This window comes from Arachis stenosperma, chromosome 3 (genome assembly GCF_014773155.1).
Source record: "Arachis stenosperma cultivar V10309 chromosome 3, arast.V10309.gnm1.PFL2, whole genome shotgun sequence".
Taxonomy (NCBI): Eukaryota; Viridiplantae; Streptophyta; class Magnoliopsida; order Fabales; family Fabaceae; genus Arachis; species Arachis stenosperma.
This window is the reverse complement of record NC_080379.1, coordinates 48130052-48202140: the sequence shown is the minus strand read 5'-3', so window position 1 is coordinate 48202140 and position 72089 is coordinate 48130052. Positions and strand designations below refer to the sequence as shown.

The 72089-nt window shown below is 38.3% G+C and overlaps 1 non-coding gene across 1 annotated transcript; it reads left to right on the top strand.

Moving 5' to 3' along the window:
* The first annotated feature begins 30810 nt into the window (after positions 1–30810).
* On the top strand, positions 30811–30914 carry LOC130972721 (small nucleolar RNA R71). The gene has a single exon (XR_009083883.1). It is a non-coding gene; the product is annotated as a small nucleolar RNA R71 (small nucleolar RNA).
* The last annotated feature ends 41175 nt before the right edge of the window (positions 30915–72089 follow it).

Below are 72089 nucleotides of genomic sequence, written 5' to 3'. Positions count from 1 at the left end.
AAAAGATGGTGAATCCCTCTATGAAGCCTGGGAAAGATACAAGCAGCTGACCAAGAGATGTCCATCTGACATGTTTTCAGAATGGACCATATTAGATATATTTTATTATGGTCTCTCTGAATTTTCGAAAATGTCATTGGACCATTCTGCAGGTGGATCTATTCACCTGAAGAAAACGCCTGAAGAGGCTCAAGAACTCATTGACATGGTTGCAAACAACCAGTTTATGTACACCTCTGAGAGGAATTCCGTGAATAATGGGGTACCTCAGAAGAAAGGAGTTCTTGAAATTGATGCTCTGAATGCCATATTGGCTCAGAACAAAGTGTTGACTCAACAGGTCAACATGATCTCTCAAAATCTGAATGGATTGCAACATGCATCCAATAATACTAGAGAGGCAGCTTCTGAAGAAGCTTATGATCCTGAAAACCCTGCCATGGCAGAGGTTAATTACTTAGGTGAACCTTATGGAAACACCTATAACTCATCATGGAGAAATCATCCAAATTTCTCCTGGAAGGATCAACAAAAACCTCAACAAGGTTTTAACAATGGTGGACGTAATAGGCTGAATAATAGTAAGCCATATCCATCATCTTCTCAGCAACAGACAGAGAACTCTGAACAAAATAATTCTAATTTAGCCAATATAGTCTCTGATCTTTCAAAGGCCACTTTTAGTTTCATGAATGAAACAAGATCCTCCATTAGAAGTTTGGAGGCACAAGTGGGCCAGCTGAGTAAGAAAGTTATTGAAACTCCTCCCAGTACTCTCCCAAGCAATACAGAAGAAAATCCAAAAGGAGAGTGCAAGGCCATTGATTTAATCAAAGTGGCCGAATGCACCAAGGAGGAGGAGGATGAAAATCCCAGTGAGGAAGACCTCCTGGGACGTTCCTCAAGCAAGAAGGAGTTTCCTATTAAGGATCCTGAGGAATCTGAGGCTCATCTAGAGACCATAGAGATTCCTTTAAATCTCCTTCTGCCATTCATGAGCTCTGAAGAATATTCATCCTCTGAAGAGGATGAAGATGTGACTGGAGAGCAAGCTGCTCTATATTTAGGAGCTATCATGAAGCTGAATGCCAAGCTGTTTGGTAATGAGACCTGGGAAAGTGAACCTCCCTTGCTCATTAGTGAACTAGATACTTGGATTCAGAGAACTCTACCTCAAAAGAAACAAGATCCTGGCAAATTCTTAATACCTTGCACCATTGGCACCATGAGTTTTGAAAAAGCTCTATGTGATCTTGGGTCAGGAATAAATCTCATGCCACTCTCTGTAATGGAGAAGCTAGGAATCATTGAGGTACAACCTGCCTTGTTCTCATTACAATTGGCAGATAAGTCCATAAGACAAGCTTATGGAATAATAGAGGACATGCTAGTAAGGGTTGAAGGCCTTTACATCCCTACTGATTTCATAATCCTAGACACTAGGAAGGAAGATGATGAATGCATCATCCTAGGAAGACCTTTCCTAGCCACAGCAGGAGCTGTGATAGATGTCAACATAGGAGAGTTAGTCCTTCAATTGAATGGGGACTACCTTGTGTTTCAGGCACATGGCCATCCCTCTGTGACAAAAGAGAGTAAGCATGAAGAGCTTCTCTCAGTTCAGAGTCAAGAAAAGCCCACACAGTCAAACTCTAAGTTTGGTGTTGTGAAGCCACAACCAAACTCTAAGTTTGGTGTCCAAACCCCATACCCAAACTCTAAGTTTGGTGTTGGGAATATCACACTTAAGTTGACCTGATCACCTTGTGGCTCCATGAGAGCCACTGTCAAGCTACTGACATTAAAGAAGCGCTTGTTGGGAGGCAACCCAATTTTATTTATCTAATTTTATTTTATTTTGTTTCTTTGTTATTTTTGTATTTTATTAGGTACATGATCATGAGGAGTCACGAAAAAATAAAAAAAAATTAAAAACAGAGTCAAAAAACAGAAGAAAAAAATTTTTCACCCTGGAGGATGCAAGGGCTGGCGTTCAACGCCCAGAAGGTGCATCTGGCCGGCGTTCAACGCCAGAACAGAGTACCATTCTGGCGCTGAACGCCCAAAACAAGCAACAACCTGGCGTTAAACGCCAGGATGCGCACACAGAGGACAATCTGGCGCTGAACGCCAGAAACAAGCATGAAACTGGCGTTCAACGCCAGAAACATGCATTACATGGGCGTTGAACGCCCAGAATGTGCACCAATGGGCGTTTAAACGCCAGAATGGTGTGCCAAGGCATTTTACATGCCTATTTGGTGCAGGGATGGAATTCCTTGACACCTCAAGATCTGTGGACCCCACAGGATCACCTCAGGATCTGTGAAACTCACAGGATCCCCACCTACCTCGCCCTCTCTCTCTCCATTCATGGCCATTCTTTCTGTTTTTCATTCACCACTCACTCTTTCCCATATTCTTCGTCTTCTTCTTCTACTCTTCTTTTCTTTTATTGCTCGAGGGCGAGCAATATTTTAAGTTTGGTGTGGTAAAAGCATAGCTTTTTTTTGCTTTTCCATTACCATTAATGGCACCTAAGGCCAGAGAAACCTCAAAGGGAAGACAAAAAGCTTCCACCTCTGAGTCCTGGGAGATGGAATAACTCATGTAAACTGGAATAACTCAGTTGGTTAGAACATGTGGCTGCAAATCAAGAGATCCCTGAGATACCTCAGGGAATAAGTTATCCTCCACACAAATATTGGAAGCAACTAAGGGGAGAAACACCAAAATTACTAGGAATCATTCAAATAGAAGCAAGGAAGAGACATAGAGGAGCTCAAAGAGCACCATTGGTTCTTCAAGAAGGCGCCACCCTTACTCAGGTGGATTCATTCCTTGTTCTTTATTTCTTTCTGTTTTCGGTTTTTAATATTGTGTTTATCTATGTTTTGTGTCTTTATTTCATGATCATTAGTATGTAACCATGCCTTAAAGCTATGAATAAATTCCATTAATCCTTCACTTCTCTTAAAAGAAAAATGTTTTAATTCAAAAGAACAAGAAGTACATAATTTTCGAATTTATTCTTGAATTTAATTTAATTATATTGATGTGGTGGCAATAATTTTTGTCTTCTGAATGAATGATTGAACAGTGCATATGTCTTTTGATCTTGTTGTTTATGAGTGTTTAAAATTATTGGTTCTTGAAAGAATGAGGAACAAAGAGAAATGTTATTGATGATCTGAAAAACATCATGAAATTGATTCTTGAAGCAAGAAAAAGCAGTGAAAAAAAAAAAGAGGCGAAAATTCCAAAAGCAAGGATCCAAGGCTTTGAGCATCAATGGATAGGAGGGCCCAAGGAAATTAAATCCTGGCCTAAGCGGCTAAATCAAGCTGTCCCTAACCATGTGCTTGTGTCATGAAGGTCCAAGTGAAAAGCTTGAGACTGAGTGGTTAAAGTCGTGATCCAAAGCAAAGAGTGTGCTTAAGAGCTCTGGACACCACTAATTGGGGACTTTAGCAAAGCTAAGTCACAATCTGAAAAGGTTCACCCAGTTATGTGTCTGTGGCATTTGTGTATCCGGTGGTAATACTGGAAGACAAAGTGCTTAGGGCCACAGCCAAGACTCATAAGTAGCTGTGTTCAAGAATCAACATGCTTAACTAGGAAGGTCAATAACACTATCCCAAATTCTAAATTCCCCCAGAGACGCCAATACCTCTAAACTACAAAGGAAAAAGTGAGATGCCAAAGCTGTTCAGAAGCAAAAAGCTACAAGTCCCGCTCATGTAATTAAATTAATATTCATTGATATTTTGGACTTTATAGTATATTCTCTTCTTTTTATCCTATTTGATTTTCAGTTGCTTGGGGACAAGCAACAATTTAAGTTTGGTGTTGTGATGAGCGGATAATTTATACGCTTTTTGGCATAGTTTTTACATAGTTTTTAATAAGTTTAAGCTACTTTTAGGGATGTTTTCATTAGTTTTTATGTTAAATTCACATTTCTGGACTTTACTATGAGTTTGTGTGTTTTTCTGTGATTTCAGGTAAATTCTGACTGAAATTGAGGGATTTGAGCTAAACTCTGAAAAAGGCTGACAAAAGGACTGCTGATGCTGTTGGATTCTGACCTCCCTGCACTCGAAATGGATTTTCTGGAGCTACAGAACTCCAAATGGCGCGCTCTCAACGGTGTTGGAAAGTAGACATCCAGGGCTTTCCAGCAATATATAATAGTCCATACTTTATTCGAAGATTGACGACGTAACTTGGCGTTAAACGCCAAGTTCATGCTGCTGTCTGGAGTAAAACGCCAGAAAAACGTCATGATCCGGCCATGAACGCCCAAAACACGTCATAACTCAAAGTTCAACGCCAAGAAATGCCTTAGCTCGTGGATTGATCAAGCTCAGCCCAAGCACACACCAAGTGGGCCCCGGAAGTGGATTTATGCATCAATTACTTACTCATGTAAACCCTAGTAGCTAGTCTAGTATATATAGGCCACTTATCTATTGTATTAGACATCTTTGGTCTCAGTTTTGTTTTATTCTTCATCTTAGGAGATCATTGATCACGTTTTAGGGGGCTGGCCATTCGGCCATGCCTGAACCTTTCACTTATGTATTTTCAACGGTGGAGTTTCTGCACACCATAGATTAAGGGTGTGGAGCTCTGCTGTACCTCAAAGATTAATGAAGTTCTATTTTCTTTTATTCAATTCCTCTTTTATTCTTATTCCAAGATATTCATTCGTACCCAAGAACATGATGAATGTGATGAGTTAATAACCCTCATTAACGTTCTCACTCATGAACGCGCGTGATTGACAACCACTTACGTTCTACATGCAACACAAGCTTGAATGTGTATCTCTTAGATTCCCCAACAGAATCTTCGTGGTATAAGCTAGATGGATGGCGGCATTTATGAGGATCCGGAAAGTCCAACCTTGTCTGTGGTGTTCCGAGTAGGATCCTGGGAATCCGGAAAGTCTCACCTTGTCTGTGGTATTCCGAGTAGGATTCCGGTAATGAATGACTGTGACGTGCTTCAAACTTGCAACCTGCTGGGCGTCAGTGACAGACGCAAAAGAGGGATTCTATTCCAGTAGGAAGCGGGAACCAACCGGTGATTGGCCGTACTGTGACAGAGTGCGTGAGCATTAGCTTTCACTGCGAGGATGGGATGTAGCCATCAGCCATGGGTGATGCCTCCAGACTGGTTAGCTGTGCGAGTGACAGCCGCATAGGATATTTCCCCGAGAGGAATGAAAGTAGCCACAGTTGATGGTGAACCCCTATACAAAGCTTGCCATGGAAAGGAGTAAGAAGGATTGAATAGAAGGAATAGGAGAGCAGGCGTCCGAGAGCTCTACAGCATCTCCATTCAGCTTATCTGAAATTCCTACCAATGAATCTACATAAGTATTTCTATCCCTTTTATTATTTATTTTCTTATTTCTATTTTCGAAACCCATGAATCAATATTTAATCCGCCTAACTGAGATTTACAAGGTGACCATAGCTTGCTTCATACCAACAATCTCTGTGGATTCGACCCTTACTCACGTAAGGTTATTACTTGGACGACCCAGTACACTTGCTGGTTAGTTGAACGGAGTTGTGACTTCAAATAAGGACAATTATTGAATAAATCCATACAAAGACAAACAACTTGAAAAGAATAGTGATCACAATTTCGTCCACCAAGTTTTTGGCGCCGTTGCCGGGGATTGTTCGAGTATGGACAACTGACGGTTCATCTTGTTGCTCAGATTAGGTAATTTTCTTTTCAAAAATCTTTTTCAAAATTTTTCTTTTAATTTTCGTTTTTCAAAACTTAATTTTCGAAAATAATTAGTAAAAATACAAAAAAATTAAAAAATCATAAAAATCAAAAATATTTTGTGTTTCTTGTTTGAGTCTTGTGTTAATTTTTAAGTTTGGTGTCAATTGCATGCTTAAAAATTTTTCTTGCATTTTTCGAAAATCTCATGCATTCATAGTGTTCTTCATGATCTTCAAGTTGTTCTTGACAAGTCTTCTTGTTTGATCTTGATGATTTCTTGTTTTGTGTCTTTTGTTGTTTTTCTTGTGCACTTTTGCATTCATATTTTCCATGCATTAAAGATTTCTAAGTTTGGTGTCTTGCATGTTTTCTTGCATTAAAATTTTTTTCAAAATTATGTTCTTGATGTTCATCATGATCTTCAGAGTGTTCTTGGTGTTCATCTTGACATTCATAGCATTCTTGCATGCATTCATTGTTTTAATCCAAAAATTTCATGCATAAAATATTTTTGTTGTTTTTCTCTTTCATTATTAAAAATTCAAAAATCAAAATATATCTTTTCCTTATTTCCCTCCAAATTTTCGAAATTTTGGGTTGACTTGGTCAAAAATTTTCAAAATTAGTTGTTTCTTACAAGTCAAGTCAAAATTTCAATTTTAAAAATCTTATCTTTTCAAATCTTTTTCAAAAATCATATCTTTTTCATTTTTTCTTTATAAATTTCGAAAATTTCAAAAACCTTTTTCAAAATATTTTCAAAATCTTTTTCTTATCTTTTACATCATATTTTCGAAAATATAATCAATAATTAATGTTTTGATTCAAAAATTTGAAGTTTGTTACTTTCTTGCTAAGAAAGGTTCAATCTTTAAGTTCTAGAATCTTATCTTGTAGTTTCTTGTTAGTGAAGTAAATAATTTCAAATTTTTAAAATTAAAATCTTTTTATCTTTTATTTTATCTTTTTCAAAAATTTTATATTTTTCAAAATTTTGATTTTAAAATATCTTATCTAACTTCCTATCTTCTTATCTTTTTCAAAATTTGATTTCAAATCTTTTTCAATCAACTAACTAACTTTTTGTTTGTTTCTTATCTTTTTTAAAACCACCTAACTACTTCTCTCTCTTCTATTTTCGAAAATATCTCCCTCCTTTTTCAAAAATTCTTTTTAATTAATTAATTGTTTCATGTTTTAATTTTAATTACATTTTGTCTTTGATTTTCGAAAATTACTAACCATCTTTTCAAATTTATTTTCGAATTCTTCCTTCTCTTCTCCTCTTCTATTTAATTAATTAATTACTAACACTTCTCTTCACCTCTCTTCCTCCATAAATCCGAAACCTTCCATCCCCATTCTTCTACCCCTTTCTTCTTCTACTAACATAAAGGAATCTCTATACTGTGACATAGAGGATTCCTCTTTCTATTCTTGTTCTCTTCTCTTTTTATATGAGCAGGAACAGGGATAAAGGCACTCTTGTTGAAGTTGATCCAGAACCTGAAAGGACTCTGAAGAGAAGATTAAGAGAAGCTAAATTACAACAATCCAAAAACATCTTTAAGAGAAATAACCTTTCAGAAATTTTTGAACAAGAGAAGGACATGGCAGAAGAAAATAATAATAATAATGCAAGGAGAATGCTTGGTGACTTCACAAAACCAACGTCCAAGTTTGATGGAAGAAGCATCTCCATTCCTGCCATTGGAGCCAATAACTTTGAGCTTAAGCCTCAACTAGTTGCTTTAATGCAACAAAACTGCAAGTTTTATGGACTTCCATCTGAAGATCCTTACCAGTTTTTAACTGAGTTCTTGCAGATCTGTGACACTGTAAAGACAAATGGAGTTAATCCTGAAGTCTACAGACTCTTGCTTTTCCCTTTTGCTGTAAGAGACAGAGCTAGAGTATGGTTGGATTCACAACCCAAGGATAGCCTGGACTCATGGGATAAGCTTGTCACTGCATTCTTAGATAAGTTCTTTCCTCCTCAAAAGCTGAGCAAGCTGAGAGTGGATGTTCAAACCTTCAAACAAAAAGATGGTGAATCCCTCTATGAAGCCTGGGAAAGATACAAGCAGCTGACCAAGAGATGTCCATCTGACATGTTTTCAGAATGGACCATATTAGATATTTTATTATGGTCTCTCTGAATTTTCGAAAATGTCATTGGACCATTCTGCAGGTGGATCTATTCACCTGAAGAAAACGCCTGAAGAGGCTCAAGAACTCATTGACATGGTTGCAAACAACCAGTTTATGTACACCTCTGAGAGGAATTCCGTGAATAATGGGGTACCTCAGAAGAAAGGAGTTCTTGAAATTGATGCTCTGAATGCCATATTGGCTCAGAACAAAGTGTTGACTCAACAGGTCAACATGATCTCTCAAAATCTGAATGGATTGCAACATGCATCCAATAATACTAGAGAGGCAGCTTCTGAAGAAGCTTATGATCCTGAAAACCCTGCCATGGCAGAGGTTAATTACTTAGGTGAACCTTATGGAAACACCTATAACTCATCATGGAGAAATCATCCAAATTTCTCCTAGAAGGATCAACAAAAACCTCAACAAGGTTTTAACAATGGTGGACGTAATAGGCTGAATAATAGTAAGCCATATCCATCATCTTCTCAGCAACAGACAGAGAACTCTGAACAAAATAATTCTAATTTAGCCAATATAGTCTCTGATCTTTCAAAGGCCACTTTTAGTTTCATGAATGAAACAAGATCCTCCATTAGAAGTTTGGAGGCACAAGTGGGCCAGCTGAGTAAGAAAGTTATTGAAACTCCTCCCAGTACTCTCCCAAGCAATACAGAAGAAAATCCAAAAGGAGAGTGCAAGGCCATTGATTTAATCAAAGTGGCCGAATGCACCAAGGAGGAGGAGGATGAAAATCCCAGTGAGGAAGACCTCCTGGGACGTTCCTCAAGCAAGAAGGAGTTTCCTATTAAGGATCCTGAGGAATCTGAGGCTCATCTAGAGACCATAGAGATTCCTTTAAATCTCCTTCTGCCATTCATGAGCTCTGAAGAATATTCATCCTCTGAAGAGGATGAAGATGTGACTGGAGAGCAAGCTGCTCTATATTTAGGAGCTATCATGAAGCTGAATGCCAAGCTGTTTGGTAATGAGACCTGGGAAAGTGAACCTCCCTTGCTCATTAGTGAACTAGATACTTGGATTCAGAGAACTCTACCTCAAAAGAAACAAGATCCTGGCAAATTCTTAATACCTTGCACCATTGGCACCATGAGTTTTGAAAAAGCTCTATGTGATCTTGGGTCAGGAATAAATCTCATGCCACTCTCTGTAATGGAGAAGCTAGGAATCATTGAGGTACAACCTGCCTTGTTCTCATTACAATTGGCAGATAAGTCCATAAGACAAGCTTATGGAATAATAGAGGACATGCTAGTAAGGGTTGAAGGCCTTTACATCCCTACTGATTTCATAATCCTAGACACTAGGAAGGAAGATGATGAATGCATCATCCTAGGAAGACCTTTCCTAGCCACAGCAGGAGCTGTGATAGATGTCAACATAGGAGAGTTAGTCCTTCAATTGAATGGGGACTACCTTGTGTTTCAGGCACATGGCCATCCCTCTGTGACAAAAGAGAGTAAGCATGAAGAGCTTCTCTCAGTTCAGAGTCAAGAAAAGCCCACACAGTCAAACTCTAAGTTTGGTGTTGTGAAGCCACAACCAAACTCTAAGTTTGGTGTCCAAACCCCATACCCAAACTCTAAGTTTGGTGTTGGGAATATCACACTTAAGTTGACCTGATCACCTTGTGGCTCCATGAGAGCCACTGTCAAGCTACTGACATTAAAGAAGCGCTTGTTGGGAGGCAACCCAATTTTATTTATCTAATTTTATTTTATTTTGTTTCTTTGTTATTTTTGTATTTTATTAGGTACATGATCATGAGGAGTCACGAAAAAATCAAAAAAAATTAAAAACAGAGTCAAAAAACAGAAGAAAAAAATTTTTCACCCTGGAGGATGCACGGGCTAGCGTTCAACGCCCAGAAGGTGCATCTGGCCGGCGTTCAACGCCAGAACAGAGTACCATTCTGGCGCTGAACGCCCAAAACAAGCAACAACCTGGCGTTAAACGCCAGGATGCGCACACAGAGGACAATCTGGCGCTGAACGCCAGAAACAAGCATGAAACTGGCGTTCAACGCCAGAAACATGCATTACATGGGCGTTGAACGCCCAGAATGTGCACCAATGGGCGTTTAAACGCCAGAATGGTGTGCCAAGGCATTTTACATGCCTATTTGGCGCAGGGATGGAATTCCTTGACACCTCAAGATCTGTGGACCCCACAGGATCACCTCAGGATCTGTGAAACTCACAGGATCCCCACCTACCTCGCCCTCTCTCTCTCCATTCATGGCCATTCTTTCTGTTTTTCATTCACCACTCACTCTTTCCCATATTCTTCGTCTTCTTCTTCTACTCTTCTTTTCTTTTATTGCTCGAGGGCGAGCAATATTTTAAGTTTGGTGTGGTAAAAGCATAGCTTTTTTTTGCTTTTCCATTACCATTAATGGCACCTAAGGCCAGAGAAACCTCAAAGGGAAGACAAAAAGCTTCCACCTCTGAGTCCTGGGAGATGGAATAACTCATGTAAACTGGAATAACTCAGTTGGTTAGAACATGTGGCTGCAAATCAAGAGATCCCTGAGATACCTCAGGGAATAAGTTATCCTCCACACAAATATTGGAAGCAACTAAGGGGAGAAACACCAAAATTACTAGGAATCATTCAAATAGAAGCAAGGAAGAGACATAGAGGAGCTCAAAGAGCACCATTGGTTCTTCAAGAAGGCGCCACCCTTACTCAGGTGGATTCATTCCTTGTTCTTTATTTCTTTCTGTTTTCGGTTTTTAATATTGTGTTTATCTATGTTTTGTGTCTTTATTTCATGATCATTAGTATGTAACCATGCCTTAAAGCTATGAATAAATTCCATTAATCCTTCACTTCTCTTAAAAGAAAAATGTTTTAATTCAAAAGAACAAGAAGTACATAATTTTCGAATTTATTCTTGAATTTAATTTAATTATATTGATGTGGTGGCAATAATTTTTGTCTTCTGAATGAATGATTGAACAGTGCATATGTCTTTTGATCTTGTTGTTTATGAGTGTTTAAAATTATTGGTTCTTGAAAGAATGAGGAACAAAGAGAAATGTTATTGATGATCTGAAAAACATCATGAAATTGATTCTTGAAGCAAGAAAAAGCAGTGAAAAAAAAAAAGAGGCGAAAATTCCAAAAGCAAGGATCCAAGGCTTTGAGCATCAATGGATAGGAGGGCCCAAGGAAATTAAATCCTGGCCTAAGCGGCTAAATCAAGCTGTCCCTAACCATGTGCTTGTGTCATGAAGGTCCAAGTGAAAAGCTTGAGACTGAGTGGTTAAAGTCGTGATCCAAAGCAAAGAGTGTGCTTAAGAGCTCTGGACACCACTAATTGGGGACTTTAGCAAAGCTAAGTCACAATCTGAAAAGGTTCACCCAGTTATGTGTCTGTGGCATTTGTGTATCCGGTGGTAATACTGGAAGACAAAGTGCTTAGGGCCACAGCCAAGACTCATAAGTAGCTGTGTTCAAGAATCAACATGCTTAACTAGGAAGGTCAATAACACTATCCCAAATTCTAAATTCCCCCAGAGACGCCAATACCTCTAAACTACAAAGGAAAAAGTGAGATGCCAAAGCTGTTCAGAAGCAAAAAGCTACAAGTCCCGCTCATGTAATTAAATTAATATTCATTGATATTTTGGACTTTATAGTATATTCTCTTCTTTTTATCCTATTTGATTTTCAGTTGCTTGGGGACAAGCAACAATTTAAGTTTGGTGTTGTGATGAGCGGATAATTTATACGCTTTTTGGCATAGTTTTTACATAGTTTTTAATAAGTTTAAGCTACTTTTAGGGATGTTTTCATTAGTTTTTATGTTAAATTCACATTTCTGGACTTTACTATGAGTTTGTGTGTTTTTCTGTGATTTCAGGTAAATTCTGACTGAAATTGAGGGATTTGAGCTAAACTCTGAAAAAGGCTGACAAAAGGACTGCTGATGCTGTTGGATTCTGACCTCCCTGCACTCGAAATGGATTTTCTGGAGCTACAGAACTCCAAATGGCGCGCTCTCAACGGCGTTGGAAAGTAGACATCCAGGGCTTTCCAGCAATATATAATAGTCCATACTTTATTCGAAGATTGACGACGTAACTTGGCGTTAAACGCCAAGTTCATGCTGCTGTCTGGAGTAAAACGCCAGAAAAACGTCATGATCCGGAGTTGAACGCCCAAAACACGTCATAACTCAAAGTTCAACGCCAAGAAATGCCTTAGCTCGTGGATTGATCAAGCTCAGCCCAAGCACACACCAAGTGGGCCCCGGAAGTGGATTTATGCATCAATTACTTACTCATGTAAACCCTAGTAGCTTGTCTAGTATATATAGGCCACTTATCTATTGTATTAGACATCTTTGGTCTCAGTTTTGTTTTATTCTTCATCTTAGGAGATCATTGATCACGTTTTAGGGGCTGGCCATTCGGCCATGCCTGAACCTTTCACTTATGTATTTTCAACGGTGGAGTTTCTGCACACCATAGATTAAGGGTGTGGAGCTCTGCTGTACCTCAAAGATTAATGAAGTTCTATTTTCTTTTATTCAATTCCTCTTTTATTCTTATTCCAAGATATTCATTCGTACCCAAGAACATGATGAATGTGATGAGTTAATAACCCTCATTAACGTTCTCACTCATGAACGCGCGTGATTGACAACCACTTACGTTCTACATGCAACACAAGCTTGAATGTGTATCTCTTAGATTCCCCAACAGAATCTTCGTGGTATAAGCTAGATGGATGGCGGCATTTATGAGGATCCGGAAAGTCCAACCTTGTCTGTGGTGTTCCGAGTAGGATCCTGGGAATCCGGAAAGTCTCACCTTGTCTGTGGTATTCCGAGTAGGATTCCGGTAATGAATGACTGTGACGTGCTTCAAACTTGCAACCTGCTGGGCGTCAGTGACAGACGCAAAAGAGGGATTCTATTCCAGTAGGAAGCGGGAACCAACCGGTGATTGGCCGTACTGTGACAGAGTGCGTGAGCATTAGCTTTCACTGCGAGGATGGGATGTAGCCATCAGCCATGGGTGATGCCTCCAGACTGGTTAGCTGTGCGAGTGACAGCCGCATAGGATATTTCCCCGAGAGGAATGAAAGTAGCCACAGTTGATGGTGAACCCCTATACAAAGCTTGCCATGGAAAGGAGTAAGAAGGATTGAATAGAAGGAATAGGAGAGCAGGCGTCCGAGAGCTCTACAGCATCTCCATTCAGCTTATCTGAAATTCCTACCAATGAATCTACATAAGTATTTCTATCCCTTTTATTATTTATTTTCTTATTTCTATTTTCGAAACCCATGAATCAATATTTAATCCGCCTAACTGAGATTTACAAGGTGACCATAGCTTGCTTCATACCAACAATCTCTGTGGATTCGACCCTTACTCACGTAAGGTTATTACTTGGACGACCCAGTACACTTGCTGGTTAGTTGAACGGAGTTGTGACTTCAAATAAGGACAATTATTGAATAAATCCATACAAAGACAAACAACTTGAAAAGAATAGTGATCACAATTTCGTCCACCAAAAGTCTTGATTTTGTTTTATTGAAAACTGATTTGGTTTTGAATATGTTGGAAATGGTTGAGGCTTGGTTTGGTTGGGACCCGAAGAGGGTGGCAAAGTCCAAGTTTTAGGGGAGGTGCTACCGAATTTTCCATAAAATCTGAAACTTTGTTTGGAATGTTATTTAGAAAAGTTTGAGTTTGAAAAATCGTATTAACTAATTCATTCTGAAAAATAGTTATGTTTCGAGTTTAATTTATTTGAGGAAAACATACGTCTTGAGTTTGATATCTTCATAAAAGAATTATTTTACGATTTAAAATCACTTAAGAAAAGATGATCTAAGGTCGATTTTATATATAAAAAGGGCTTATGTTTTGACTTGGATTTAAGGATTTCATTCAGAGGAGCTTTACTAATTTATAAGAAATGGGACTTTGATTGAATGATGTCGTTTTGAGATGTTTTGAAAAAAGTTGAAAGAATTGGTTTCAAGAATGAAATTGAGATTGTTTTTGAATTCGAATTCGGGTTAGAACTTCTGATTTCCATGACTTGATTTTGATTTGGTTTAGAAACTTCCTTTGAATATTCAAATTATGAAAAAAACAATGATTTTTAAGAATCTTTACCAAATTTAAGAAAATGAGATCGGTTGTTTTTTCCTTAAAGTCTTGAGACCTTGGTGTAGATTTTAATTAATAATTTTTTATTTTAAAGTGATTGAGCAGATGGTTTGAAAATGAATAATTTTGGGTCTTTCAGAAGAGATTTTGAATTTGGCTAGGTTTCGAATTTGTTTGGAATTTTTGGAAAGATGTTGCGAAAAGTGGCTCTGTTTTGAAAAGAAAATTGATTTAAGAAAAGTGATTCTTGGCAAGATGTGAAATGAATACGTTTGTTAATTAAAAGTAAATGTGTCAAGAATGATTTGTGAAGTAGGATTTTGAGCCTGATTGACTGTGGATTGACAGGGAAAAAATCGTCGGTAAAGAATTTCACAGAAATAAGCGCGTTGAAAGTATAGTTCTAAACCGACAATTCAACCTCAATCAAATTTAATATGTTTGTCATTTAAGCAAACCAAATAAAATTAACCGAAGTATTAAACCTCGGGTTGTCTCTCAAGAAATTGCAGGGAAGTGTTTTTACTATTGGTTATGGAAAAGTATCTTTTTTGGGTTTTTTTGAAATAAGGAACAAGAAAATATAAATTTGCAAGAAGAATAAACTAATAATTAAGTTAGCTCTTAGCAAGAAAAAGAAAATTAGAAATCCTATCCTAATTATCATTATCAATTGTGATGGTAATTGCCTTTTGCTTTCACTTAGTTAACATCTAACAATGAAGGTAAGTCAAGTGAGCAAAATCAACTTAGGTTCACAAGTCCTAATCAAAGACTAGATTTAGTAAAGCCTAAGCCAACTAGCAAGTCTCAATTACCAATCAACAAAATACTTTTGATAACTCAAGAGTCTCTAAATAATCAATTCAAGTTAAGAAACATAAAAATCCAAATTAAAATCCTCCCAAGCATTTTATCAAAAACTTGGAAGGTATAAAATAAAAACATGAAAAACTAACAAAGGAATGTAAAATCTAAGACCAATAATTGCAAGGAATCAATAATAACAAATGGAGAGAGAAACAATAAACATGAAATACCTCAAATTGCATTAAAAAGGAAATTAAATCTAACATGGAGAATTCATAAACTAAATTGAAAAAATAGAGAAATCAACAAGAGGAATAGATGAACTAAAGTACTAGAATAAATAAAAGTAGAAGAAAAACTAAATTAAAAGAACATTGAACCTGAATTTGAGAAGGAATTAAAAGGGAAACCCTAAAACCTAGAAAACTACATCTAAACAAAAAATTATGCGAATGAGAATTGAATGATCCATTCTCCCACTCTGCAACCTCTAATCTGTGTTTTGGGCTTAGAACTGGGCCAAAAATAGCTCATAAATCGCCCTAGCAATTTCTGATACGTCTAGAACGTGGCTCTGTCAGGCGTACGCATCGCCCACGTGTACGCGTGATCCACGCGTGCTCATTGCCTAACTGCATGGCAACTATGGCAAATTGCATATCATTTTGAAGCCCCCGATGTTAGCTTTCCAACGCAACTAGAACCGCGTCATTTAGACCTCTGTAGCTCAAGTTATGGCTGATTTAGTACGAAGTGGTCAGGGTTAAAAGCTTAGCAATTCCTTCAATTTCTTGTATTCCTTCCACTTTTGCATGCTTCCTTTCCATCCTTTAAGCCATTCCTGCCCTATAAACCCTGAAATCACTTAACATATATATCAAGGCATCGAATGGTAATAAGAGAGGATTAAAATTAGCGAATTTAGGGCCAAAGAAGCATGTTTTCAATCATAGCACAAAATTAGGAAGGAAAACGTAAAACATGCGAATTCAATAAATAAGTGTGAGAATAATGGATAAAATCCACTAAATTAAGCACAAGATAAATAGTAAAATAGCGGTTTATCATGGATATTATTGAGATTATTGGTAAGTCACTATGCGCCTCGAGTAAGGGTTGTCGCAATCTCCCGCTTGTCGAGGTAGCAGTGCCGGCGTAGGGGTCGAGGCAGTCTCCTGCCTATGTTGAGATGTGAGAGTCGAAGCTGGGGTCCCACTCATATTTTCTCTCTGGTTGCAAGGTGGTAGGGCACTAACCCACAAAATTATATGGCATCCAGAGGAAGGTGGTAGGACACTCTCCCTCGGAACATTACCTTCTGATAGGAGAAGGTGGTAGGACACTCATCCCTCGGAATTATTCCTCCTAAGTATGCACAACAGAGAGACTAATCTGGAAGTTGTTGACCAGATTTTGTGTCGGAATTGGCACTATAATTGACAAGTGATATCACCGTCAATAGGATAGGCATTCATCATATGCATCTATGTTACATTGTTTGGGTATGCATATTGTAATTGGTTTACCTATGTGAATAATTATGTCTAGTTGCTAATTGCTATACTTGATGTAACTGCTTTAATTTGATTGTGCTTGAACCTCTTTACTTGTGTTTGTGACTGAAATTATTTAGATTGTGGTGATTTGGATGTTGATTGAGTTGTTTGGGTCTGATGCCATGTTTGATTATGTGATAGGCTTGAGGCCGTGATTGGTTTTTGTTTGAGGTCTAGTTTTGTATGAAAAATCAAACTGGTTCAGCATAGACTTAATGAACCTATGCTTGGAACAGGTTGGTCATTCATACTGTTTAAGAAAACTTTTAAGATTTTACAAGAAAGGAAAAAGGGTTTTGGATTTTGAGGAATTAACCAAATTCTCTTTAAAAAGGATTTTTAGATTTTTGAAAGTGAACCTCTGTTGTTTTTGAAAAGACACATAAGACGAGTAATGATCACTGTACTTTAGAAATAGTTTATATGTTATTATAGTAATTCTATAACCCTATAGTGAGAACCAGCGAGGACGATGTTCTCATTCTCGTACAGGTTTTCTCTTTTTAGGATATGGACGAAAAAGTTATGAAGATTTTATCTCTAGTTTAGTTTTACAATATTTTTATATTGTTTTAGATGTTATATTTTTTCTCGCCCTTATTTTTACCAATTTTGTAAGAGGGATAGGAATTTGTGATATGTATGTTTATAAGTTATTGTTATATATATATATATATATATATATATATATATATATATATATATATTAAGTATTGTATATGGTCTATATATATATATATGTTTTCAATAAAAAAGTGTTTTAAAAGATTATGCGGTTTTAAGTTTTAAACAGGCTCCTATTTTAGTATTAAATATTATTAGAGTTGTTGTAATATCTAAGCTATCAGAGTGGCGCAGCCAGAAGCGTGACATTCTAATAGCAAGGGTGTTACACATAAGTTCTTCTATAATTAAATTTAACTAATTTTTTTATATTTTTTAATTAATTTTTTTATTAGAATTTATTTATCTTATGTTTTAAAAATGTATGTTATATTTATAAATTAAAAAAATTATTGAAAATATAAGAATTTTAAATTTTAATATATTTATTTTATTTTTATTAAATAAAAATATTAAAATTTTTTTGTTAATAATAAATTTATTATATCTATTTAAAATATATGTTAGCTAAACCCTTTTTATTATTAATTTTTAAGTTATTAAATTAATTTAGTTAAATTTAATTAGTAAAATAATTTAGTCATATAATATCATTGTTGTTGAGTTCAGAAAATATCTGACATTCTTAATGATGATAAATATTTAATTAAAATATAATTGGTTGAGTGCATTAATTCTATATTCCAAATGCTTTAGAAAAGTCTTGATAGATTCTGATCTTCAATTAGCAAATATCAAACAAATAAACATTTATATATTCTTTCCAAAACAAAAATGCAACAAAAAAAAAAAAAAGATTCCATGAGTTTAGATTCGATATCAAAAAAGGAAAGATTCACTCTTAAATATTAATCTTCATTATATAGTTAGCAATCCTCCAAGAATAAATTTAAAGAAATGGAAGCAATCAATGATCTCAATTAGTAATCTATGATTCAAGCAAAACAACAAATGATTGATATATATGTTAGCACAAATAATTTTATGATTCAGATCATTTATATTAAATCACTAAATTTATATATTATAGTGCAAAAACGAATTTATACTCAGAGACAGATTCATTTTAAGAAGTGTGGACGTAAATACCCTCATTAAAATTTTATAGAGTTATATATAGTATATGAGATAAAAATTTATTTGCCCCCATTTAATAAATAAATTTGACCCCATTATAAATTTTTCAATCTATTTTTATTTTCATAATAATGTATAGAAAAAAGATCTCACTATTTTATAATAATATCATATTAATTATAAAAATAATTAAATAATAATAAAAAAATTATTAAAAATTAAGTCAGTAATTTAAATTTAAGTACTAAAAACATAATTTTTGTATGTTTTCTAAAATTTTATTTTTTTTTGTTTTTTTACTCTTTGTCTTCTAATAAGATTCATTAACTTTATTTTTTAATTTCTTTTGATTCAATTAAAGATTTATTTTTATTTTTTTTATATTTTTAATTCATTCAATTATTTTATATTTTATTTTGTAATTATATTATTGTATATTTTTTTATTACATGGTTAAATATTATTGAATAATAAGATTTATTAGTAATTTAAATTTTGAAATATAGTAATATTAACTAACAACAAAGAACAGTTAAAATGAAAAGTAACATTTAAATATACAGATATCTATTGATATTTCTTTTTTTTGAAGTTAATTTTAGTTTTTTTATTAATAATGACATCAATTAAAAAAATTAATTATGAATATTATAAAAAGTCAATTTCGTAATCTTATAAGACATAAATTTTAAAATATTTATTTAGTAATATATATAAAAAATGAAACATTTAATTTTATTAACAATAAAAGAATTATTCAATCTTTTTAAAATATTAAATTTAAAAGAATAAAATTCTAAGTTATATGTTATTATTTAAATTACTATATAGATGTTTTAATTTATTAATTAAATAGCTAGAAGATTAATTATATTTTATAATAATAAAATATAATTATAAAATTATTGTCATCTTATACATATTTTGCCTCCACTAATAAAATTTTCTGGATCTGTCACTGCATATACTCATAAAAGTGATTAAAGAGTTGTTTCAGTCATCTTCAACCAAAACTTTCTGTATTTCTAATAAGACTGAATTATAACTCAACTAATAGAAAAAAGAATAACGGAGGTGGCTTTGATGTGTTGGGAACCGAAACTCTTAAGTTACTATTTATATTTGAGCGTAGTAATCCTAAAACATAAATAAAATAGTATCTCTGATTTTATTCTTATTTAAATCCAAATTAAAAATAATAATAATTTATTCAATTTAGTATTTATGATAATAAATGAGATTACCGTTATATAAATCATTTATTATGAAATAGATTAATTTATAATTATAATTAATATATCTATTATCTATAAATAAGTTAGAAAATTAACAATTTCCTAATAATATATACCAGCAACATCAGATCATATATTCATGGTAAGCTATTGCACATTGCAATCAAGTCAAATAAGAAAGTTATTCATATTCAAAGTCAATAGCTATCTCCTTGATGAGTGGACCAGCTAATAATACATCAAATAAAAAAAAATTCCTACACATTAAGCTGCCTATATACGAAGGAATCATTGAAGGAAGAAGGCAACTATTTTGACACATTGAAAGATAGAAGCTTTGTTGATTTTATTCTTCTTTGTTATTGAGTGCGTTCTAATTTTTTTATTGTCAAGAATTAAATTCATATATTGAGAAATACAAAAAATAAAAAGAGTTAGTTGATACAAAAGTTATTCTATACATTTATTTGAGTGATTGATTTCAAAAATGTACTGAGATTAAAGTACACTTTATTCTCCTTATATAAGTTAAGTTAACACTTAGAAATTATTAAATTTGGGTTAGTTTATTTAAGTATGTTATAAAATTGTGAGTCTCTTAAAATTGGTGATTGTAATTATTTTTGATTATAGTGAAATTAAATTTTATCATAGTTCATGGTAAAAATCGGATATAGATTTTATTGTACTTAGAGACTGAATCAGTATATATCATTATATCATCTACTTCTTTTATCTTTATTACTACATATTTAATAGGAGACAAAACTAAAATAATCTCCTAATTTTATCAGTTTTACTGTATGAATTGTAAAGTAATTATTACTTATTTTTATCTTGATTCAACTCCATTCTAAAATCACTAAAAAAATCTTTTACTATTATATAATTTGCATAATTTGAAAGCTTAGATATTCATGTTATATTAAATTTGATGAGTTGTATTCTTATGGTGCTATTTTTTTAAAACAAAAACTAAAAATTATATTTCAAAAGAGTATCACACTTTTTAAAAAGCTTTTGGTTTCGGCATTTCAGGCTAAGTTATAAGTTAAATAACTCAAGAAGATACTTGTCCGGTTTGTGGTTCTTTTTCAGAGTCTTTGCTCTATGTCTTTTGTGATTGCAGAGTTGCAAAAAATATGTGAAAGAACATTGATGTTTCATTGAATTTCGATATATTCTTTAGTCAATTCCTCTTTTTTTGGTTTTTAAGAAAAAAACTTATCAACTCAATCCTATTTCCAAGGCATTCCTTGGCCTTGTTGTTTATTTACATCCTATATTTTTTTTGGTATCATTGTAACAAGCATATTTTTTAGAGGAACAATGCAATAGATGAAGGTAAGATCTATGATTTGGCTGTGTACTTAGTTAAAGAGTATAACTCAGTATATGAGGAGATAGCTGATAAACCACTATTTTATGGTTTACAATGTGTTTAATTGTGTAGTTTTATCATGATCTTTACCCACTTATTCATATAATTAGCATGCATTTATATTTCTTTCCTAAAATTATTACATGATTAAAAACTTACTTCCTAGAGACTTTTAATTAGGTATTTTAATTCTCCTTTATTCCATTTGATGTCGTGATCTGTGTGTTAAGTGTTTCAGGCTTTATAGGGCATGAATGAGTGGGAGATTGGAAAGGAAGCTTGCAAAAATAGAAGGAATACAAGAAATTAAGGAGATGACCAGCGAGAAGTGACGCGGCCGCATGACTCACGCGACCGCGCGAAAGAGAGGAAATCGCAGTGACGCGGCCGCATGGCTCACGCGACCGCACGGATTGGAAAAGCATAAGCGACGTGGAGGCATGGACGACGCGCCCGCGTGGAAAAGCAAAACACCGAATGACGCGACCACGTGACGTGCGCGATTTGCAGAATCTCAGAAGTCGCTGGCAGTGTTTTTGGGCCGGATTTCAACCCAGTTTTCGGCCTAGAAACACAGACTAGAGCCAGAAAACATGCAGAAACAAGAGACAACATTCATTCCACACATTTTTTAGTTTTAGATCTAGTTTTTACTCCTCCTCTAGGTTTTCTCTCTACACATTCATAGTTCTTAGGATTTTATTTTCTATTGCTTTTTGCATCAGGATATTGAGAAGAGTTATTACCTCATCAAGACTTCGTCATTCTAGTTCGTTTTCTTTACTTGGCTTTACTCTTCCATGTCCTTTAATTTACTCAATTCTATTATTGGATTATTTTAGAATTTATTAATACAAGGATTACCTTTATTTTTAATTGATTCCTTTGAGTTTTTATTTATCATGTCTTTCTTTAATTCCTTTTCCTATGTTATGAGTTCTACATTCACAATGAGCGAGTAGTTCCCTAACTTGATAGGGAGTTGATTGAAAGGAACCCTTGAGTTGGGGTGCTTAAAGAAAAAATTGTAATTGGGTTCATTGTTGGAATGCCCTCTAGTCACTGACACTAATCCTTTTCAATGAGCGGATTGGGACTTGTGAATAGAAACAACATTCCAACTTGTTTGACTCTTCCTTACCTAGTAAGGGATAACTAAATAGAGCAACCTTCAATTATCAATTAATCTTGAGAGTACTTCAACAAGAATAGGGTTTCCAACTAATCTACTCCCAGTCAAGGCTTTATTTAAAATTAATTAAATTCTCTAAGTTAATTTCCTGTTTATCAACTCAACCATTTTTGAAAACACCTGATTGATAAAATAGCACATCTCTCTGCAACTCGTTGGGAAACGACCTGGGATTCATATTCCCAGTATTTTAATTTTAATCTTTGTGACAACCCTTTTAAATTGATAAGCGGATTTTCAGCTGGTTAAGGACTATACTTGCAACGTATTTCTATTGATAATTTCTTAACTTGCCGATTTCCGCCACGTCAATTTTTGGCACCGTTGCCGGGGAGTTGCAACAGTGTGCTAATTTATTGATTGGCATTTATTTAGTTGCAATTTTTCTTTTATTTTGTCACTATGAGCTGTACGTTTCTTTCGTTAAATTCCTGATCCAAGCTTGCCAGTATTTGACCCTGAGATTGAAAGAACTCTTTTACGTATAAGGCAAGCTCGGCGTCGGCGAGTCCTCTCTGAGGATGAACCTGAAACGTCATTTAAGGAAGAAGCAAGCTCCCTCTCTACTGATCCAGTTAATTTACGTGCAGGCGACATGGCAGCACCAAGGAGAGTCACTATCCAGGAGGAAGGAGCCCCTAATTTCACACTACAACCATTCCAGGCACACCATCCAGCAGTGGCTGTGGATTTCGAAATAAAATCTTCGCTACTCAACTTGATGCCCAAGTTTCATGGCTTACCTGCTCAAGAGCCTATCAAGCACCTTAGGGACTTTCAGACTGCTTGTTCTACTGTTAAACGTGATGGCACTGATGAAATCTCTATTCTGTTAAAAGCCTTCCCATTCTCTCTTGAGGAAAAGGCAAGAGAGTGGTACTACACTCAACCCGGAACAACTGTTTCCAACTGGGATACGCTTAGAAGAGAATTTTTGGAGAAATTCTTCCTAGCTGAGGTTGCAGATAAACTGAGAAAAGACACGTCCATGATCGTTTAGGATGAATCTGAGACTCTTTATGAATACTTGGAACGCTTCAATAATCTTCTAGAAGCATACCCCCACCATATGATTGACAAGATAGTGTTGCTCGGCTACTTTACACAGGGCATGAAATCTCAAGATAGGACCACATTGGAATGTGCTAGCAATGGGTCTATGAAAAAGTACAAGACTACAGAAGAAGCATGGCAATTGATCAGCGACTTAGCTGAATCTACTAGGAATCACAGGCAGAAACAAAGTCGGTGAAGAGCTGTTACAGAGGTATCCACTAGCAAAGAGACTGCTGCTATAGCTAAAAGCTTATGTGAAATGACTAACTTGCTGAAGCAGATGCAACTAAATCAACAACAGCCTCAGCAAATTCAGCCTTCTCCACCACAGCACAGCCAGCAGTTGATTCCACAAAGAGTATGCGAAATCTGTGCAGATTACAGTCATTATACTGATGAGTGTCCACAACTCCAACCGGAAGACCACACTGTAGCAGCCACTCATAACTTCTATGACCGCCCCAATCAAGGGTACAATCAAGGTGGCAGTTATAACCAAGGATGGCAGGACAACTCTAACCAAGGCTGGAAAGATAATTCTAACCAGGGTTGGAGGGACAATCATAACAGAGGAGGCAGAGATAACAATAGAAATCAGAGGTGGAATAACAATAACAACTTCAGGCAGCTGAATCAGAATCAGGCCTACAGAGCACCTCATCTAAGACAGCTTCAAGCATCTCAGCAGCCCTCTCAGATTACTTATCCCTCTTCATCTCCTAATGATGAGTTACTACAATCTATTGATCGGAGATAACAGGCCATGGAAAACAACTTTACTGCTACTCTGAATGGTCTGACTTCTACTTTGCAAGCCCTTGTCTCACAGATTGGATCAATGAACAACTCCAACAACCAGTCCTCAAGCTCTGGTGGACTCCCCTCTCAACCATTACCCAATCCAAAGGGTGATATTAATGCCATCACCCTAAGATCCGGAACCACATTGCACGAGAGGAACCAAGAAGAACCAAACCTACCTGAACACACCTCAGCTGAAGAGGTAGTGGAATTAGAAGATGTTGAGGAAGAAAAGGATCTACATGACATGGCTGAGGAAGAAGATGCTAGATCACAGGAAGAAGCACCAAAGGACGCAGACACTGTAGAAAACGCCAGTCCTATTCCATTTCCGCAACTTGCAAGGAAGCCCAGAAAGCAGTTAGAACCTGATCCCAAAATGGTAGAAATATTCAAAAAGGTTGAGGTAACTGTTCTCCTTTTTTATGTTATTCAACAGGTACCTAAATACGCGAAGTTTCTAAAGGATTTATGCATACATAAAGACAAAATTAATGAATTAGAAACTATTCCTTTAGGAAGTTCTATATCTGCTTTAATGGGAAATATACCTGAAAAATGTAGTGACCCAGACCCATGCATGGTTAACTGTACCATTGGAGGTGTGATATTTTCTGACTGCAAGTGTGATTTAGGAGCGTGTGTTAGTATAATGCCTTTGTCTGTATATGATGTTTTGAGGCTATGGTGCGCGAAATTGTGAACAATACTTTTCACAACTCTCATAATCCCCGGTAATGAACCCCAAAAACTTTGTGTTCAATACCATGGCATAAACACAACTTCGCACAACTAACCAGCAAGTGCACTGGGTCGTCCAAGTAATAAACCTTACGCGAGTAAGGGTCGATCCCACGGAGATTGTTGGTATGAAGCAAGCTATGGTCATCTTGTAAATCTTAGTCAGGCAAACTCAAATGGATATGGTGATATACGAATAAAACATAAAGATAAAGATAGAGATACTTATGTAATTCATTGGTGGGAATTTCAGATAAGCGCATGAAGATGCTGTGTCCCTTCCGTCTCTCTGCTTTCCTACTGTCTTCATCCAATCCTTCTTACTCCTTTCCATGGCAAGCTTATGCAAGGGTTTCACCGTTGTCAGTGGCTACCTCCCATCCTCTCAGTGGAAATGTTCAACGCACCCTGTCATGGCACGGCTATCCATCTGTCGGTTCTCGATCAGGCCGGAATAGAATCCAGTGATTCTTTTGCATCTGTCACTAACGCCCCACCCTCAGGAGTTTGAAGCACGTCACAGTCATTCAATCATTGAATCCTACTCAGAATACCACAGACAAGGTTAGACCTTCCGGATTCTCTTGAATGCCACCATCAGTTCTAGCCTATACCACGAAGACTCTGATCTCACGGAATGGCTGGCTCGGTTGTCAGGCGAGCACTCGGTTGTCAGGCGATCAACCATGCATCGTGTACCAGTAATCCAAGAGATATTCACCCAATCTAAGGTAGAACGGAGGTGGTTGTCAGGCACACGTTCATAGGTGAGAATGATGATGAGTGTCACGGATCATCACATTCATCAAGTTGAAGAACAAGTGATATCTTAGAACAAGAACAAGCGGAATTGAATAGAAGAACAATAGTAATTGCATTAATACTCGAGGTACAGCAGAGCTTCACACCTTAATCTATGGTGTGTAGAAGCTCCACCGTTGAAAATACATAAGAACAAGGTCTAGGCATGGCCGTGAGGCCAGCCTCCCAATGATCTAAGATAGCATAAGAACAAAGATAGCTACCAAGATCCGTAAATACAATAGTAAAAAGGTCCTACTTATAGAGAACTAGTAGCCTAAGGTTTACAGAGAGGAGTGAATGACATAAAAATCCACTTCCGGGCCCACTGGTGTGTGCTTGGGCTGAGCAATGAAGCATTTTCGTGTAGAGACTCTTCTTGGAGTTAAACGCCAGCTTTTGTGCCAGTTTGGGCGTTTAACTCCCACTTTGGTGCCAGTTCCGGCGTTTAACGCTGGAATTTCTGAAGGTGACTTTGAACGCCGGTTTGGGCCAACAAATCTTGGGCAAAGTATGGACTATCATATATTGCTGGAAAGCCCAGGATGTCTACTTTCCAACGCCGTTGAGAGCGCGCCAATTGGGCTTCTGTAGCTCCAGAAAATCCACTTCGAGTTCAGGGAGGTCAGAATCCAACAGCATCTGCAGTCCTTTTCAGTCTCTGAATCAGATTTTTGCTCAGGTCCCTCAATTTCAGCCAGAAAATACCTGAAATCACAGAAAAACACACAAACTCATAGTAAAGTCCAGAAAAGTGAATTTTAACTAAAAACTAATAAAAATATACTAAAAACTAAACCAAATATACTAAAAACATACTAAAAACAGTGCCAAAAAGCGTACAAATTATCCGCTCATCACAACACCAAACTTAAATTGTTGCTTGTCCTCAAGCAACTGAAAATCAAATAAGATAAAAAGAAGAGAATATACAATGAATTCCAAAAACATCTATAAAGATCAGTATTAATTAGATGAGCGGGGCTCTTAGCTTTTTGCCTCTGAACAGTTTTGGCATCTCACTCTATCTTTTGAAATTCAGAATGATTGGCTTCTTTAGGAACTCAGAATCCAGATAGTGTTGTTGATTCTCCTAGCTAAGTATAATGATTCTTGAACACAGCTACTTATTGAGTCTTGGCTGTGGCCCAAAGCACTCTGTCTTCCAGTATTACCACCGGATACATACATGCCACAGACACATAATTGGGTGAACCTTTTCAGATTGTGACTCAGCTTTGCTAAAGTCCCCAATTAGAGGTGTCCAGGGTTCTTAAGCACACTCTTTTTGCCTTGGATCACAACTTTATTTCTTTCTTTTTCTTTTCTTTTTCTTTCTCTTTTTTTTTTCTTTTTTCTTTTTTCGTCTTTCTCTTTCTCTTTTTTTTTTGTATTCACTGCTTTTTCTTGCTTCAAGAATCATTTTTATGATTTTTCAGATCCTCAGTAACGTGTCTCCTTTTTCATCATTCTTTCAAGAGCCAACATTCATGAATCACAAATTCAAAAGACATATGCACTGTTTAAGCATGCATTCAGAAAACAAAAGTGTTGCCACCACATCAAAATAATTAAACTGTTATAAAATTCAAAATTCATGCAATTCTTTTTCTTTTTCAATTAAGAACATTTTTTTATTCAAGAAAGGTGATGGATTCATAGGACACTCATAACTTTAAGGCATAGACACTTAAGACACTAATGATCATAAGACACAAACATGGATAAACATAAGCATGAAAATTCGAAAAACCAGAAAATAAAGAACAAGGAGATTAAAGAACGGGTCCACCTTAGTGATGGCGGCTTGTTCTTCCTTTTGAAGATCTAATGGAGTGCTTGAGCTCCTCAATGTCTCTTCCTTGTCTTTGTTGCTCCTCTCTCATGATTCTTTGATCTTCTCTAATTTCATGGAGGAGGATGGAATGTTCTTGGTGCTCCACCCTTAGTTGTCCCATGTTGGAACTCAATTCTCCTAGGGAGGTGTTCAGTTGCTCCCAATAGTCTTATGGAGGAAAGTGCATCCCTTGAGGCATCTCAGGGATCTCATGATGAGAGGGGTCTCTTGTTTGCTCCATCCTTTTCTTAGTGATGTTCTTATCGTCATCAATGGGGGTGTCTCCTTCTATGTCAACTCCAACTAAATAACAGAGGTGACAAATGAGGTGAGGAAAGGCTAACCTTGCCAAGGTGGAGGACTTGTCCGCCACCTTATAGAGTTCTTGGGCTATAACCTCATGAACTTCCACTTCTTCTCCAATCATGATGCTATGAATCATGATGGCCCGGTCTAGAGTAACTTCGGACCAGTTGCTAGTGGGAATGATTGAGCGTTGGATAAACTCCAACCATCCTCTAGCCACGGGCTTGAGGTCATGCCTTCTTAGTTGAACCGGCTTCCCTCTTGAATCTCTCTTCCATTGGGCGCCCTCTTCACAAATGTCAGTGAGGACTTGGTCCAACCTTTGATCAAACTTGACCCTTCTAGTGTAAGGATGTTCATCTCCTTGCATCATGGGCAAGTTGAATGCCAACCTCACATTTTCTGGACTAAAATCTAAGTATTTCCCCCGAACCATTGTAAGCCAATTCTTTGGGTCCGGGTTCACACTTTGATCATGGTTCTTGGTGATCCATGCATTGGCATAGAACTCTTGAACCATCAAGATTCCGACTTGTTGAATGGGGTTGGTAAGAACTTCCCAACCTCTTCTTCGGATCTCATGTCGGATCTCTGGATATTCACTCTTTTTGAGTGAAAAAGGGACCTCGGGGATCACCTTCTTCAAGGCCACAACTTCATAGAAGTGGTCTTGATGCACCCTTGAGATGAATCTCTCCATCTCCCATGACTCGGAGGTGGAAGCTTTTGCCTTCCCTTTCCGCTTTCTAGAGGTTTCTCCGGCCTTGGATGCCATAAATGGTTATGGAAAAATAAAAAGCACTGCTTTTACCACACCAAACTTAAAAGGTTTGCTCGTCCTCAAGCAAAAGAAGAAAGAAGAGAGTAGAAGAAGAAGAAATGAGGAAGAAGGGAATGGCTTTGTGTTCGGCCAAAGAGGGGGAGAAGTGGTGTTTAGGGTGTGTGAAAATGAAGGAGTGAAGATGGGTTTATATAGGTGTGAGGGGAAGGGTCATGGTTCGGCTATGGGAGGGGGAGTTTGGGAGGGAAAGTGGTTTGAATTTGAAGGATGAGGTAGGTGGGGTTTTATGAAGGATGGATGTGAGTGGTGAAGAGAAAGATGAGATTTGATAGGTGAAGGGTTTTTGGGGAAGAGGTGTGGAGGTGATTGGTGAAGAAGAGAGAGAGTGGTGGGGTAGGTGGGGATCCTGTGGGGTTCACAGATCCTAAGGTGTCAAGGAAAAGTCATCCCTGCACCAAATGGCATGCAAAATTGCGTTTTTAGCCAATTCTGGCGTTAAACGCCGGGCTGGTGCCCATTTCTGACGTTTAACGCCAAGTTCTTGCCCTTTTCTGGCGTTTAACGCCAGTCTGGTGCCCCTTTCTGGCGTTAAACGCCCAGAATGGTGCCAGACTGGGCGTTAAACGCCCAACAGCTAGCCTTACTGGCGTTTAAACGCCAGCACGCTCTCCTCCAGGGTGTGCTGTTTTTCTTTCTGCTTTTCATTCTGTTTTTGCTTTTTCAATTGATTTTGTGACTTCTCATGATCATCAACCTACAAAATAAAATAAAATAACCAAGGAAAATATATAAAATATAACATTGGGTTGCCTCCCAACAAGCGCTTCTTTAATGTCAGTAGCTTGACAGAGGGCTCTCATGGAGCCTCACAGATGCTCAGAGCAATGTTGGAACCTCCCAACACCAAACTTAGAGTTTGAGTGTGGGGGTTCAACACCAAACTTAGAAGTTGGTTGTGGCCTCCCAACACCAAACTTAGAGTTTGACTGTGGGGGCTCTGTTTGGCTCTATTTTGAGAGGAGCTCTTCATGCTTCCTCTCCATGGTGACAGAGGGACATCCTTGAGCCTTAAACACAAGGGATTCTTCATTCACTTGAATGATCAGTTCACCTCCATCAACATCAATCACAGCCTTTGCTGTGGCTAGGAAGCCAAGGATGATAGATTCATCCATGTACTTCCCAGTCTCTAGGACTATGAAATCAGCAGGGATGTAATGGTCTTCAATTTTCACCAGAACATCCTCTACAAGTCCAAAAGCTTGTTTTCTTGAATTGTCTGCCATCTCTAGTGAGATTCTTGCAGCTTGTACCTCAAAGATCCCTAGCTTCTCCATTACAGAGAGAGCCATGAGGTTTACACTTGACCCTAGGTCACACAAGGCCTTCTTGAAGGTCATGGTGCCTATGGTACAAGGTATTGAGAACTTCCCAGGATCTTGTCTCTTTTGAGGTAATTTCTGCCTAGACAAGTTATCTAGTTCTTTGGTGAGCAAAGGGGGTTCATCCTTCCAAGTCTCATTTCCAAATAACTTGTCATTTAGCTTCATGATTGCTCCAAGGTATTTAGCAACTTGCTCTTCAGTGACATACTCATCCTCTTCAGAGGAGGAATACTCATCAGAGCTCATGAAGGGCAGAAGTAAGTCCAATGGAATCTCTATGGTCTCATTTTGAGCCTCAGATTCCCATGGTTCCTCATTAGGGAACTCATTGGAGGCTAGTGCACGCCCATTGAGGTCTTCCTCAGTGGCGTTCACTGCCTCTCCTTCCTCTCCAAATTCGGCCATGTTGATGGCCTTGCACTCTCCTTTTGGATTTTCTTCTGTATTGCTTGGAAGAGTACTAGGAGGGAGTTCAGTAATTTTCTTGCTCAGCTGTCCCACTTGTGCCTCCAAATTTCTAATGGAGGACCTTGTTTCAGTCATAAAACTTTGGGTGGTTTTGATTAGATCAGAGACCATGGTTGCTAAGTCAGAGTGGTTCTGCTTAGAATTCTCTGTCTGTTGCTGAGAAGATGATGGAAAAGGCTTGCCATTGCTAAACATGTTTCTTCCACCATTCTTGTTGTTGAAACCTTATTGAGGTCTCTGTTGATCCTTCCATGAAAGATTTGGATGATTCCTCCATGAAGGATTATAGGTGTTTCCATAGGGTTCTCCCGTGTAATTCACCTCTTCCATTGAAGGGTTCTCAGGATCATAAGCTTCTTCTTCAGATGAAGCATCCTTAGTACTGCTTGGTGCATTTTGCATTCCAGACAGACCTTGAGAAATCAAATTGACTTGTTGAGTCAATATCTTGTTCTGAGCCAGAATGGCATTCAGAGTATCAATCTCAAGAACTCATTTCTTCTGATTAGTCCCATTGTTCACAGGATTCCTTTCAGAAGTGTACATGAATTGGTTATTTGCAACCATTTCAATTAGTTCTTGAGCTTCTGTAGGCGTCTTCTTCAGATGAAGAGATCCTCCAGCAGAGCTATCCAAAGACATCTTGGATAGTTCAGAGAGACCATCATAGAAAATACCTATGATGCTCCATTCAGAAAGCATGTCAGAAGGACATTTTCTGATCAATTGTTTGTATCTTTCCCAAGCTTCATAGAGGGATTCTCCATCCTTCTGTCTGAAGGTTTGGACTTCCACTCTAAACTTATTCAATTTTTGAGGTGGAAAGAACTTTGCTAAGAAGGCATTGACTAGCTTTTCCCATGAGTCCAGGCTTTCTTTAGGTTGTGAGTCCAACCATGTTCTAGCTCTGTCTCTTACAGCAAAAGGGAATAGCATGAGTCTGTAGACCTCAGGGTCAACCCCATTAGTCTTGACAGTGTCACAGATTTGCAAGAATTCAGCTAAAAACTGATGAGGATCTTCCAATGGAAGTCCATGTAACTTGCAATTCTGTTGCATTAGAGAAACTAATTGAGGCTTAAGCTCAAAGTTGTTTGCTCCAATGGCAGGGATAGAGATGCTTCTCCCATAGAAGTCGGGAGTAGGTGCAGTAAAGTCACCCAGCACCTTCCTTGCATTGTTTGCATTGTTGTTGTTTTCGGCTGCCATGTCTTCTTCTTTGAAGATTTCTGTTAGGTCCTCTACAGAGAGTTGTGCCTTAGCTTCTCTTAGCTTTCGCTTCAAGGTCCTTTCAGGTTCAGGGTCAGCTTCAACAAGAATGCTTTTGTCTTTGTTCCTGCTCATATGAAAGAGAAGAGAACAAGAAAATGTGGAATCCTCTATGTCACAGTATAGAGATTCCTTGAGGTGTCAGAGAAGAAGAAAAATAGAAGGAAGAAGGAGAAGAATTCGAACTTAGTCAGACAGAGTTCGAATTGTGCATTGAGGAGGAGTGGTACTCCATAAATAGAAGGATGTGAGAAGAGGGGAAGAGCTTTTTCGAAAATTAAGTTAAAAAGATTTTTAAAAAATTTGAAAACTTTAATTGATTTTCGAAAATCAAGAGTGGGAAAGAAATCAAGTAATTTTTGAAAAAGACTTTGAAATTAGAAATTAAAAAGATATGATTGAAAACTGTTTTAAAAAGATTTGATTTTAAAAATTAATAACTTGGCTATCAAGAAAAGATATGATTCAAACATTAAACCTTTCTCAACAGAAAAGGCAACATACTTGAAATGTTGAATCAAATCATTAATTGATAGCAAGTATCTTTGAAAAAGGAAAGAAATTGATTTTGAAAACATTTGATTGAAAAGATATGATTTGAAAAAGATTTGATTTTGAAAAACTTTGAAAACTAAAAAAAAAATTGATTTGAAAACAAAATCCTCCCCCTTGTGCCATCCTGGCGTTAAACGCCCAGAATGGTGCACATTCTGGCGTTTAACGCCCAATGCACTACCTTTTTGGGCGTTAAACGCCCAACCAGGCACCCTGGCTGGCGTTTAGACGCCAGTCTGTCCTTCTTCACTGGGCGTTTTGAACGCCCAGCTTTTTCTATGTAATTCCTCTGCTGCATGTTCTGAATCTTCAGTTCCCTGTACTATTGACTTGAAAATAGAACCAAGTTCAAATAAACAATGCATGCAGGACACCAAACTTAAAATTAGACACTAGACTCAAACAAGAAACATAAAATATTTTTGGTTTTTATGATTTTGAAAATTTTTTTTTTTGGATTTTTCGAAAATTAAGTGGAAGAAGAAAATAAAGGTATTAAAATTCTTAATGAGAATTCCAGGAATCATGCAATGTTAGTCTAAAGCTTCAGTCTAAAGGAATTAGACATGGCTAGCCAAGCTTCAGCAGGACATTACATTCAAGAGCTAAATTGATGATAATCAATCAGCTTTGGTGATGATAAGAACATCACCTTGAAACACTAGAATTCATTCTTAAGAACTCTGAAAAATACCTAATCTAAGCAACAAGATGAACCGTCAGTTGTCCATACACGAAACAATCCCCGGCAACGGCGCCAAAAACTTGGTGCGCGAAATTGTGAACAATACTTTTCACAACTCTCATAATCCCCGGTAATGAACCCCAAAAACTTGGTGTTCAATACCATGGCATAAACACAACTTCGCACAACTAACCAGCAAGTGCACTGGGTCGTCCAAGTAATAAACCTTACGCGAGTAAGGGTCGATCCTACGGAGATTGTTGGTATGAAGCAAGCTATGGTCATCTTGTAAATCTTAGTCAGGCAAACTCAAATGGATATGGTGATATACGAATAAAACATAAAGATAAAGATAGAGATACTTATGTAATTCATTGGTGGGAATTTCAGATAAGCGCATGAAGATGCTGTGTCCCTTCCGTCTCTCTGCTTTCCTACTGTCTTCATCCAATCCTTCTTACTCCTTTCCATAGCAAGCTTATGCAAGGGTTTCACCGTTGTCAGTGGCTACCTCCCATCCTCTCAGTGGAAATGTTCAACGCACCCTGTCACGGCACGGCTATCCATCTGTTGGTTCTCGATCAGGCTGGAATAGAATCCAGTGATTCTTTTGCGTCTGTCACTAACGCCTCGCCCTCAGGAGTTTGAAGCACGTCACAGTCATTCAATCATTGAATCCTACTCAGAATACCACAGACAAGGTTAGACCTTCCGGATTCTCTTGAATGCTGCCATCAGTTCTAGCCTATACCACGAAGACTCTGATCTCACGGAATGGCTGGCTCGGTTGTCAGGCGAGCACTCGGTTGTCAGGCGAGCACTCGGTCGTCAGGCGATCAACCATGCATCGTGTACCAGTAATCCAAGAGATATTCACCCAATCTAAGGTAGAACGGAGGTGGTTGTCAGGCACACGTTCATAGGTGAGAATGATGATGAGTGTCACGGATCATCACATTCATCAAGTTGAAGAACAAGTGATATCTTAGAACAAGAACAAGCGGAATTGAATAGAAGAACAATAGTAATTGCATTAATACTCGAGGTACAGCAGAGCTCCACACCTTAATCTATGGTGTGTAGAAACTCCACCGTTGAAAATACATAAGAACAAGGTCTAGGCATGGCCGTGAGGCCAGCCTCCCAATGATCTAAGATAGCATAAGAACAAAGATAGCTACCAAGATCCGTAAATACAATAGTAAAAAGGTCCTACTTATAGAGAACTAGTAGCCTAAGGTTTACAGAGATGAGTGAATGACATAAAAATCCACTTCCGGGCCCACTTGGTGTGTGCTTGGGCTGAGCAATGAAGCATTTTCGTGTAGAGACTCTTCTTGGAGTTAAACGCCAGCTTTTGTGCCAGTTTGGGCATTTAACTCCCACTTTGGTGCCAGTTCCGGCGTTTAACGCTGGAATTTCTGAAGGTGACTTTGAACGCCGGTTTGGGCCATCAAATCTTGGGCAAAGTATGAACTATCATATATTGCTGGAAAGCCCAGGATGTCTACTTTCCAACGCCGTTGAGAGCGCGCCAATTGGGCTTCTGTAGCTCCAGAAAATCCACTTCGAGTGCAGGGAGGTCAGAATCCAACAGCATCTGCAGTCCTTTTCAGTCTCTGAATCAGATTTTTGCTCAGGTCCCTCAATTTCAGCCAGAAAATACCTGAAATCACAAAAAAACACACAAACTCATAGTAAAGTCCAGAAAAGTGAATTTTAACTAAAAACTAATAAAAATATACTAAAAACTAAACCAAATATACTAAAAACATACTAAAAACAGTGCCAAAAAGCGTACAAATTATCCGCTCATCAGGCTACCTCCCTTAAAAAGGTCGGCAGCTCATTTTGTGTTAGCAGATAAAAGTATTATTACAGTGGCTGGAGTTGCTGAAGATGTATTAGTGGGCATTAAAGGTCTCACTTCCCCATTGATTTTTACATCCTGGAGATGCCCCAACATGACTCAGAGAAGCCATCATCAATCCTACTTGGAAGACCTTTCTTGAAGACCTCGAAGTTCAAATTAGATGCTTTTTTAGGAACATACTCTTTTGAAATAGACGGCCGAGTAGTAAGCTTCAATCTGAATGGAGTTATGAAGTACCCTCCAGAAGATCACTCTATCCTCCAGTGTGACATCATAGATGAAACCGTAGCTGAAGTTCACCTAGAGGAGTTTGAAGAGAAGTACATAGGACAAGGTCCAAGTGTGGGGACATTCTCAGAGGACAATGAAAGTACTCTACCACTGCCACCAGCTCCAGATAATTCAGAGCCTGACCATGAACAGAAGTCAGAATTGAAACCTCTCCCTCAACACCTCAAATATGCTTACCTCGAAGACAAGCAGAAGTTTCCAGTTATCATTGCACGGGACCTCACCTCTCAACATGAAGAGCAGTTACTTAGTGTGCTGAGGAGGCATAAGAAAGCAATTGGTTGGAGTTTGGTAGACATAGTAGGCATCAACCCTCAAGTTTGTGAGCACAGAATCTTTTTAGAAGAAGGAGCAAGACTTGTTCGTCAACCCCAGAGAAGACTAAACCCCACTATCTTAGAGGTTGTCAAGAAGGAAGTGACCAGACTATTAGAGGCAGATTTTATCTACTCCATTTCAGACAGTGAATGGGTAAGCCCAGTACAAGTGGTGTCCAAGAAGTCTGGAGTCACTACAGTGAAGAATGAGCATGGAGAGCTCATAGCTACCAGAGTACTGAACGCCTGGAGGGTCTGCATTGATTACAGACGTCTCAACTAAGCCACTCGTAAGGATCACTACCCTCTTCCATTCATTGATCAAATGCTGGATCGCCTGTCAGGTAAATCACATTATTGCTTTTTAGATGGTTATACCGGATATTTCCAGATTCATATAGCTCCTGAGGATCAGGAAAAGACTACTTTTACTTGTCCTTTTGGGACTTATGCTTACAAGAGAATGCCCTTTGGCATGTGCAATGCACCAGCTACTTTCCAAAGGTGCATGAAGAGTCTTTTCTCTGATCTTATTGAGGACTGTATGGAAGTTTTTATGGACGATTTCAGCGTTTATGGTGATTCTTTTAGCCTTTGCTTGGATAGTCTATCTAGAGTATTAGATAGATGTGTCAGTACAAACCTTGTATTGAATTTTGAAAAATGTCATTTTATGGTTAAACAAGGAATCGTACTAGGACATATTGTATCTAATACTGGCATTTCTGTAGATCCAGCAAAGGTGGATGTTATTTCTAGTTTGCCTTACCCCTCTTCTGTGAGGGAAGTCCGTTCGTTCCTTAGACATGCAGGTTTTTACCGAAGATTCATTAAAGACTTTAGTAAGGTAGCACTTCCCCTATTCAGACTACTGCAGAAGGATATTGAGTTCGAGTTCAGTGAGGATTGCAAACAAGCGTTTGATAAGCTGAAAACCGCCCTGACTCAAGCTCCAATTGTGAGAGGACCGGACTGGAGCCAGCCATTCGAAATCATGTGCGATGCTTCCAACCATGCAGTAGGAGCAGCGCTGGCTTAGCGTGAAGGTAAGGATCCTTTTGTTATTGCTTATGCGTCTAAAACTTTAGACGCCGCTCAGTCCAATTACACTACTACTGAGAAAGAGCTTCTTGCTATTGTTTTTGCTCTGGAAAAATTCCGAGCCTATTTACTTGGTACGAAGGTAGTAGTGTACTCAGACCACGCAACTCTAAAGTATTTATTAGCTAAAAAGAATCCAAACCAAGGCTTATACGTTGGATACTGCTACTACAAGAATTTGATTTAGAAATAAAGGATAGGAGTGGTAACCAGAATCTAGTGGCAGACCACTTGAGTCACCTTGAGCACATTAAAGATGACTCCACTCCTATAGCTGATAATTTTTCATTTGATAACCTACAAGCAGTATCTGAGGTAATCCCTTGGTATGCACCTGTAGCTAATTATCTAGTGGTGCACGAAATTGTGATCGTCAATGGCGCCATCAACATGGTACGCTCAATTGCAATCTCAACTCTTTATCACAACTTCGCACAACTAACCAGCAAGTGCACTGGGTCGTCCAAGTAATAAACCTTACGCGAGTAAGGGTCAATCCCACGGAGATTGTTGGTATGAAGCAAGCTATGGTCACCTTGTAAATCTTAGTCAGGCAGATTCAAATGGTTATGGATGATATATGAATAAAACATAAAAACAAGGATAGGGATACTTATGTAATTCATTGGTGAGAATTTCAGATAAGCGTATAGAGATGCTTTGTCCCTTCCATCTCTCTACTTTCCTACTGTCTTCATCCAATCCTTCTTACTCCTTTCCATGGCAAGCTGTATGTTGGGCATCACCATTGTCAGTGGCTACAGTCCCGTCCTCTCAGTGAAAATGTTCAACGCACCCTGTCACGACACGGCTAATCATCTCTCGGTTCTCAATCAGGTTGGAATAGAATCTATTGATTCTTTTGCGTCTGTCACTAACGCCCAGCCTTCAGAAATTTGAAGCTCGTCACAGTCATTCAATCATTGAATCCTACTCAGAATACCACAGACAAGGTTTAGACCTTCCGGATTCTCTTGAATGCTGCCATCAATTCTAGCTTATACCACGAAGATTCCGATTAAGGGATCCAAGAGATATACACACTACAAGAAAAATGCGCATTTGTAACAAAAAATATTGTTACAAAATATCGAAATTTTGAAACAAAAGTTTTTTGTAACAAAAAAAGGGTCCATTGCAGTAAGTCCCGTTACAAAAAGTTTTTGTAACGAAAAATGGAACTGTTACAATTCAATACCATATTTTGTAACAATTTTTTCTGATACAAAAATCCAGAAGCCGTTACAAAAGTGGTAACAAATTTTGATCTTGAAGGTATTTTTCGTGACAGTCAATTTTTTCCTATCAAAAAATTTTGTTACAAAATGTAACATGATTTTGTAACATTTTTTTTCTTTAGTTACGAAAGCAAATTAATTATTTTGTAACAACTTTTTTTTATTACAAATTACATGCATAATTTACTAAATTATTTTTTAAATTAACTAATATATTAACGATTTTAATAAGCAAGTTTACATGTATATAATATGCAAAAACATACATAAGTCAAACAAGATCCTTTTAGCTAAAATTGTCTTGAAACAAAATAACATTAGCTAGTGAATACATTGATTAGTTCAACCAAAACATAAAAGTTCTAACATAAAAGTTCAACCAAAACATAAAAGTTCTAACACAGATTAGTATCTTTATGTATCAAAACATTCTTGAGCCCTCAAGGTAGCATATGGTTACTATTTTAGCACTCCTGTAAATAAGAAAAACCGAAACAAAAAAGTTAGAAACAAGATATAACATCTATTATAATTTTTCCACTAAGTTTTATCCAAAATGTTTAGAAAAATTTTGACAGAACCTCCCCTAAATTTTGGATATTTCTACCGTCCATGGTTCCAACAAACACAACCAATTCACAACTTATTTCTCAACCAATACACAACCAAATTTATCAAACCAAATAATAAGATATTTGTGATTTCTCAACCATGACACAAGTAAAATGTGATAAATAGATCCATATACAAATTAAACTATACTAACAATATAGGAATCATCTAGGAAAATATATTAAAACCATAAGCAATTTTATGAGTACCTTTAGGGTCTATTAGCATTTGAAATTCATGCACAACATCCAGCAATTTCTTCAGTACGTGTTCTGAAATTTCAGTTTACAGGCACATTCTTAAAAAACAATTAATTCTAATGCATATCTGGTTTAAAAATTAAGAATAGCTAATATAATACCAAAGCTGCATGGTGGTATGCCACTTACCTATGAACCATATTATAGCAGTAAGAAAGAAAATGGATGTTAAACAAAGTGCTATTTTCCTCCGGTCATTAATATGATCCTGTGTAGAAAAACTGTTTTGCTTAGAATAAAAACAAATGTTAAAACAGGAACAAATACAGGCAAAAGGCTGGAACAGCCAACAATGTAAAGCAGGTCAGTAAATCATGAGTATGGCTGCATCAAAATGTAAAACATAAGGCAGTACAGTTCTTGTTACTAGTTTTGTCAACTTCTTTTCCATATATGTTAATTCAAGAGGGATGTTGAAAGTTGCCTAAACAAACTAAGATGTGAAACCCTTTTACATCAAAGGGAGAGATGAGAAAGAGAGAACAGTTTGGCTAAGTGAGGTGTAACTAAAAGTAACTTCCAAGATGCCAACAATATCAGGAAAAATGAGGTGTAACCTGCAGGATGCCAACAAGTGGTGAGGTAGGCACATCACCAAAGATATGGATTGAAACTGTAGATATTGCTATGGACAGTGCCCTCAAAATTGGTTTTACACAATGAAGAGAAACATAATTTATAGGAGCTTACAAAAGGGGACACAAATTTAAGACTAGAGTTTTATGTTATATATCATTATCAGGTTCTTATGAACATGCAGTAGCGGCATGCAAGAAGATGAAATACCAACCATCTGAATCTAGAACAGCCATAATATTACCTATGTGGCAAAAATCAGCAGTTCACCAATAGAGAAGAGTACTATGAAACCAGATAAGCTCCTGAAATAGAATGCAATCAAGCAGAAGATAGCACCTAAAAATGTTGCTCCAGAAAGAAGCTGTCATGAAGAAAGGGAACCAAAGAAGAAAAGAAACAAAATATGATAAAAGATCATGAAGAGTAGAACTTCCAAATGAAAGATGTAAAATTCATGATAAAGGTTCAACTCAAATTAAATGAGACCTGCAACATTGGAAACAAGACACTTTGCAAAGCATGGTTCTTCAAGTCCTGTCACCGAAGGTTTGAAGCTCCATGAACAACGGCAGAGTTTTGCCAATATCAACAATCTGCTGAAATTCATAAATTACTTTAACCAAAGCACTAACAGTTTTTCACTTTCCAAATACCCAAAACACATTATCACCTAACTTAACCAAAATCTTAGCAATATTGACCCCAAAACACATAGAGTATGTTTTATTTATAAAATTCCAGTTCTCTTATGATATGTTCACCCAAAAATTCTGCTCCATGTAGTTTCCAATTATCACAATTTATCCTTATACTTTTAGAGTTACTGTTTTTATCTCTAAATTCAGATTTCATAAAAAGGTCAATTTAATAATCAAGCTTCAATCTTTTAACAGTTTTCAAACGTAATTCTAATTAATCATGAACCAACATTAACAACTACCAAAACCAATTCCAACCAGTCACAAGTCAATTTCACGGCCGTTCCAACATGTCAGATTACCAAAATCAACAGCAAACGCTTATTCTCAATAATCAAAATACAGCCACAACTCAAACCATCATCACAATAATCCCAAACCAAACACAAATCCAACTCAGTTCATCAAATATCGATACGACAACTTTTCAAATTTCAATTTAACAAGTATTATCAAATGAATCACCATTCACAACCACATTTCTACCAATTCAGCAATATCACATAAGATCAGAATTTTCAACAAATTCATCAAAATCAGAAAACCAATATCAGTCACAACATTAACCAAAATTAACCTTGTCAAATTAATTACTCACAATAACAAAACCCAGCAACATTCACAGCCATAACCTAAACTCAATAAACTAATTAAAACACTAGAATATCATCTCAATACCAAACTTAATCCGAATTTCACAACTTCAAACCAAGCTTATTCCTATCAATTAATCATATTCATGAATTATTTGCAATTACTCACTAAACCTCATTGGCATTCATAAGTTAAAACTGTTAATTTTAAAATAAATCCCCTACCTCAAAGTCGAAACTCACGAAAATTGCCAAACACAGCTGATAGAAGTTCAAACACTCATTTCGTTACCTGGGCAGCAACCAAAGTGGTTCTGGGCAGCACCAATATTGGTTTCCGGTGGCAGAGGGCTCCGATAACTACGAAACCTGAAGCAGAGGCTGAACAGAGCAGCACAGAGTAGTTAAGAGCAGCAGCAGTTTCTTCTGTCAATAGCTACTTCCCCGGCAAGCTTCAATGGTGACAGTGGAAGCGTCCTCCTCCAACGGCGGCATGGTGAGACGCGGCAGCAGCAGAGTGTGACAACAGCGGGGCTGCAACTCAGTAACGGCGACGCGGTGGCAGCTCGCGAGGATGGCGATGGCAACCCGCGGCGCTGACGGCGACAAGGCTGGTCGCGGGCTTCTCTTCGTGCGTCTCTCTCTCTTCGCGATTCTGTCCCCTCGACGACAGCTTGTGGACGGATCGGCATTAATGCAAGCTTGTGGGTCCATGGACGGGACGGCGCTGTGAAGCAGCTCGACAGCGAGCTCCAGGGCGGTGACAGTGACAGCAGACAGCATCTCTTCTCTCTCGGACGCAGCCTCTCTCCTCTCCACCCTTCACGTTTGACGGCGACGGTGACGCGGCGAGGCCCCAGCCAGCGCCGTCTCCCTTCTCTTCCCTCTCTTTCTCAAATCTCTTCCTCTCTGTTTCCCCATTTCTTCAGTTTGTATGCGTTTGTTATGTTGAAGGAAGGTGAGGCTGTGCCTGTTAGGGTTAGAAATTGGGGAAACTAAGGTTCTGAGTTAATTTTTGAAATTAGGGTGAGAAATTAAGAATTTTATAAAATAATATGGATATATATGAATAGATATTTTGATAAAATTAGAGAATAGAATAATTTTAAAATTAAATATACTCTATTAAAAATATTTAGAAATATTATTTATCAACATATTACTAAGTTCAATCAATTATTTTTAATTTAAATTATAAAATGAATATATTAATCACATTTTTATAAAATATAGTTTAAACTCAATTTTAATTATTCAAATTAAATGATATAATTTTTCATTATATTTCTATCTTCGAAACTTTAATTTCAATTTATAAAATAATTAATTATAATAAAAGTTGTGCATAAATATTAATTGACTTAAACTTAAAGTATTTATAAATATCAATCTAATAATTTCTAATAAAATAATTTTTAGGATGGCTCCGCGACGCAACCTCCTCTCTCTTCCTCGCGAGTTCGTCCCTCTCTCTCCTGACGCTCCTGTCGACGACAGCGACGATGGTAAGGCATGATGGCAAGCTGGACGCGACGATACGGCAGCAAATTCCACAGCACCATCCCTTCCGTTCTCTTCTTCTTTTCCCTTAGTGGAGTTGGAGGCGCAGAGACGGGGTTGAACGAGGCTCAGAGCCTTCCGTTCTTGTTTGCTTATAGAACGAAGGTGGTTGTCAGGCACTCGTTCATAAGTGAGAATGATGATGAGCGTCACATAATCATCACATTCATCATGTTCTTGGGTACGAATGAATATCTTAGAACAAGAATAAGCTGAATTGAATAGAAGAACAATAGTAATTGCATTAATACTCGAGGTACAGCAGAGCTCCACACCTTAATCTATGGTGTGTAGAAATTCCACCGTTGAAAATACATAAGAACAGGAGTGATCATTGGCTTCGGCCCCAGAGAGGGAACTAGAAAAACCAAGATGAAAATACAATAGTAAAAGGTCCTATTTGTAGAGAACTAGTAGACTAGGGTTTACAGAAATGAGTAAATGACATAAAAATCCACTTCCGGGCCCACTTGGTGTGTGCTTGGGCTGAGCATTGAAGCATTTTCGTGTAGAGACTTCTCTTGGAGTTAAACCCCAGCTTTTGTGCCATTTTGGGCGTTTAACTCCCATTCTTGTGCCAGTTCCGGCGTTTAACGCCGGGCATTCTTGAGCTGATTTGGAACGCCAGTTTGGGCCATCAAATCTCGAGCAAAGTATGGACTATTATACATTGCTGGAAAGCCCAAGATGTCTACTTTCCAACGCGGTTGAGAGCGCGCCAATTGGGTTTCTGTAGCTCCAGAAAATCCACTTCGAGTGCAGGGAGGTCAGAATCCAACAGCATCTGCAGTCCTTTTCAGTCTCTAAATCAGATTTTTGCTCAAGTCCCTCAATTTCAGCCAGAAAATACCTGAAATCACAGAAAAATACACAAACTCATAGTAAAGTCCAGAAAAGTGAATTTTAACTAAAAACTAATAAAAATATAATAAAAACTAACTAAAACCTACTAAAAACATACTAAAAACAATGCCAAAAAGCGTATAAATTATCCGCTCATCACAACACCAAACTTAAATTGTTGCTTGTCCCCAAGCAACTGAAAATCAAATAAGATAAAAAGAAGAGAATATGCAATGAATTCCAAAAACATCTATGAAGATCAGTATTAATTAGATGAGCGGGGCTTTTAGCTTTTTGCCTCTGAATAGTTTTGGCATCCCACTTTATCCTTTGAAATTCAGAATGATTGGCTTCTATAGGAACTCAGAATCCAGATAGTGTTATTGATTCTCCTAGTTAAGTATGATGATTCTTGAACACAGCTACTTTATGAGTCTTGGCTGTGGCCCAAAGCACTCTGTCTTCCAGTATTACCACCGGATACATACATGCCACAGACACATAATTGGGTGAACCTTTTCAGATTGTGACTCAGCTTTGCTAGAGTCCCCAATTAGAGGTGTCCAGGATTCTTAAGCACACTCTTTTTGCCTTGGATCACAACTTTATTTCTTTCTTTTTCTTTTTTTTTTCTCTTTCTCCTTTTTTTTCGTTCTTTTTCTCTTTTTTTTTTGTATTCACTGCTTTTTCTTGCTTCAAGAATCATTTTTATGATTTTTCAGATCCTCAATAAGATGTCTCCTTTTTCATCATTCTTTCAAGAGCCAACATTCATGAACAACAAATTCAAAAGACATATGCACTGTTCAAGCATACATTCTGAAAACAAAAGTGTTGCCACCACATCAAAATAATTAATCTGTTATAAAATTCAAAATTCATGCAATTCTTCTCTTTTTTAATTAAGAACATTTTTCATTTAAGAGAGGTGATGGATTCATAGGACATTCATAACTTTAAGGCATAGACACTAAGACACTAATGATCATAAGACACAAACATAGATAAACATAAGCATTAAAATTCGAAAAACAGGAGAATAAAGAACAAGAAAATTAAAGAACGGGTCCACCTTAGTGATGGCGGCTTGTTCTTCCTCTTGAAGATCTTATGGAGTGCTTGAACTCCTCAATGTCTCTTCCTTGTCTTTGTTGCTCCTCTCTCATGATTCTTTGATCTTCTCTAATTTCATGGAGGATGATGGAATGTTCTTGGTGCTCCACCCTTAGTTGTCCCATGTTGAAACTCAATTCTCCTATGGAGGTGTTGATTTGATCCCAATAGTTTTGTGGAGGAAAGTGCATCCCTTGAGGCATCTCAGGGATTTCATGATGAGTGGGATCTCTTGTTTGCTCCATCCTTTTCTTAGTGATGGGCTTGTCCTCATCAATGGGGATGTCTCCCTCTATGTCAACTCCTACTGAATAACAGAGGTGACAAATGAGATGAGGAAAGGCTAACCTTGCCAAGGTAGAGGACTTGTCCGCCACCTTATAAAGTTCTTGGGCTATAACCTCATGAACTTCTACTTCTTCTCCAATCATGATACTATGGATCATGATGGCCCGGTCTATAGTAACTTCGGACCGGTTGCTAGTGGGAATAATTGAGCGTTGGATAAACTCCAACCATCCCCTAGCCACGTGCTTGAGGTCATGCCTTCTCAATTGAACCGGCTTCCCTCTCGAATCTCTCTTCCATTGGGCGCCCTCTTCACAGATGTCTATGAGGACTTGGTCCAACCTTTGATTAAAGTTGACCCTTCTTGTGTAAGGGTGTTCATCTCCTTGCATCATGGGCAAGTTGAATGCTAATCTTACATTTTCCGGACTAAAATCTAAGTATTTCCCCCGAACCATTGTAAGCCAATTCTTTGGGTCCGGGTTCACACTTTGATCATGGTTCTTGGTGATCCATGCATTGGCATAGAACTCTTGAACCATTAAGATTCCGACTTGTTGAATAGGGTTGGTAAGAACTTCCCAACCTCTTCTTTGGATCTCATGTCGGATCTCCGGATATTCACTCTTTTTGAGTTTGAAAGGGACCTCGGGGATCACCTTCTTCAAGGCCACAACTTCATAGAAGTGGTCTTGATGCACCCTTGAGATGAATCTCTCCATCTCCCATGACTCGGAGGTGAAAGCTTTTGCCTTCCCTTTCCTCTTTCTAGAGGTTTCTCCGGCCTTGGATGCCATAAATGGTTATAGAAAAACAAAAAGCAATGCTTTTACCACACCAAACTTAAAAGGTTTGCTCGTCTTCGAGCAAAAGATGAAAGAAGAGAGTAGAAGAAGAAGAAATAGAGGAGATGGAGGTGGCTTTGTGGTTCGGCCAAAAGGGGAAAAGTAGTGTTTAGGGTGTGTGAAAATGAAGGAGTGAAGATGGGTTTATATAGGGGTGGAGAGAGGGGTAAGGTTCGGTTATGGGAGGGTGGGTTTGGGAGGGAAAGTGGTTTAAATTTGAATGGTGAGGTAGGTGAGGTTTTATGAAGGATAGATGTGAGTGATGAAGAGAAAGATGGGATTTGATAGGTGAAGGATTTTTGGGGAAGAGGTGTTGAGGTGATTGGTGAATGGGTGAAGAAGAGAGAGAGTGGTGGGGTGGGTGGGGATCCTGTGGGGTCCACAGATCCTGAGGTGTCAAGGAAAAGTCATCCCTGCACCAAGTGGCGAGCAAAATTGCTCTCTGTGCCAATTCTAGCGTTAAACGCCGGGCTGGTGCCCATTTCTGACGTTTAACGCCAACTTCTTGCCCTTTCCTGGCGTTTAACGCCAGTCTGGTGCCCCTTTCTGGCGTTAAACGCCCAGAATGGTGCCAGACTGGGCGTTAAACGCCCATTTGCTACCCTTACTGGTATTTAAACGCCAGCAAGGTCTTTCTCCAGGGTGTGCTGTTTTTCTTTCTATTTTTCATTCTGTTTTTGCTTTTTCAATTGATTTTGTGACTTCCCATGATCATCAACCTACAGAAAACATAAAATGACAAAGGAAAATAGATAAAATATAACATTGGGTTGCCTCCCAACAAGCGCTTCTTTAATGTCAGTAGCTTGATAGTGGGCTCTCATGGAGCCTCACAGATGCTCAGAGCAATGTTGGAACCTCCCAACACCAAACTTAGAGTTTGAATGTGGGGGTTCAACACCAAACTTAGAAGTTGGTTGTGGCCTCCCAACACCAAACTTAGAGTTTGACTGTGGGGGCTCTATTTGACTCTGTTTTGAGAGAAGCTCTTCATGCTTCCTCTCCATGGTGACTGAGGGATATCCTTGAGCCTTAAACACAAAGGATTCTTCATTCACTTGAATGATCAATTCTCCTCTGTCCACATCAATCACAGCCTTTGCTGTGGCTAGGAAGGGTCTGCCAAGGATGATGGATTCATCCATGCACTTCCCAGTCTCTAGGACTATGAAATCAGCAGGGATGTAATGGTCTTCAATCTTTACTAAAACATCCTCTACAAGTCCATAAGCTTGTTTTCTTGAATTGTCTGCCATCTCTAGTGAGATTCTTGCAGCTTGCACCTCAAAGATCCCTAGCTTCTCCATTACAGAGAGAGGCATGAGGTTTACACTTGACCCTAGGTCACACAGAGCCTTCTTAAAGGTCATGGTGCCTATGGTACAAGGTATTGAAAACTTCCCAGGATCTTGTCTCTTTTGAGGTAATCTCTGCCTAGTCAAGTCATCCAGTTCTTTGGTGAGCAAAGGGGGTTTATCCTCCCAAGTCTCATTACCAAATAACTTGTCATTTAGCTTCATGATTGCTCCAAAGTATTTAGCAACTTGCTCTTCAGTGACATATTCATCCTCTTCAGAGGAAGAATACTCATCAGAGCTCATGAATGGCAGAAGTAAATCTAATGGAATCTCTATGGTCTCAGTGTGAGCCTCAGATTCCCATGGTTCCTTATTAGGGAACTCATTAGAGGCCAGTGGACGTCCATTGAGGTCTTCCTCAGTGGCGTTCACTGCCTCTTCCTCCTCTCCTAGTTCGGCCATGTGGATCATGTTAATGGCCTTGCACTCTCCTTTTGGATTTTCTTCTGTATTGCTTGGAAGAGTACTAGGAGGGAGTTCAGTAATTTTCTTGCTCAGCTGCCCCACTTGTGCCTTCAAGTTTCTAATGGAGGACCTTGTTTCAGTCATGAAACTTTGAGTGGTTTTGATTAGATCAGAGACCATGGTTGCTAAGTCAGAGTGGTTCTGCTTAGAATTCTCTGTCTGTTGCTGAGAAGATGATGGAAAAGGCTTGCCATTGCTAAACCTGTTTCTTCCACCATTATTGTTGTTGAAACCTTATTGAGGTCTCTGTTGATCCTTCCATGAGAGATTTGGATGATTTCTCCATGAAGAATTATAGGTGTTTTCATAGGGTTCTCCCGTGTAATTCACCTCTTCCATTGAAGGGTTCTCGGGATCATAAGCTTCTTCTTCAGATGAAGCATCCTTAGTACTGCCTGGTGCATTTTGCATTCCAGACAGACTTTGAGAAATCAAATTGACTTGCTGAGTCAATATTTTGTTCTGAGCCAGTATGGCATTCAGAGTATCAATCTCAAGAACTCCTTTCTTCTGATTTGTCCCATTGTTCACAGGATTCCTTTCAGAAGTGTACATGAATTGGTTATTTGCAACCATTTCAATTAGTTCTTGAGCTTCTGTAGGCATCTTCTTCAGATGAAGAGATCCTCCAGCAGAGCTATCCAATGACATCTTGGACAGTTCAGACAGACCATCATAGAAAATACCTATGATGCTCCATTCAGAAAGCATGTCAGAGGGACACTTTCTGATCAATTGTTTGTATCTTTCCCAAGCTTCATAGAGGGATTCTCCTTCCTTCTGTCTGAAGGTTTGGACTTCCACTCTAAGCTTACTTAATTTTTGAGGTGGAAAGAACTTTGCCAAGAAGGCATTGACTAGCTTTTCCCAAGAGTTCAGGCTTTCTTTAGGTTGTGAGTCCAACCATATTCTAGCTCTGTCTCTTACAGCAAAAGGGAATAGCATAAGTCTGTAGACCTCAGGGTCAACCCCATTAGTTTTGACAGTGTCACAGATTTGCAAGAATTCAGCTAAAAAATGATGAGGATCTTCCAATGGAAGTCCATGGAACTTACAATTCTGTTGCATTAGAAAAACTAATTGAGGCTTAAGCTCAAAGTTGTTTGCTCCAATGGCAGGGATAGAGATACTTCTCCCATAGAAGTCGGGAGTAGGTGCAGTAAAGTCACCCAGCACCTTCCTTGCATTGTTGGCATTGTTGTTGTTTTCGGCTGCCATGGGTTCTTCTTGTTTGAAGATTTCTGTTAGGTCCTCTACAGAGAGTTGTGCCTTAGCTTCTCTTAGCTTTCGCTTCAAGGTCCTTTCAGGTTCAGGGTCAGCCTCAACAAGAATGCTTTTGTCTTTGCTCCTGCTCATATGAAAGAGAAGAGAACAAGAAAATATGGAATCCTCTATGTCACAGTATAGAGATTCCTTGAGGTGTTAGAGGAAAAGAAAAATAGAAGGAAGAAGTAGAAGAATTCGAACTTATCAAGAGAGATGGAGTTTGAATTATTCATTGAGGAATAGTGTTAGTCCATAAATAGAAGGATGTGAGAAGAGGGGAAGAAATTTTCGAAAATTAAGTAAAAGATTTAAAAACATTTTGAAAAATACTAATTGATTTTCGAAAACTAAGAGTGGAAAAGAAATCAAGTGATTTTTGAAAAAGATTTTGAAATTAGAAATAAAAAAGATATGATTGAAAACTATTTTGAAAAAGATGTAATTAAAAAGATATGATTGAAAAGCAATTTAAAAAGATTTGATTTTAAAAATTAATGACTTGGCCAACAAGAAAAGATATGATTCAAACATTAAACCTTTCTCAACAGAAAAGGCAACATACTTGAAATGTTGAATCAAATCATTAATTGTTAGCAAGTATCTTTGAAAATGGAAAGAAATTGATTTTGAAAAAGATTTGATTGAAAAGATATGATTTGAAAAAGATTTGATTTTGAAAACTTGAAAAAAATTTGAATTGAAAACAGAATCTTCCATCTTGTGTCATCCTGGCGTTAAACGCCCAGAATGGTGCACATTCTGGCGTTTAACGCCCAAAGCACTACCCTTTTGGGCGTTAAACGCCCAGCCAGGCACCCTGGCTGGCTTTTAAACGCCAGTTTGCCTTCTTCACTGGGCGTTTTGAACGTCCAGCTTTTTCTGTGTAATTCCTCTGCTGTATGTTCTGAATCTTTAATTCTCTGTATTATTGACTTGAAAAGACACAAATTAAAAATATTTTTGGATTTTTAATAATGAGGAATAATCAAAATGCAACTAAAATCAAATAACAATACATGCAAGACACCAAACTTAGCAGTTTGTATACTACTGACACTAACAAAATGAGAATGCATATGAGAAACAACAAAACACTCAAGTCAAGAGAATTTAAAGATCAGAGCAATGAAATCATCAAGAACATCTTGAAGATCACTTAAGACACATGAATAAAGGCAAGAAGAACAGAAACATGCAATTGACACCAAACTTAAAATGAGACACTAGACTCAACAAGAAACATACAATATTTTTGGTTTTTATGATTTTGTAATTTTTTTTTGATTTTTCGAAAATTAAGTGGAACAGAAAATAAAGGTATCAAAATTCTTAATGAGAATTCCAGGAATCATGCAATGTTAGTCTAAAGCTTTAGTCTAAAGGAATTAGACATAGCTAGCCAAGCTTCAGCAGGACATTGCATTCAAGAGCTAAATTGATGAGGATCAATCAGCTTTGGTGATGATAAAAACAACACCTTGAAACACTAGAATTCATTCTTAAGAACTCTGAAGATAAATTCCTAATCTAAGCAACAAGATGATCCGTCAGTTGTCCAAACTCAACAATCCCCGGGAACGGCGCAAAAAACTTGGTGCACGAAATTGTGATCGTCAATGGCGCCATCAACATGGTACGCTCAATTGCAATCTCAACTCTTTATCACAACTTTGCACAATTAACCAGCAAGTGCACTGGGTCATCCAAGTAATAAACCTTACGCGAGTAAGGGTCGATCCCACGGAGATTGTTGGTATGAAGCAAGCTATGGTCACCTTGTAAATCTTAGTCAGGCAGATTCAAATGGTTATGGATGATATATGAATAAAACATAAAATAAGGATAGGGATACTTATGTAATTCATTGGTGAGAATTTCAGATAAGCGTATGGAGATGCTTTGTCCCTTCCGTCTCTCTGCTTTCCTACTGTCTTCATCCAATCCTTCTTACTCCTTTCCATGGCAAGCTGTATGTTGGGCATCACCGTTGTCAGTGGCTACAGTCCCGTCCTCTCAGTGAAAATGTTCAACGCACCCTGTCACGGCACGGCTAATCATCTGTCGGTTCTCAATCAGGTTGGAATAGAATCCATTGATTCTTTTGCGTTTGTCACTAATGCCCAGCCTTCAGGAGTTTGAAGCTTGTCACAGTCATTCAATCATTGAATCCTACTCAGAATACCACAGACAAGGTTTAGACCTTCCAGATTCTCTTGAATGCCGCCATCAATTCTAGCTTATACCACGAAGATTCCGATTAAGGGATCCAAGAGATATACATTCAAGCCTTGTTTGCTTGTAGAACGGAGGTGGTTGTCAGGCACTCGTTCATAAGTGAGAATGATGATGAGCATCATATAATCATCACATTCATCATGTTCTTGGGTACGAATGAATATCTTAGAACAAGAATAAGCTGAATTGAATAGAAGAATAATAGTAATTGCATTAATACTCGAGGTACAGCAGAGCTCCACACCTTAATCTATGGTGTGTAGAAACTCCACCGTTGAAAATACATAAGAACAAGAGTGATCATTGGCTTCGGCCCCAGAGAGGGAACCAGAAAAACCAAGATGAAAATACAATAGTAAAAGGTCCTATTTGTAGAGAACTAGTAGCCTAGGGTTTACAGAAATGAGTAAATGACATAAAAATCCACTTCCGGGCCCACTTGGTGTGTGCTTGGGCTGAGCATTGAAGCATTTTCGTGTAGAGACTTCTCTTGGAGTTAAACGCTAGCTTTTGTGCCAGTTTGGGCGTTTAACACCCATTCTTGTGCCAGTTCCGGCGTTTAACGCTGGGCATTCTTGAGCTGATTTGGAACGCCGATTTGGGCCATCAAATCTCGGGCAAAGTATAGACTATTATACATTGCTGGAAAGCCCAGGATGTCTACTTTCCAACGCCGTTGAGAGCGCGCCAATTGAACTTTTGTAGCTCCAGAAAATTTACTTCGAGTGCAGGGAGGTCAGAATCCAACAGCATCTGCAGTCCTTTTCAGTCTCTGAATCAGATTTTTGCTCAAGTCCCTCAATTTCAGCCAGAAAATACCTGAAATCATAGAAAAATACACAAACTCATAGTAAATTCCATAAAAGTGAATTTTAACTAAAAACTAATAAAAATATAATAAAAACTAACTAAAACCTACTAAAAACATACTAAAAACAATGCCAAAAAGCGTATAAATTATCCGCTCATCATCTAGTTAGCCGCACTTTTCCTCCAAACTTTACTAAGCATCAAAGAGACAAGCTAAAAAGCGAGTCTAAATATTATATATGGGATGACTCATATTTATGGAGATGTGGCGCTGACCAAGTAATTAGAAGGTGTGTGCTTCAATCAGAATTCCAATCCATTTTAGAGGCCTATCACTCATCTGAGAGTGGAGGACATTTTGACCCTCAAAGAACAGCTAGAAAAATCTTAGACTGTGGATTCTGGTGGCCTACTCTTCTTAAAGACGCTGCTGAATTTTGTAAATCTTATTTCCCATGCCAAAAATTTGGTAATATATCCAAGAAGGATGAAATGCCTCAACAAATTATGCTTTTCTGTGAAATTTTTGATGTTTGGGGCATTGACTTCATGGGTTCATTTCCAAATTCTAATGGCCACCTCTATATACTGTTAGCTATAGATTATGTTTCTAAATGGGTAAAAGCAATTCCTACCCGTACTGATGATGCTAACACTGTTGTTTCCTTTGTGAGAAATCATATTATTTGTCGCTTTGGATCACCACGAGCAATCGTGAGCGATCAAGGAACCCATTTCTGTAACAGGAGACTAACAGGATTACTGAAGAGGCATGGGATCATTCATAAAGTTGCGACAGCATACCATCCTCAGACTAATGGGCAAGGCGAGGTGTCAAACAGAGAGATAAAGCATATCTTGCAGAAGATAGTCAAACCTCATAGAAGAGACTGGAGCACCAGGCTACAAGATGCACTCTGGACATACAGAACAGCGTACAAGACACCCATTGGGATGAGCCCTTTCCGCCTAGTTTATGGAAAAGCTTGTCATCTTCCAGTTGAAGTAGAGCACAAAGCTTTTTGGGAAGTAAAGGAGTGCAACATGGGAATTGAGAAAGCTGGAGCTGAACGGAAGTTGCAACTGCAAGAACTGGAAAGCCTTCGCCTAGAAGCTCATGAGAACTCAAGACTATACAAGGAGAAGATGAAGGCTGTATATGATCAGCACATCAAGAGAAAAGAATTCCAACCTGGAGATTTAGTCCTCCTTTACAAATCTCGACTGAGGCTCATGCCAGGCAAGTTGAGATCCAGATGGGAAGGTCCATATAAAGTAGAGAAGGCCGAACTGTATGGAGTTTATCACCTAAGCCATCCTTCCAGCTCCAAACTTATCAAGGTCAATGGACATCGTTTAAAGCTGTACCATGGTGAGAAGATGAAGAAAAACAAGGAGCTCGAGATCTTCCTCTTGGAAGATCCCCACATAGCCGAAGACTGAGCTAGTGGGCGTCCAACTTACGGACGTTAAAGCAAAGTGCTAGGTGGGAGACAACCCACCATGGTATGATCGTTCTTTTCTTTGTTTTTTATTTTCATATTCAATAACTCTTCTCTTTATTAGTACATTTCGTGCATCTGCATTTACATACCTTTATTTAAATAATAATAATAATAATAATAATAATAATAATAATAATAATAATAATAATATTTACACGACGCGACCGCATCATTGACGCGTCCGCGTCGTAGGTGGATCAGAAAGATTAAGAAACGAACAGAGAGTCACGCAGGAGCGTGGCTGGAGGCATGCCAGTGGCACAAATCGTCCCACGCGACCGCGTCACCGACGCGTCCTCGTCGAATGGAAACATTGGCCTCCCATGCGACCGCGTCACCCACGCGGCCACATGCCCTGGAATTCGACGTAAAAAGGTTGCACGACCGAAAGTTGTGCTAGAGTGGTGCTGGATTGGCGCTGAACGCCCAATTCTTCCCACGCGGTCGCATGGCTCACGCGTCCGCGTCATAGCATTCTAATAACCAACCACGCGATCGCATGACCCACGCGATCGCGTGACCCAAGACTTGGCAAAAATAAAATTTCAAACTGAGAGTTGTGCAAGTGCGAGGCTGCCCTCGCGCCAGTAGCATCAAACGGGTCACGCGACCGCGTCAATCAGTCTAAGCGCAATTCGCGCGACCGCGTGCCCCACGCGGCCGCGTTGCTTGCGCCACACAGCGTCCCTAATTTGTCAATTATCTTATCTTTCTTTTCTCCAAATCCTATTTTCTCTTCTTCCTTCTTCCTTCTTTCTCACTTTCTACTCTCTCTCTTTCACCCCATTAACAAGGTTTTCTTTTCTTTTTCTCCCTTTACTTTTCTATTATTCTTCTTATTTTTATAAGTTATCTTATTTTCTTCTCTATTCCTTTTACTTTTACTATCCATATTTTCTTCTCCTTTCTTTTCTTTTTTCTTTTAATTGGTGTTGGAAATTTTTTTGGGTCATTATTTTGCTTGTGGATTGTTAAGAAATAGTTTGACAATTATATATTTTTTTAGGATTGCTTGCATGTTCAATCTAATACTTTCCATACCTTAGTTACCATGCATGTTATGTGTTTGTGAAAAAGCCCATATGGCATCATGCACTTTTCTACATTATTCTATTCTACTATTCAATGCCTGCTTTTCACAAATTCCCTTTACTATTGTATTAATTGAGTTTAATTGTCAATACAAACGTGATGGTTTGTTACGAAGTGATGCTTGATCTATGCTACTCATGCCCTTGCCAGCATGCCAATAAACATCTTGCATCTACTTATCCTATCATGCACTTGTTTTATTCCCTTTGATGAACTTTTCACATGTTGTCATGACCATGTGTTCACTTCATTCATATTTACCATGCACTGATTATCACTCATTCAATCCTCTTCCTTGCTCTATCTCTTTAAATTTAATTTACTTTCTCTTTCCTCTTTCAGAATGGCCACCAAGAAAGGCAAAGAGAAAGCTACCCCCAAACCCACAGCAAGGAAAGGAACAAAAAGAGCATTAGTGGCAGAGCCTTCTTCAACTGCAGTCAAGCCCTTAACAAAAAGAATTAAAGGATCATAAAGGTTGATGAAAAGGAGAAAGCTTTCCCAGCAAAGGACACTGCACGATTTCCAAATTGCTACTGTGAGCAGATGTTTCCTATTCTCGCAGCTCAGAATTACAACAATGAACACCTTCTTATCCTTCCGCCTCGTATTGCCGACTTTGTTGAGCCACAAATTGAACGAAGACAATGGGGTTTCCTATAGAGACAGCCAAGGCAGGTGGTGCACGAAATTGCAATAACACTTTTGCAATCCCGCACAACTAACCAGCAAGTGCACTGGGTCGTCCAAGTAATACCTTGCGTGAGCAAGGGTCGATCCCACGGAGATTGTCGGCTTGAATCAAGCTATGGTTATCTTGTAAATCTTAGTCAGGATATTAGAAATTATCAGGATTGATTGTGAAAAGCAAAAGAACATGAAATGGTTACTTGTTTTGCAGTAATGGAGAATAGGTTGAGGTTTGGAGATGCTCCATCTTCTGAATCTCTGCTTTCCTACTGTCTTCTTCATCAAACACGCAAGTCTCCTTCCATGGCAAGCTGTGTGTAGGGTTTCACCGTTGTCAGTGGCTACCTCCCATCCTCTCATTGGAACGATTCCTAATGCCCTGTCACGGCACGGCATTCCATATGTCGGTTCTCAATCAGACCGGAGTAGAATCCAGTGATTCTTTTGGCGTCTGTCACTAACGCCCCGCCTTCAGGAGATTGAAGCACGTCACAGTCATTCAGTCATTGAATCCTACTCAGAATACCACAGACAAGGTTTAGACCTTCCGGATTCTCTTGAATGCCGCCATCAGTCTAGCTTATACCACGAAGATTCCGATAAAAGAATCCAAGAGATAACTACTTAATCTAAGGTAGAACAGAGGTGGTTGTCAGGCACATGTTCATAGTTGAGAATGATGATGATTGTCACTGATCACATTCATCCGGATTAAGAACAAGTATTATCTTAGAATGGAAGCAAGCATGATTGAATGAGAAACAGTAGTAATTGCATTAATCCATCAAGACACAGCAGAGCTCCTCACCCCCAACCATGGGGTTTAGAGACTCATACTGTAGAAGAAAACGTGTACAATGTCATAAGGTCGCATTCGGTACGGATTACAAAGTCAAAAGGTCCTATAAGTAGTAAACTAGTATCCTAAGGTTTACAGAAATGAGTAAATGACAGAAAAATCCACTTCCGGGCCCACTTGGTGTGTGCTTGGGCTGAGCATTGAAGCTTTTATGTGTAGAGACATTTTCTGGAGTTAAACGCCAGTTCTCATGCCAGTTTGGGCGTTTAACTCCAAGTTTTATGCCAGTTCCGGCGTTTAACGCTGGAATTTCTGAGGCCGGATTGCTACGCAGGTTTGGGCCATCAAATCTTGGGCAAAGTATGGACTATTATATTGCTGGAAAGCCCTGGATGTCTACTTTCCAATGCCGTTGAGAGCGCGCCAATTGGGCTTCTGTAGCTCCAGAAAATCCACTTCGAGTGCAGGGAGGTCAGAATCCAACAGCATCTGCAGTCCTTTTCAGTCTCTGGATCAGATTTTTGCTCAGAACCTTCAATTTCAGTCAGAAAATACCTGAAATCACAGAAAAATACACAAACTCATAGTAAAGTCCAGAAAAGTGAATTTTAACTAAAAACTAATAAAAATATAATAAAAACTCAACTAAAACTACCAAAAACATACTAAAAACAATGCCAAAAAGCATATAAATTATCCGCTCATCACAACACCAAACTTAAATTGTTGCTTGTCCCCAAGCAACTGAAAATCAAAATAGGATAAAAAGAAGAGAATATACTATAGACTCCAAAATATCAAAGAAACATAGTTCCAATTAGATGAGCGGGACTAGTAGCTTTTTGCCTCCGAACAGTTTTGGCATCTCACTCTATCCTTTGAAGTTCAGAATGATTGGCATCTATGAGAACTCAGAACTCAGATAGTGTTATTGATTCTCCTAGTTAAGAATGATGATTCTTGAACATAGCTTATGTATGAGTCTTGGCTGTGGCCCAAAGCACTCTGTCTTCCAGTATTACCACCGGATACATACATGCCACAGACACATAATTGGGTGAACCTTGTTAGATTGTGACTCAGCTTTGCTAAAGTCCCCAATTAGAGGTGTCCAGGGTTCTTAAGCACACTCTTATTGCCTTGGATCACAACTCTATTTCTTTTCTTTTTCTTTTTCTTTTCTCTTTTTTTTTTCGAAAAAAAATTTTTTTTTTTGTATTCACTGCTTTTTCTTGCTTCAAGAATCAATTTAATGATTTTTCAGATCCTCAATAACAGTTCTCTTTCTCCTCATTCTTTCAAGAGCCAACAAATTTAACATTCTTAAAAACAACAAATTCAAGAGACATATGCACTGTTCAAGCATTCATTCAGAAAACAAAAAGTATTGTCACCACATCAAACTAATTCAACTAGTTTCAGAGATAAATTTCGAAATCCTGTACTTCTTGTTCTTTTGTGATTAAAGCATTTTTTCTTTTAAGAGAGGTGATGGATTCATAGGACATTCATAACTTTAAGGCATAACTTTAATTTTATTAATTATGAATTAAAAACAAGACTCAAAAATAGATATAGAATGAGACTAGAAAAACGAAAAATAAAAACAAAATAAAGGAAAATAAAAAAAAACGAAAAACAGAGGCTCCTAATGATAGAGGTTTTCACAGAGTTAGGACTCAACAACCTTGATTTTGAGAAGTGGATGCTCCCTCAGCTTGAGAGGAGAGCTTTTGGCGTTTCAACTCTTGGAGTTCACGCCCCTGCTTCTCTTGTTCCTTCAGCAATTTGCAGAGCATGCAATTCTGATTCTGCTGTTCTTCCTTCAGTTGCTCCATAGTCTCTTGCAGCTTGTTAATAGATGCTTCTAGGCTGGACCAGTAGTCAATTCTTGGGAATTCAGGGAGGAATTCCTGCGCCCTCCTCTTGATGGAGTTGTCTTGCACTTGTCCTTCCATTGACTTCTTGGTGATTGGGTGTTCAATGGGTATGAACTCATCTACTCCCATCTTCACCCCAGCCTCTTTACAGAGCAAGGAAATCAAGCTTGGGTAAGCCAGTTTGGCCTCAGTGGAATTCTTATTTGCAATGGTGTAGATCTCACAAGCAATCACATGATGAACCTCCACTTCTTTTCCAAGCATAATGCAGTGAATCATCACTGCTCTCTTGATGGTGACCTCAGAACGGTTGCTAGTGGGCAATATGGAACGCCCAATAAAGTCTAGCCAACCTCTTGCAATTGGCTTGAGGTCTCCCCTCTTGAGTTGGTTTGGGACACCCTTTGAATTGGTTATCCACTTAGTCCCAGGGAGGCAGATGTCCTCTAGAACTTGATCCAACCCTTTATCTACTCTCACCATCCTCCTATTGAAGGAATCAGGATCATCTTGTAGTTGAGGTAGTTTGAAGATTTCTCTTATTTTGTCCAGATGGAAGTACATAACTTTCCCTCTGACCATGGTTCTGTGGGTATGGTAAGCGGTTCCAGTCATTCTTTGCTTATCTGTTAGCCACAGATTTGAGTAGAATTCCTGAACCATGTTCCTTCCAACCTTTGTCTCAGGATTGGTCAGAACTTCCCAACCTCTGTTTCGAATTTGTTCTTGGATCTCCGGATATTCATCTTCTTTCAGATCAAATTTAACTTCCGGGATCACTGACCTCAGACCCATTATTTTGTGATAATGGTCTTCATGTTCTTTGGTTAAGAACTTCTCTTCATTCCAAAGATTCTTTGGATTAGTCTCTTTCTTTCCTCTTGAGTTGGTTTGTTTTCCCTTGGGAGCCATGATCTTGATAGATCTTAGCTTAGTGATCACGGAAAAGCACACCAAACTTAGAGGTTTTGCTTGTCCTCAAGCAAAAAAAAAAAAAAGAAAGAAGAGAGAGAGAGAGAGAGAGAGGAAGTTCGAATGGTGTGAGGAAGGAGGGGTGAGGAACGTTCATTTATAGAGTGGGGGGAGGAGAATTTCGAAAACAAAAGAGAGATTTGAAAGGAAATTTGAAAAGATTTTGAAAAAATTTGAGAAAAGGGTGAGTTTTTGAAGAAGATTTGAGATTATTTTGAAATAGATTTGAAGAATGGTTTTGATTTGTGAAGATTTGAAAGTGAATGATGAAAGGTTGAAGTGCATTTATGTAGAAGATTATGGGTAAAAAGAGGAAAGTTTGAAAAAATTTGAGTTGAAAACAAAAATGTGGTCCCCCCACCTTTCTGGCGTTAAACGCCCACTTGGCACCCTTTTTGGGCGTTTAACGCCCAGCCAGGTACCCTGGCTGGCGTTAAACGCCAGAAAACCTTCCTCACTGGGCGTTTTTCTGAACGCCCAGTGATGCTGCACACCTGGCGTTAAACGCCCAGAATGGTACCCATTCTGGCGTTTAACGCCCAAAATGCACCTTACTGGCGTTTTTTCGCCAGTAAGCTCATTTTCTCTGCTTTTTGAGCTGAATCCTTCTGTAACTCTGTGAATTCCTTCATTTTTTGATATTTGCCTCTGTAAGAACAATCATACAACCTACTAATGACTGGGTTGCCTCCCAGTAAGCGCTTCTTTACTGTCTTTAGCTGGACTTTCACTGAGAATCACTCTAGTCTCAGTTTTGAGCACTCCTGCTCAAAGTTTCCTTCAAGATAGTGTTTGATTCTCTATCCATTAACAATGAACTTCTTATCAGAATCAATATCCTGAAGCTCAACATATCCATATGGTGACACTCCTGTAATCACATATGGACCCCCCCAACGGGATTTGAGTTTTCCTGGAAACAGTTTGAGCCTAGAGTTGAAGAGCAGAACTTTTTGTCCTGGCTCAAAGACTCTGGTTGACAATCTCTTGTCATGCCACTTCTTTGCCTTTTCCTTATAAATTTTTGCATTTTCAAAGGCATTGAGTCTGAACTCTTCTAGCTCATTTAGCTGGAGCAGTCTTTTCTCACCAGCTAACTGTGCATCCATGTTTAGGAATCTGGTTGCCCAATAGGCTTTATGTTCCAGTTCCACAGGCAAATGACAGGCCTTCCCATACACCAATTGGTATGGGGAGGTACCTATAGGAGTCTTGAATGCTGTTCTGTATGCCCACAGAGCATCATCCAAGCTCTTTGCCCAATCCTTTCTTCGGGACATTACAGTCCGTTCTAGGATTCTTTTTAGCTCTCTGTTAGAGACTTCTGCTTGCCCATTTGTCTGTGGATGATACGGAGTTGCCACTTTGTGGCTAATTCCATATCTAACCATAGCAGAGTATAGCTGTTTATTGCAGAAATGAGTGCCCCCATCACTGATTAGCACTCTGGGGACGCCAAATCTGCTGAAAATGTTCTTCTGGGGGAATTTCAGTACGGTCTTAGTATCATTAGTGGGTGTAGCAACTGCTTCTACCCACTTAGATACATAGTCCACTGCCACCAGAATGTAAGTGTTTGAGTATGATGGTGGGAATGACCCCATGAAGTCAATTCCCCATACATCAAACAGCTCTATCTCTAATATCCCTTGTTGAGGCATGGCATATCCATGAGGCAGGTTACCAGCTCTTTGGCAACTGTCACAGTTACGCACAAACTCTCGGGAATCTTTATAGAGAGTAGGCCAGTAGAAGCCACATTGGAGGACTTTAGTGGCTGTTCGCTCACTTCCAAAATGTCCTCCATACTGTGATCCATGGCAGTGCCATAGGATCCTCTGTGCTTCTTCTCTGGGTACACACCTGTGGATCACTCCGTCAGCACATCTCTTAAAGAGATATGGTTCATCCCAAAGGTAGTACTTGGCATCTGAAATTAATTTCTTTTTCTGCATGTAACTGTACTCTTTGGGTATGAACCTCACAGCTTTATAGTTTGCAATGTCTGCAAACCATGGAGCTTCCTGAATGGCAAATAATTGCTCATCTGGGAAAGTCTCAGAAATCTCAGTAGAAGGGAGGGACGCCCCAACTACTGGCTCTATTCTGGACAGATGATCAGCTACCTGATTCTCTGTCCCTTTTCTGTCTCTTATTCTATATCAAACTCTTGCAGAAGCAACACCCATCTGATAAGCCTGGGTTTTGAATCCTGCTTTGTGAGTAAGTATTTAAGAGCAGCATGGTCAGTGTACACAATCACCTTTGATCCCACTAAGTAGGATCTAAACTTGTCAATGGCATAGACCACTGCAAGTAATTCCTTTTCTGTGGTTGTGTAATTCTTCTGTGCATCATTTAGAACACGGCTAGCATAATAAATGACATGCAGAAGTTTGTTATGCCTCTGTCCCAACACTGCACCAATGGCATGATCACTGGCATCACACATTAATTCAAATGGTAATGCCCAATCTGGTGTAGAGATGACTGGTGCTGTGACCAGTTTAGCTTTCAGGGTCTCAAATGCCTGCAAACACTGTGTGTCAAACACAAATGGCGTGTCAGCAGCTAACAGGTTACTCAAAGGTTTAGCAATTTTCGAAAAATCCTTGATAAACCTTCTATAGAATCCTGCATGCCCCAGAAAGCTTCTGATTGCCTTAACATTGGCAGGTGGTGGTAATTTTTCAATTACCTCTACCTTTGCCTTATCCACCTCTATTCCCCTACTTGAAATTTTGTGCCCAAGGACAATTCCTTCAGTCACCATAAAGTGACATTTCTCCCAGTTTAAAACCAGGTTAGTCTCTTGGCATCTTTTCAGGACAAGTGATAGGTGGTTAAGACAGGAGCTGAATGAGTCTCCATATACTGAGAAGTCATCCATGAAGACTTCCAGAAATTTCTCTACCATATCTGAGAAGATAGAGAGCATGCACCTTTGGAAGGTTGCAGGTGCATTGCACAGACCAAAAGGCATTCTCCTATAGGCAAACACGCCTGAAGGGCAGGTGAATGCTGTTTTCTCTTGGTCCTGAGGGTCTACTGCAATTTGGTTGTAGCCTGAATAGCCATCCAAAAAGCAGTAATAATCATGGCCAGCTAGTCTTTCTAGCATTTGGTCTATGAATGGTAAAGGAAAATGATCCTTTCTGGTGGCTGTATTGAGCCTTCTGTAGTCAATACACATGCGCCACCCTGTGACTGTCCTTGTGGGAACCAGTTCATTTTTTTCATTATGAACCACTGTCATGCCTCCCTTTTTGGGAACAACTTGGACAGGTCTCACCCAGGGGCTATCAGAAATAGGATAAATGATCCCAGCCTCTAGTAATTTAGTGACCTCTTTCTGCACCACTTCCTTCATGGCAGGATTTAGCCTCCTCTGTGGTTGGACCACTGGTTTGGCATTATCCTCCAATAGGATCTTGTGCATGCATCTAGCTGGGCTAATGCCCTTAAGATCACTTATGGACCACCCAAGAGCTGTCTTGTGCGTCCTCAGCACTTGAATCAGTGCTTCCTCTTCCTGTGAATTTAAAGCAGAGCTTATAATCACTGGAAAAGTGTCACCCTCTCCCAGAAATGCATATTTCAGAGATGGTGGTAGAGGTTTGAGTTCAGGTTTGGGAGGCTTATCCTCCTCCTGAGGAATTTTCGAAAATTCCTTTACTTCCTCTAGTTCTTCTTGATCAGGTTGAGCATCTTTGAAGATGTCCTCAAGCTCTGATTCTAGGCTTTCAGCCATATTGATCTCTTCTACCAGAGAATCAATAATGTCAACGTCCATGCAGTCTTCTGGTGTGTCTGGATGCTGCATAGCTTTCACAGCATTCAACTTGAACTCATCCTCATTGACTCTCAGGGTTACTTCCCCTTTATGTACATCAATGAGAGTTCGTCCAGTTGCTAGGAAAGGTCTTCCTAGAATGAGAGTTGCACTTTTGTGCTCCTCCATTTCCAGCACCACAAAGTCAGTTGGAAAGGCAAATGGCCCAACCTTGACAATCATGTCCTCTATTATGCCTGATGGGTGTTTAATGGAACCATCAGCAAGTTGGAGGCATATCCTGGTTGGTTTGACTTCTCCAGTCAACCCAAGCTTTCTGATAGTGGATGCAGGTATTAGATTGATGCTTGCTCCAAGATCACATAGGGCTATCTTGGTGCAGGCGCCTTCTAATGTGCAGGGTATCATAAAGCTTCCAGGATCTTGAAGCTTTTCTGGTAAGCTTTTCAAAATGACTGCACTGCATTCTTCAGTGAGAAACACTTTTTCAGTTTCTCTCTAATTCTTCTTATGGCTTAAGATCTCTTTCATGAACTTAGCATAAGAGGGTATTTGCTCAAGTGCCTCTGCAAACGGAATCTTTATTTCAAGAGTCCTTAGATAGTTTGCAAAGCGGGCAAATTGCTTATCCTGTTCCGCTTTGCGGAGTTTCTGAGGATAAGGCATCTTGGCTTGATATTCTTCAACCTTAGATGCTGCAGGTTTATTCCTTACAGAAGTGGTTGAAGAAGCCTTGTTAGGGGGATACTCATCAGAACTCTCAGGTGCCTGATTCTCCTTGGGCGTTTGAACGCCAGGAGTGGATGAAGTTTGGGCGTTAAACGCCAACTTCTCCCCCTTTTCTGGCGTTTGAACGCCAGAACTGGGCAGGGAATGGGCGTTTAACGCCAACTTTCCTTCCCTTTCTGGCGTTTGAACGCCAATAATATTCCTCTCTGGGCTCTTACTGTCCTCAGAGGGATTTTGAACAGTGGCTTGGTCATCCTCTGTCAACTGTTCCTTAATTGACTTCTTGCTCTTTTGAGCAGTGGCATTCAGTGTTTTCCCACTCCTCAGTTGAACTGCTTGACATTCTTCTGTTATTTGTTTAGATATTTGCTGTTTGCTTGATTCAACTGCAGTTCTATGCTCTTGTTAGCAACCTTAGTATCATGGAGCATTTCTTTAAATTCTGCTAACTGTTCTGTCATCAGGAGCAATTGTTGATTAAGCTCATTCATCTGTTCTTGAGGATCAGGATCAGTGACTACTGCCATGACCTCTTCTTGTGGAACGAATTCCTTGCTAGAATACAAGTATTGGTTTCTAGCAACAATGTCTATAAGCTCTTGAGCTTCTTCAATTGTCTTCCTCATGTGTATAGATCCACCAGCTGAGTGGTCTAAAGACATCTGAGCTTTTTCTGTAAGCCCATAGTAGAAGATGTCTAACTGTACCCACTCTGAAAACATTTCAGAGGGGCATTTTCTAAGCATACCTCTATACCTCTCCCAGGCATCATAAAGGGATTCATTATCCTCTTGTTTAAAGCCTTGGATGTCCAGCCTTAGCTGTGTCATCCTTTTTGGAGGGTAAAAATGATTCAGGAATTTTTTTGATAACTGTTTCCATGTCTTTATGCTTGCTGTAGGTTGGTTATTCAACCACCTTTTTGCTTGATTTTTTACAGCAAATGGAAACAGTAACAGTCTGTAGACATCCTGATCTACCTCTTTATCATGTATTGTGTCAGCAATTTTGTGTGCCAGAAACTCAGTAGGTTCTTCCTCTGGAAGACCGGAATACTGGCAATTTTGCTGCACTATGATAATGAGTTGAGGGTTTAGCTCAAAGCTGCTTGCTTTGATGGGAGGTACACAGATGCTACTCCCATATGCAGCTGTACTGGGGTTGGCATAGGACCCCAGAGTCCTTCTGGACTGGTTAATTCCACTTAAGTCCATAATGGACAAAAGGGAAATGATAATAATTGCAAAGAGATAAATTTTGTTTGTTTTTTTTTTTTTGAAATAACCGAAAAATAAAAATAAAAACAAAAAGGAAATTTAAAATAAAAATTCGAAAATCAAAAGGAAAATAAAATAAGATTTCGAAAATTAGAAAGAAAATAAGATCAAAGCAAATTGAGAACTGAATCAATTAGTTAATTAAAAAGATTTTGAAAACAGCAATTAAGAAGATATGATTGAAAAGTTTTTATGAAAAAGATTTGATTTTTTTAAAAAGAGGAAAGAGAAAAACACAAAATGACACCAAACTTAAAATTTTAGAAAATCAAACACTATTTTTTTCGAAAATTTTAAAGGAAAAACACAAAGAGGACACCAAACTTAGAACTTTTATGAATCAAAAAGGGACTAAGAACATGCAAAAATCGAAAATCAAAAAGAAAAACAAAAGCATGCAAATGACACCAAACTTAAAATATGAAACTAGACTCAACTAAAAGACTCTAAACCAACAAAAATAAAACAGTCCTAATCTAAGCAACAAGACAAGCCGTCAGTTGTCCAAACTCGAACAATCCCCGGCAACGGCGCCAAAAACTTGGTGCACGAAATTGCAATAACACTTTTGCAATCCCGCACAACTAACCAGCAAGTGCACTGGGTCGTCCAAGTAATACCTTGCGTGAACAAGGGTCGATCCCACGGAGATTGTCGGCTTGAATCAAGCTATGGTTATCTTGTAAATCTTAGTCAGGATATCAGAAATTATCAGGATTGATTGTGAAAAGCAAAAGAACATGAAATGGTTACTTGTTTTGCAGTAATGGAGAATAGGTTGAGGTTTGGAGATGCTCCATCTTCTGAATCTCTGCTTTCCTACTGTCTTCTTCATCAAACACGCAAGTCTCCTTCCATGGCAAGCTGTGTGTAGGGTTTCACCGTTGTCAGTGGCTACCTCCCATCCTCTCATTGGAACGATTCCTAATGCCCTGTCACGGCACGGCATTCCATATGTCGGTTCTCAATCAGACCGGAGTAGAATCCAGTGATTCTTTTGGCGTCTGTCACTAACGCCCCGCCTTCAGGAGATTGAAGCACGTCACAGTCATTCAGTCATTGAATCCTACTCAGAATACCACAGACAAGGTTTAGACCTTCCGGATTCTCTTGAATGCCGCCATCAGTCTAGCTTATACCACGAAGATTCCGATAAAAGAATCCAAGAGATAACTACTTAATCTAAGGTAGAACAGAGGTGGTTGTCAGGCACATGTTCATAGTTGAGAATGATGATGATTGTCACTGATCATCACATTCATCCGGATTAAGAACAAGTATTATCTTAGAATGGAAGCAAGCATGATTGAATGAGAAACAGTAGTAATTGCATTAATCCATCAAGACACAGCAGAGCTCCTCACCCCCAACCATGGGGTTTAGAGACTCATACTGTAGAAGAAAACGTGTACAATGTCATAAGGTCGCATTCAGTACGGATTACAAAGTCAAAAGGTCCTATAAGTAGTAAACTAGTATCCTAAGGTTTACAGAAATGAGTAAATGACAGAAAAATCCACTTCCGGGCCCACTTGGTGTGCTTGGGCTGAGCATTGAAGCTTTTATGTGTAGAGACGTTTTCTGGAGTTAAACGCCAGTTCTCATGCCAGTTTGGGCGTTTAACTCCAAGTTTTATGCCAGTTCCGGCGTTTAACGCTGGAATTTCTGAGGCCGGATTGCTACGCAGGTTTGGGCCATCAAATCTTGGGCAAAGTATGGACTATTATATATTGCTGGAAAGCCCTGGATGTCTACTTTCCAATGCCGTTGAGAGCGCGCCAATTGGGCTTCTGTAGCTCCAGAAAATCCACTTCGAGTGCAGGGAGGTCAGAATCCAACAGCATCTGCAGTCCTTTTCAGTCTCTGGATCAGATTTTTGCTCAGAACCTTCAATTTCAGTCAGAAAATACCTGAAATCACAGAAAAACACACAAACTCATAGTAAAGTCCAGAAAAGTGAATTTTAACTAAAAACTAATAAAAATATAATAAAAACTCAACTAAAACTACCAAAAACATACTAAAAACAATGCCAAAAAGCATATAAATTATCCGCTCATCAGCAGGTCAATCTTTCTTGGGTAGTTGAGTTCTACTCCAATTTCCACCTGCCAACCATGCAGTCTGTCTTTATACATCAGAAGCAAGTCTCCATTACAGAAGAGGCCATTCAGCAAGCCTTAGATCTTTTCCCTACTCCAGAAGGATTGGACGCTTTTCAGAAAGCCGCAATCAAGCGCCAGGCGTACAACTTTGACTAGGACGCTGTTCTCGGAGTTATCGCTCAACCTGGCAGCAAATGGATCTTCGGATACCATCGTTCCCATCCTAAGGGAAACTCGACTTCCGCACTTACCTTAGAGGCTAACGTATGGGCACAGATTATGTCCCATTACGTCTTCCCGAGTACTCATGAGTCCTCATTCACCGTAGACATGGCCGTTCTACTATGGTGCATCCTCACAGACTAGCCTCTAAATTTACCGAGACATATTCGGAATGCTATGGAACACGTGCAGATCGCGGGCAACCTACCTTTTCCCGCCTTGGTCTCTGATCTTATCTCAGCAGCCGGAGTCCCCTACAGAGCTGGAGACATCAAAGCTATACTTCCACGGGATGATCAGTACGTCCTCAACGGGAGATATCTCAGGCCACCACTTGCTACTACCAGCCAGTCCACAGAGGATGCTGCAGTTCCCCCACCATCTACTAGTCAGCTGCTGCACCAAATACTGAAGCGATTGGACCAACAAGAAAAGAAAGCAAAGCTCCGAGAGCGCCGCAACCACCGCCGTTTCAAATACCTCAAGGAGCTACTCACAGGCAATCACAGACCTGACGACGACCCAGGCACTTTGGACTCCACTTTCTTCACCAGCACAGGGAGCCATGGCGGTCCCGACTGTGGAGACACTGCCACCAGCCCACCATTGTTCCTGACAGATGGCACCGAGGACGGTGCAAATCCTTAAGTGTGGGGAGGTCGGTCAGTACTTGACTTCCAGAGGTAATTTCTCTTCCCTAAACACCAATAAATTAGGATATTTAGTTAGTTTTTCTTTTATAGAATAGGATAAATTGCATAGTAATAGATTAGTTGCATGCATGCTCTACTTGATTGAAAAAATAATAAGTTCTTCTAAGACTCTATTTTTTTGGAACAAAAATTTCACTAATTTTAATTAAAACTTTTATGTTAAATTTGCTTGAAGTTGTATTTGGAACATGATTTTTGAGCTAAAGAACACACAACTTGTGAGATTTGAGCCTTTATGCATGGTTACATTATTTAACCATAATTATTTTATTCTTGTGTGTTTACTTCTCTATGATTGTAATCTATATTTTGCTCCATCCTATATGTCCAATGTTTAATATATTTATATGCTGCATATGACTGAGCCATTAATTGTTTAGCTCACTTATCCAAATTAAGCCTACCCTTTCAATTACCTTTGTTAGCCACTTTGAGCCTTTAAATCCCATTTGTTCTGTAATTTACCACATTACTAGGCTTAAGCGGAAAAACAATTATATATCCCAATTTGAATCTTTGGTTAGCTTAAGATAGAATTGTGAGTGCTAATTAAGTATGGGAAATTGTGGGGACAAAGGATAACAAGAGAGTGTGTCATGATAATATAATAGGAATTTGGACACCTACTCATGTGAAACTATAAGAATAAAAAATCTATGTGCATTGATAGGCTATGTTTATTTTTATGTTTATGTTAAAAAAAACAAAATTTTTTTTTCAATAAATAAATAAGGGGACAAAAATTACCCCAATGCTGAGTTAAGAATTCAAGGATCAATGCATGTATGATAAAATTAAAATAAAAAGTTGATACATGAGTATGGAATGTGAAAGGGAATTCTGGGTAGCTAGGTACGAACTCCAAAATTATATAAAATATATATAGGTTATGTTAGGGTTTGAGTTAATTAAAGATTCAATTTATAAGCTCACTTAACCATATATGTATCCTTACCCTTACCTTGGCCCCGTTACAATCTTGAAAAGACCTCATGATGTTGCATTGGTATATTAAATGTTGTTGATTGGTTAGGAGAAGAACAAAATTTAGGGAGCATGATTAGAGAAGGATAGAGTGATTACCCTATACATTGGAGAGATTAGAGTATACATACATCATCAGTGAGGGTTGAATGCTTAAAATTCTATGTTCCCCGCTTTCATGAGCTACCTTCTTGCATTTTTATCTGTTCTTACTATATGAGAATTGAATTAGTGGAATTTGATTTATAATTGTTTTGAAGAACTTATTTACTCTTGATCAAGTGGACAAGAATCATATAGTTGCATTCACATATATAGGTTGCATTGCATTGCATGAGTTTTTACATGTTCCTACTCATTTATTCTATCTCCTTCAACTAAGCATGAGGACATGCTAATGTTTAAGTATGGGGAGGTTGATAAACCACTATTTTATGGTTTACAATGTGTTTAATTGTGTGGTTTTATCATGATCTTTACCCATTATTCATATAATTAGCATGCATTTATATTTCCTTCCTAAAATTATTACATGATTGAAAACTTACTTCCTAGAGACTTTTAATTAGGTATTTTAATTCTCCTTTATTCCATTCGATGCCGTGATCTGTGTGTTAAGTGTTTCAGGCTTTATAGGGCATGAATGAGTGGGAGATTGGAAAGGAAACTTGTAAAAATAGAAGGAATACAAGAAATTGAGGAGATGACCAGCGAGAAGTGACGCGGCCGCATGACTCACGCGACCACGCGAAAGAGAGGAAATCGCAGTGACGCGGCCGCATGGCTCACACGACCGCGCGGATTGGAAAAGCATAAGCAACGTGGAGGCATGGACGACGCGCCCGCGTGGAAAAGGAAAACACCGAATGACGCGTCTGCATGAATGACGCGACCGCGTGACGTGCGCGATCTGCAGAATCTCAGAAGTCGCTGGCAGTGTTTCTGGGCCAGATTTCAACCCATTTTTTGGCCCAGAAACACACACTAGAGCCAGGGAACATGCAGAAACAAGAGACAACATTCATTCCACATAATTTTTAGTTTTAGATATAGTTTTTACTCCTCCTCTAGGTTTTCTCTCTACACATTCATAGTTCTTAGGATTTTATTTTCTATTGCTTTTTGCATCAGGATATTGAGAAGAGTTATTACCTCATCAAGACTTCGCCATTCTAGTTCGTTTTCTTTACTTGGCTTTACTCTTCCATGTCCTTTAATTTACTCAATTCTATGATTGAATTATTTTAGAATTTATTAATACAAGGATTACCTTTATTTTTAATTGATTCCTTTGAGTTTTTATTTATCATGTCTTTCTTTAATTCTTTTTCCTATGTTATGAGTTCTACATTCACAATGAGCGAGTAGTTTCCTAACTTGATGGGGAGTTGATTGAAAGGAACCCTTGAGTTGGGGTGCTTAAAGGAAAAATTGTAATTGAGTTCATTGTTGGAATGCCCTCTAGTCACTGACACTAATCCTTTTCAATGAGCGGATTGGGACTTGTGAATAGAAACAGCATTCTAACTTGTTTGACTCTCCCTTACCTAGTAAGTGATAACTAAACAGAGCAACCTTCAATTATCAATTAATCTTGAGAGTACTTCAACAAGAATAGAGTTTTCAACTAATCTACTTCCAGTCAAGGCTTTATTTAAAATTAATTAAATTCTCTAAGTTAATTTCCTGTTTATCAACTCAACCATTTTTGAAAACACCTGATTGATAAAATAGCACATCTCTCTGCAACTCGTTGGGAGACGACTTGGAATTAATATTCCCAGTATTTTAATTTTAATCTTTGTGACAACCCTTTTAAATTGATAAGCGGATTTTCAGCTGGTTAAGGACTGTACTTGCAACGTATTTCTATTGATAATTTCTTAACTTGCCAATTTCCGCAACGTCAATAGCTTAGGTAAGGAGAAAAGTTGGGTGCTTTGCTGAAAAATAAATTCATTGGATCCCCCCAAACTCTCTCCTCATTAAGCTAAATTTCAATGACTCTATTACAAAGGACGGTTGGGCTGCTTGCAGAGGTCTATTAAGAGACCATGAAGATAAGCTTTAAACTTGTCGTGATATAAATTTAGGTAGCTATAGCAGAGTTCTGGAGTATTCTATTTAGTTTGGAGTTGGCTCTAAATCTTGGGTACATAAATATTTGTATGAAAGTAAATTTTAAAATAGCAAGAAGTCTCTTCAAGAAATTATGAAATTGCACTCTACAAAAATGTTAATTTTGGCTATTAAAAAATGTTGAATAGACTACGTGATTGAAACATCTATCATGAATTTCGAGAAGGGAATACTTGTACAAATAAATTGACATGGCAAGGATCTGAGCTTTAGTTGAGATGTTATTTTTTTTATTTTTTCATATATTTTTTTAAGTTTTCATACAAATTTTATTGGAACTGCATTTTTTAAAATAATTTCTATCTAGTTTTCTTTAGACTTTATGTCCCAGTGTCTATAAAAAAACAAAAATTAATAAAGTAAATTAACAATAAGAGTTAAAGTGAATACATTTTAACTTTTAAAAGAACAAAATCAAAAGGGATTTTTTTAATAGGAATAAAGTTAAAAATCAAGTATTTTATAGGAGATAAAATACTTATTTAAGAAATAAAATAATGTCATATATAACATTGTATAAATAGATGTTTTTATTTAAGATAAAAGAATAATATCTCAAATTAGATTTTATCTTAATTTTATTGAAAATCAATCAATTGGTTTTTCCAATGTTTTATTCTTTAAAACAACATGCTCTAACTTTTCAATAATTCTAAAGGGAGCTTATACGTCACACAATATAAAAGTTAAAAAAATTTATATGTTCATTTTAATTTTTTTATAATGTATTCTATATTAAATTTATGAAAGAATTGTTATGAAAGAATAGAGCTTTTAAAAAAGAAAAAAAAGTAACCCTCACCAAAGAGTGTAGTATCATTATTCAAAAGAAACTACCATTGAAACTAAAAGATTTCATAATTTTTGAATTTTCTACACTATTGGAGATGTCACCATTAACAAGATACTTTGTGATTTATAGGTTAGCATCAATCTAATGTCCTTATCCATGGTGAAGAGGTTACATATTGAAAAACTGAAATCTACAAGGATCTTACTACAACTAGCCCACCAATCAATGAAGTTTCCACGTAGGATAATGAAAAACACATTGGTCAAGGTCGAAAAGTTTTTTTTTATCAGCAGATTTTGTGATTCTTAACATGAAAGAAGATAAGGACGCCTCTATCATCTTAGAAGATCATTCTTAGCCACTAGATAAGCACTCATAAATGTCCAAAAAGGTGAACTAATATTAAAGGTACATGACGAACAAGTGATTTTTAATGTCTTCAAAGCTATGTAACACTCTAGTGAGTCTGAAAGTTATATGAAAGTTGATATCATTGACTCCTTAGTTCAAGAAATTGTGGAAAAAAGAGTTTTGAAAACCCTCTTCAACTCATGGATTCCGAAATGGACAAAGAAAAAGAGCCGGAGGATGCATATCTAATGAAGGATGACATTGGAAGAAGATGCTGTGGAATAATTCAACTCCCAATCTAAAAGATTCAACGTCAAGTTAGTGACGTTAAAAGAATATTTGTTAGAAGATAATCCAACCACAATTAGTACTTTTATCTTTTATCTTTTAAACATTCCATAATTGCATCCTTCTTCTTCTCCTTCTTTATTCTCTTGCAATGTTATCACATTAGTTTATGTTATTTTTCAAGGTTTTTCAAGTCTTTTTTATTTTGATTCAAAGAAAAGCGGGTAAGTGTGAAGCCTGGAGCCCATGGAGGAAGTTAGGCTCCTTCAAAGAATGAAAGAAAGTGGTGTCCAGCTCTATGACTTGGAGCCCGACCCCAAAACAAGAAAGTGGTCACTGAGCGCTATGCTTGGCAAAGAAATTGGCCAAGGTGGCTTCACCAAGGTTTGAAGAAGGAGCCTCACTCCAAGGCAAGAAGCGCTGCGTTGGAATCAGTAACTGAGCGCTACACATAAGAAGGAAATTGGCCAAAAGGAGGCCACCAGGGCTCGAAGTGAAGACCAACTCAAAGGCAAATGAGCGCTACGTTTCCTTACCAAATGGAGCGCTATGTCAAGAAGCTTGGCACGAGCCTGGGACGAGCTAAGTGAGCGCTACGTTTGGTTACATAACTGAGCGCTCCACTGGAGGTGGTTCCTTAGTCCAATTTCAATCAAAAGCCAATTTGGATCCACTTCTTCACCAATTTGAAAACCCCACTCCAAGTTCTGAAAATAAAAAATAGAAATGTATAAATAGGAGTTAGTTTGATTTGTAGAGGACCTTTTTGCTCACTTTTCAATTTTACTTTTAG